The sequence below is a fragment of the Lycium barbarum genome, chromosome 4 (genome assembly GCF_019175385.1).
Source record: "Lycium barbarum isolate Lr01 chromosome 4, ASM1917538v2, whole genome shotgun sequence".
NCBI lineage: Eukaryota > Viridiplantae > Streptophyta > Magnoliopsida > Solanales > Solanaceae > Lycium > Lycium barbarum.
In genome coordinates, this window is record NC_083340.1 from 97,113,861 (window position 1) to 97,185,949 (window position 72,089).

The 72,089-nt window shown below is 40.6% G+C and overlaps 1 long non-coding RNA gene across 1 annotated transcript; it reads right to left on the reverse strand.

Moving 5' to 3' along the window:
- Positions 1 to 16,023: 16,023 nt before the first annotated feature.
- LOC132636152 (uncharacterized) lies at positions 16,024 to 37,392 on the reverse strand. The gene is made up of 3 exons (XR_009581059.1): positions 36,839 to 37,392; positions 25,042 to 35,345; positions 16,024 to 16,292 (listed from the first exon to the last, which is right to left on the reverse strand). It is a non-coding gene; the product is annotated as an uncharacterized LOC132636152 (long non-coding RNA).
- Positions 37,393 to 72,089: the final 34,697 nt, after the last annotated feature.

Genomic DNA, 72,089 nt, shown 5'->3' on the forward strand with positions numbered 1-72,089 from the left:
CCTATAGATTGAGGGATGTTGCGGTTCATTGGTACACAGTTTGGATGGCTTCACGGGGATCCAATGTACCACCCGGTATGGCAGGAATTTGTAGATGCCTTCCTCTGACATTACTTGCCTCCAAAAGTTCGGCGGGCTAGAACCGATAAGTTCTTGAACCTCAGAAGAGGAAGTATGAACGCTTTAGAGTATAGTCTCCGCTTCAATTCTTTGGCTAGGTATGCTTCAGCCATGGTAGCGGATATGGGTGACCGAGTGCACCGCTTTGTGAGAGGCCTAGTGCCACATTTGATAGATAGGTGCTTGACTGCGTCCCTTCAGGACAACATGGATATTTCATGCATTCAAGTCCATGCCCAAAATTTAGAGGAAAGCTAATAACAACAAAGAAGTGAGCGTGAGCATGATAGAGGGTATGACAAGAGGGCTAGATCTTCAGGCCCGATGAGTGAGTTTAGAGGCGGGCACATACAATAGTTTTCTAGGAATTCAGGCCATTCTATGACTAGTGCACCTCCGCGGTTTACAGGCCAGAGATTTGATAGATCTACTCATTTCGGGCCGAGTCAGAGTTTCGGGGCTTCAGGTTCCCAGTTCAGGGGTGATTGGGGTCAGGCGAGGCCACCCGTACCACGATATTCCCAGTGTGGGAAGTTACATTGGGGCCAGTGCCGATTAGGTTCAGAGGTTTGCTGTGCATGAGGTCGGCCAGACCATATTATGCGTGATTGCCCCTCGGTTGGTGGTAGAGGTAGGACCCAGCCTTCAGGGTCGGTAGCCGGATCTTCATCATATATACGCCCTATGGGCCAGGTTCACATGTGCCAGTCGGCCATGGTAGAGGCAGAGGGAGAGTCCCCAGTTCTAGCGGTCCTTAGCACCGTAGTTATGCTTTGGCTGGACGCCAAGATCTTGAGTTTTCTCCCGATGTTGTCACAGGTGTATTATCAGTATTTTCTCATGATGTATATACTTTGATATATCCAGGCTCCACATTGTCATATGTTACTCCATATATTGCGGGTCGTTTTGGAGTCAAACCGGAGTCAATCAAACCTTTTGAGGTTTCTTCACCCGTCGGTGAACCGGTAATAGCTAGTCGAGTATATAGAAATTGGATAGTTGTGATTTGTGACCATCGTACTATGGTTGACTTGCATGAGTTAAAAATGATGGACTTTGATGTTATCATGGGTATGGATTGGTTGGCTCTTTGCTATGCCAATGTTGATTGTAGAATGAAAATGGTTCGCTTCTAATTTCCGGGAGAACCAGTTTTAGAATGGAAGGGAAATACTGCGTCACCAAAAGTAGGTTTATTTTCTATCTAAAGGCAAGGAAAATGATAAAAAAGGGTTGTATTTACCATCTAGTTCGGGTTCACGATGTAGAAGCTCAACCGCCAACTCTTCAGTCTGTTTCCGTGGTGAATGAATTCCCGGATGTGTTTTCGGAAGAGCTTCTAGGCCTCCCTCCAGAATGGGAGATTGATTTTGCTATAGATGTGCTACCGGATACAAAACCTATATCTATCCCTCCTTACAAAATGGCTCCCGCAGATTTGAAAGAATTGAAGGAGCAGTTGAAGGACTTGCTTGAGAAAGGCTTTATTAGCCTAGTTCTTCCCCGTGGGGAGCACCCGTGTTGTTTTTCTGAAATAAAGATGGCTCCTTGCAAATGTGCATTGACTATCGGCAACTGAATAAGGTGATGATTAAGAATAAATATCCTCTTCCAAGGATTGATGACTTATTTTACCAATTACAATGCGCCAAATGGTTTTCAAAGATAGATTTGAGATTCGGGTATCATCAAGTGAGAGTTAGGGAGAAAGATATCCCTAAGACAGCCTTCAGAACAAGATATGGCCATTTTGAGTTAATGTCATTCGGGCTAACTAATGCACCGGCAGTATTTACGGATTTGATGAACAATGTGTTCAGGCCCTTCCTAGATTTATTTGTGATTGTATTCATCGACGATATCTTGGTGTATTCTAGGTCCGAGGCAGAACATGCGGATCATTTGCGTACTGTCATAGAGTCCTTCAAACTCGAAAGTTATTTGCCAAATTTTCTAAGTGTGAGTTTTGGTTGAACTCAGTGACATTTTTGGGGCACATTGTTTCAGCCGATGGTATTCGGGTAGATAGCCAAAAAATTGAGGACGTGAAGACTTGGCCAAGGCCCACGACTCCTACGGAGCTTCGTAGTTTTCTGGGCTTAGCAAGTTATTACAGGAGATTTGTAGAAGGCTTTTCTTCTATCTCTGCACCACTCACAAAGCTGACCCAGAAATTAGCAAAGTTTCAATGGACAGATGCTTGTGAACGTAGTTTCTAAGAGCTAAAGGATTAATTAACTTCTGTCCCAGTCCTGACACATCCAGAGGGATTGGAAGGTTATGTTGTTTATTGCGACGCTTCAGGCATTGGGCTAGGCGGTGTGTTGATGCAACATGGTAAGGTGATTGCGTATGCTTCAAGGCAATTAAGGAAACATGAGAAAAATTATCCAACCCATGACCTTGAATTGGCTGCATTGATTAATGCATTGAAGATGTGGAGACATTATTTATATGGTGTCCACGTTGATATTTATACCGATCATAAGAGCCTTCAGTATATCTTCAAGCAGAAAGAGTTGAATTTACGGCAACGACGAAGGTTGGAATTGCTGAAAGACTATGCTGTTGATATCCTGTATCACCCCGGAAAGGCGAATGTTGTGGCTGATGCTCTTAGTCGTAGATCTATGGGAAGTTTGTGTGATGTTCAACAAGAGAATAGAGAAATGGCTCGTGAGCTCCAGCAGTTAGCTAGCCTAGGAGTTCGAGTAGTGGACTCATGTAGCGTGGGAACTACCACTCAGAATTCAGCAGTCTCGTCGCTAGTAGTGGAACTGAAGAAGTGACAATACGAAGATCCCATTCTAATTTATTACAGAGATACACTCTCTCAGAAGGAGAAGTCATCATTTGAGATCTCAGGAGATGGAGTTCTCCGATGCCGAGGCAGATTATGTGTTCCTGATGTGGCAGGATTACGCCACCAAATATTGAGAGAAACCCATTGCTCCCGTTATTCTATCCACCCCGGAGCAACGAAAATGTATCATGATCTTAAATCTATTTATTGGTGGAAAGGGATGAAGAAGGATATAGTGAAATTTCATGTCCCAACTGTCAACAAGTGAAAATCGAGCATCAAAAGCCGGCGGATTGTTGCAAGCTATAGAAATTCCAACTTGGAAGTGGGAAGTAATTAACATGGACTTCATTACAGGCTTATCCCGTTCTCGACGTAAGTATGATTCTATATGGGTGATTGTGGATAGACTTACGAAGTCAGCTCATCTCTTACCAGTCAGAACTACATATGTGGCAGAAGATTATGTAAAGCTTTATGTTAAATAGATAGTGCGACTTAATCGTGTTCCAGTATCTATTATCTCTGATAGAGGAACTCAGTTTACAGCCAATTTTTTTAAATCTTTCCAAGAAGGTTTGGGGTCTCAGGTGAGTCTTAGCACAGCTTTTCACCCACATACTGATGGACAAGCTGAGCGTACTATTCAGACCCTTGAGGATATGCTACGGGCATGTATACTGGATTTTTGAGGTAGTTGGGATGATCATTTATCGCTCATTGAATTTGCTTACCACAATAGTTATCATTCTAACATCCAAATGGCACCGTATGAGGCTTTATATGGGCGAAAGTGCAGATCCCATATTGGGTGGTTCAAAGTAAGGGAGACCAAATTAATATGGCCGAACTTGATCTAACAATCTATATAGAAAGTCAAGCTTATACAGGATCGATTGTTTACAGCTCAGAGTCGTTAAAAATCCTATACAGATAATCGTTAAAGGGAGTTAGAGTTCCAAGTGAAAGATTGAGTATTCTTAAAGGTGTCACCAATGAAGGGCGTTATGAGTTTTGGCAAAAAGGGGAAGCTTAGTCCCCGGTACATTGCGCCTTATGAGATTATACGCAAGGTAGGCGAAGTGGCCTAAAAATTAGATCTACCTCCTGATTTGGAGTCAGTCCATCCAGTTTTTCATGTCTCAATGCTCCGTAAGTGTGTCGAAGATCCTACTAGGATCGTGTCAGTAGATGATGTTCAAGTGACAGAAAAGTTGACTTATGAAGAAGTACCCATTGCAATATTAGATATGCAAGTACGGAGGCTTAGAAACAAAGAAGTGGAATCAGTTAAGGTTTCGTGGAGAAACATGAACCGAGAAGAAATGACTTGGGAAGTGGAAGAAAATATGAAGTCCAAGTACCCGCACTTATTTCAACCCCCGAAAGAGATCCAAGATGAGACATCAGGATCATGAGGTATGTATGTTTTCCTTTTTATGCATTTGGGTCGTGTGTGGCCAAACTTTATTTCTATGATGTTGTGGCCCTGTGAGGCATTGTTATTATGGGTTGTTGTGACAGGATAGTAGTGCCATATTACAGGGGAAACCCTGGCGAAATTTTCATAGAATTCTCAAGCACATAACATTCGAGGACGAATGTTCTAAAAGGGGGAAAGAATGTTACACCTCGAAAATTTTTCTGTTAATGCACAGTGAATAGACTAACGAAGGGCAAGAAGTATACGATGTTTCAATAAGTAAGAAATAGCATTTGATGATCCTAATCGAGATTTCAAAGACATTTGAGGTAAGAGAAGAAAGTTTGCCAAGAAAGGCAAGGTATACGTTATGTATCGGAAAGGATTTACGAGTAACAAGTTAATGATGACTAAATGATGTCTTGGTGAAGAGTTATAACGTCCCTTAGATTGTTAATGAGGTGCTAAACAAGTGTTAAGAAGGTTCCATAAGGATTGGAGATCGATCGAGTCGACGTGATCGAGTTTCGGAAAAGCTGGGCATTATACGGTCCAACATACTGGCCATATAAAATACACTGGCCGCATATCAGGCTGTATATTCTGCCCAGAATGGCAGCCTTCACTGGACCAAAGGTACGGCCATACATACGGTCCATATAAATTATACGGACCGTATGTTGGTCCGTAGAACTGAGTCGGGACAAATTCTAAATTAATATAAGGGACCCAAGTTCATTTCATTTTCACTCTCTAGGATATTTCTCCACACCTTTTCCACAAGAACTCAAGAGAAATTGATGATCAACTTCATCAAACCAAGAGAATCAAGTGCAAGAAACTCATTAAGGTTCATCCAAGACAAGAAATCCAAGTGGAAGTGGAACTAGGGTTTTGCTCAAGTGAAGTGTTTCCACCTAAAGTCCATTCCTACACAATCTAATGTAAGTTTTATGGTCATTCCATGTTGTTTAAAGTATTGAGAAGTCAAAAGACTTGGATTGTAGAAGGAGATAGAAAATGGGTCAAGAATGTGAGAATAGTATCAGTTTTTAGTAGTAGCTTGGAATGAGTCATGATTCTTGATATGTTGTGATTATAATTATGTTATAAATTACATTAAGAACATGGGATAGACATTGTAAATGAGTGAATGTAATAGTGTGCTATGACCATGGATATGGATGAATTTAAGTGAAATATGGGAAATGTGGATAATATAGGTGTGTCAAAATTGTTACTTATGATGTTGTGAATGTTATTATAAACGTTTGGGAGTTGATATATGATATGGATAAATTTGTATAAACAAAGGAGATGCTGCCCAATTTTCTCTAGCTTTAGTCAAGTATGCTAAGCTATAGATTATCTAATGTTAGTATAAACTCTAATGAAGGTAGAAACGCGAGCATTGAAGGAGAACGTTCAAGTGATATAATAGATAAATGAAAGGGTATGTGAGGCTAACCCTTCTTTCAATAAGGAATGGTTCCTTGGCTATATGTCTATCCTTTCATGAGTCTATAATGTCCTCCAAATGATTCTACCTTTAAAGCTACTAAAGCTCATGATTCTCGTTATGTTTACGATTCTACTAAATTCCTTATATGATGGGTGATCCTCTAAGGATAGATGTAATGAAACGATGGTAGTAATGATGTCGAAGATGCTTATGAGCTCTTATGTATATGTGTCTATGCATGACTATTATGTAACACCGATCTTATATGGCCGGGTATGATATGTATTGCGCGCACACCACTGCAATTAGGTACGGATAACCCTGAGCCTTGGTAGGGCCAGGTATGTATAATCACCGAGCCTTGCCATGCCGGGTATGTGAAACACCGAACCCTCATGGTCGGGTATGCTATGAATAATAATATGGATACAAATACGAATACGGATATGGATATGGATGTATGTATATGCACATGTGTATGTACACAAACACGCATTAGAAATGGAAGGTCCCTATGAAAGGCAAGTAAGAGTTTGTGACGATAGTTCTACTACCTTCCATCTTATGCTATTTTCTTATGTTGTCTCTTATGCTTCTATAATGATGTTGATTATGCTTTACATACTCATTATATTATTCGTACTTACGTCCTTTTGTTTTTGGACGCTGCGTCATGCCCGCAGGTGGCCAGGGAGACAGGCTTGATCCATAGTTTTATTGCTCAGGGACTACATAGAGGAGCTCCATTTCATTCGGAGCTAGAGCTTTTGGTATCAATTCTTTTGTGTACATACTTATGGGCATGGCAGGGTCCTGTCTCGCCTATATGATGTGACATACTCTTCTTAGAGGCTCGTAGTCATGTGTATATGGTTAGATGTCTTTAGCCTTGTCGGCTTATATTTTGTATACCATTTTGATAGCCTCGTCGGCTTATGTACATTGATATGGGCATAGTTGTTGATGGTGATAAAAATGTATTGTTGCCCAATGAGATTAGCATGAATGATGGATAGAAAGTAATATTAAGCTATGTGGCTCACCTAGATGTAAATGTGAATATCCGATAAGAGGTGCCCGGGTGGGTCAGCACCGAATACCCGTCATGGCCCTCCGGTTGGGTCATGACACTCTATCACTATTGGGTCCATCCCCTTATTTTGAGAAAGAAAACACCTCCCTTAATTTAGGGAAGAAAACACTTCCCTTGTTTTGAGGAAGAAAACATCTTCCTTGTCTTTGGAAAATTGTCAAGTGCTTGCTTGAGTCACTAATGACATCAATAGGTTCATTTCATACCTATAAATAGGGAAGCTTTCTCATTTGCTTGACACACCAAAAAATTGAAGAAGACAACACATCTCATAGAGAGAAAAATCTAAGAGAAATACTCTTAGTGAAAGGCTTAAGTAAGAGAAGTCTTTGAGAGAATTTTTAGTAAAAATTCTTGAGTGAAATTGGGATTGGGGTTGTGAGGTTAAGTGTTGTAAACACTTGTAATATTTCTTCTTTAATAAGATCTGCAGCAGCAACGTGGACGTAGCTCTCACATTGAGGGTGAACCACTATAAATCTGTGTGTGCTATTTATTCTTCGCTTACATCACGGCGTAAGTAGGTTTTGTCTAAGGAGGTTGGTATTTAAGCGGTCCAGCTGTGACTCTCCAATCTTTCCTGGGAACCTGCTTACAAAGGTCGGATTTGGGATTCAAAATCCTAACAACTGGTATCAGAGCAACAGGTTGTGTTGTGATTTAGAAACTATGGGAGGCGAAGATGGTACGACGCACGGCATCGGTTAATTCGATGGTACAGATTTTGCGTTCTGGAGAATGCAAATTGAAGATTATTTATATGGCAGAAAGCTTCATGAACCTCTGAGTCCGAAAACAGAGGAGATCAAGCAAGCAGATTGGGATCTCCTCGACAGACAAGTTCTAGGAGTCATTCGGCTAACGTTGTCGAAGAACGTTGCTCACAACGTAGCAAAGGAGAAGACCACCGCAGATATGATGAAGGTATTGTCTGATATGTATGAGAAACCTTCGGCAAATAATAAGGTATTTCTCATGAAGAAACTATTTCATCTAAAGATGATAGAAAATGGTCATGTTGCTGCACACATAAATGAATTCAATACCATTGTAAATCAATTGTCATCGGTAAAAATTGATTTCGATGATGAAGTACAAGCTCTAATTTTGTTGGCATCCCTACCAAATAACTGGGAGCCAATGAGAGCAGCGGTTAGTAATTCTGTCGGTAGTGACAAACTAAAGTTCAACGATGTTAGGGATCGTATCCTTGCTGAGGAGGTGCGCAGGACAGATTCTGGAGGGGCATCGACGAGTTCTGCTTTTAATGTTGAAAACAGAAGCAGAAATTATGACAAAAACTACAACCGAAATAGGGGCAGATCGAAGTCAAGGAATGACAGGGGTCAATCCAGACCAGGACGAACACTTGAGTGTTGGAACTGTGGAAAACCAGGTCACTTCAAGAAGAACTGCAGGGCGCCAAAGAAGGAGGACAACAAGGGGGCTGGCATCAACGCTGCTACGGAAGACATTGGCGATGCGTTGTTGCTATCGGTTGACAGCCCGATAGACTCTTGGGTGCTTGACTCAAGAGCGTCCTTTCATACCACCCCACATCATGATATAATGACAAACTACGTGGCTGGGAATCTCGGCAAAGTTTATTTAGCCAATGGAGAGCCGCTAGACGATGTTGGCACGGGAGACATTAATTTGAAGATGTCAAATGGATCCTCGTGGAAGATTACAAAAGTTAGACATGTTCCAAAGCTGATGCAAAACCTGATCTCAGTAGATCAGCTTGATGATGAGGGATATGATCTCAACTTTGGTAATGGGTCTTGGAAGGTGGCGAAAGGTGCTATAGTAGTTGGCCGAGGAAAGAAGATTGGCACTCTCTACATGACGACTAGCTGTCGTGATACTGTTGCTGTGGTTGACAACACAAAGAAGACAGATTTGTGGCATTGTCGGCTGGGACATATCAGCCAGAAGGGGATGAAGCTGTTGGTGACAAATGGCTTAATTCCGGAGCTGAAGACGGTGGACCTTCATACGTGTGAGAGCTGCATTCTCGGAAAACAAAAACGAGTAAGCTTCTCAAATGCAGGCAGGGAGTTGAAGGTCGAGAAGCTGGAATTGGTGCACACAGACGTGTGGGGACCTACCACTGTCCCCTCTCTTGGAGGATCACACTACTACGTGACCTTCGTTGATGATTCAACCAGGAAGGTGTGGGTTTACTTTATGAAAACTAAATCCGATATGTTTAGTGTACTCAAAAGATGGAAAGCCATGGTTGAGAATGAAACAAACCTCAAGTTGAAGTGTTTGAGGTCCGACAACGGCGGAGAATACACTGATGGTGATTTGGTACTGTGCCGATAATGGGATCAAGATGATGAAGACTATTCCTGGAACGCCGCAACAAAATGGAATAGCCGAAAGAATGAATCGAACGTTGAACGAGTGTGCTCGGAGTATGAGAATACACTCTGGACTTCCCAAGACATTCAGGGAAGATGCAGTCAATACCGCGGCCTTCTTAATTAACCGAGGACCGTCAGTTCCCTTGGATTTCAAAATTCCAGAAGAAGTCTGGAGTGGCAAGAAGGTAAATCTTTCATTTCTGAAAGTGTTCGGCTGCTTATCATATGTTCATAATGATGATACGGCTAGAAGCAAGCTTGATCCAAAATCAAAGAAGTGTTACTTTATTGGCTATGGTGACACCGAGCTTGGTTACCGATTTTGGGATGAAAAAAATCGGAAGATCATCCGAAGCAGGAATGTTGTCTTCAACGAAGAGGTACTGTACAAAGACAAGTTGCAAAAAAATTCAGAATGTCAGGACAAGGAATCGGAAATAGTCGATTTGAGGGACTTCCCGACACCTGAGCCGCAACCAGGTACAGCCGAGGCAGAGGAACAAACAATCCGAGAAGGTGCTGATGAAAGTGCTGATTCTGAAACAAATAAGCAGACGCCAATCACAGAACTACGTAGATCATCCAGGATCAGGAAGCCGATTCACAGGTACTCTCCATCCCTCAACTACATTCTACTCACTGATAGAGGGGAGCCGGAATGTTATGAAGAAGCAATGCAAGTCGATGAATCGACCAAGTGGGAGCTGGCAATGAAAGATGAGATGGATTCACTATCGGCAAATCATACATGGGAATTAGCCGAGTTGCCAAAGGATAAGAGGGCATTGCAAAACAAATGGGTTTATCGGATAAAGGAAGAACCCAATGGAAGCAAGCGTTATAAAGCAAGGCTGGTTGCAAAGGGATTTCAACAGAAAGAATGCATCGACTATACGGAGATCTTCTCTCCCGTAGTCAAGATGGTGACTATCAGAACTGTTCTTGGACTGGTAGCAAAGGAAAATTTACATCTGCAACAGATGGACGTGAAAACTGCATTTCTTCACGGTGATCTAGACGAGGAAATCTACATGCAACAGCCGGAGGGATTCAAAGTCAAAGGAAAGGAGAATCTGGTGTGCAAACTTCAAAAGTCTGTACGGACTAAAACAGGCTCCAAGACAGTGGTATTTAAAGTTTGACAGCTTTATGAAGAAAGCTGATTTTTCAAGGTGCGAGGCAGATCACTGTTGTTACTTCAAGAAATTTGAAGACTCGTACATGATACTGCTACTCTATGTCGACGACATGCTAATCGTAGGAGCAAACCTATAGGAGATTGATCGGTTGAAAAAAGGGTTATCGGAAGAGTTTGCAATGAAGGATTTTGGAGCTGCAAAGCAAATCCTTGGGATGAGAATCGATCGAAGCAAGGAGGGCATCAAACTCTCACAAGAAGAATATGTGAGGAAAGTTATCAAAAGGTTCAACATGCATGATGCCAAGCCAGTCAGCACTCCATTGGCTGGACACATTCGGTTGTCAAAGGATCAATCGCCGACAACCGAGGATGAGAAGAAGCAGATGGACAAGATACCTTATGCATCTGCAATCGGTAGTCTTATGTATGCAATGATATGTACAAGGCCAGACATTGCACATGCAGTGAGAGTTGTCAGCCGATTTATGAGCAATCCGGGAAAGCAACACTGGGAGGCTGTGAAGTGGATATTCATATATCTGAAAGGCAGCTCGAGTTCAGCTCTGTATTTCCAAAAATCAAAAACAGGATTGCAAGGGTATGTTGATGCTGACAACGGTGGTGATGTTGATAGCAGAAAGAGCACATCCGGGTATGTTTACACCTTCGGAAGTACTGCAATCTCTTGGGTTTCCAAGTTGCAAAAGATAGTAGCTCTCTCTAGTTGTGAGGCTGAGTACGTTGCTGTGACGGAGGTCACAAAGGAAATGATGTGGCTACAATCTTTTCTGCGGGAATTGGATCAGGACCACGAGGGAAGTGTGATATATTGTGATAGCCAAAGTGCCATTCATTTGGCAAAGAACCCGGTCTACCATGCTCGAACAAAGCACATACAACTCCGGTACCATTTCATTAGATCAGCTTTGGAAGATGGAGCGCTAGTCCTTGAGAAGATCGCAGGGAGTCAGAATCCAGCAGACATGCTGACAAAGGCAGTGACGATAGACAAACTGAAGCTATACTCAGCTTCAGTTGGCCTGCACGAAGTATGAAAGTAGGAAAGAGCTACTGCATCGATCAAAGTGTGAAGAAAAATTAAAATTAATCTTCAAGTGGGAGATTTATTGGGTCCATCCCCTTATTTTGAGGAAGAAAACACCTCCCTTATTTTAGGGAAGAAAACACTTCCCTTGTTTTGACGAAGAAAACACTTCCCTTGTTTTGAAGAAGAAAACATCTTCCTTGTCTTTGGAAAATTGTCAAGTGCTTGCTTGAGTCACTAATGACATCAATAGGTTCATCTCATACCTATAAATAGGGAAGCTTTCTCATTTGCTAGACACACCAAAAAATTGAAGAAGACAACACATCCCATAGAGAGAAAAATCTAAGAGAAATACTCTTAGTGAAAGGCTTAAGTAAGAGAAGTTTTTGAGAGAATTTTTAGTAAAAATTCTTGAGTGAAATTGGGATTGGGGTTGTGAGGTTGAGTGTTGTAAACACTTGTAATATTTCTTCTTTAATAAGATCTGCAGCAGCAACGTGGACGTAGCTCTCACATTGAGGGTGAACCACTATAAATCTGTGTGTGCTATTTATTCTTCGCTTACATCACGGCGTAAGTAGGTTCTGTCTAAGGAGGTTGGCATTTAAGCGGTCCAGCTGTGACTCTCCAATCTTTCCTGGGAACCTGCTTACAAAGGTCGGATTTGGGATTCAAAATCCTAACAATCACCGCTATGGCGGCCCATGTTCCGCTATAGCAATACAACCATAGAGGCACATGGCCCACCACAGTGGACACAAGGACAATGGCTGACCGCTGGTGGCGAGGGGCTCACTGCTATAGCGGTGCCGCCATAGCGGTACAAGCTCTGCCACAGCGGTCCTGTTTAGGCAATGAGCTCGATTTTTGCCCAGTTTTTCCCTCTATCACCCAACATTTCATCTGAGGCCTCACACACACAAACCAAAAATGCACATATACATAAAAACATCGTACGAACCCACCCGTGGCATTAAAATCCCTAACGGATTTCTAATTTTCCACATCACCCACTAATGGGCTCAATACAATAAAATAATAACCACAAACAAATCAAGTTTTCAGTTCTTAGACTTATAAAATTGAGTTTCTAGTAGCTCGTACTACCCTTGGGAAGGTTCTATTTGGTGGGGTGATCCTACATTTTCCATAACGACTGGGAGGGTCATTACACCAGATACTAATTAAAACACCGTTCGTCCCCGAACGGACAATGATGAGGAATCTAGGAGGAGTTACCTGACTCGGCGGAAAGCCGAGGATACTTGCTACTCATATCAGACTCTGTTTCCCAAGTAGCTTTCTCCACTGGACTGTTCTTCCATTGAACTTTCTGTCACGACCCAACTGAAGGGCCACGATGGGCACCTGACGGTACTAGTCAAGTACCATCTGACAAACATCTGTGACAACAACATAAACATAGGTGGGCCGATAGGGCCGTCATATGACTCTCGATAAACTCATAAGAAACATGCATGTATCAACTGTTCTGAAAGATTCATCTGTGTGAAAATACTGAACATACTATATGAGCCGGTAAGGCTATCATGACCAACTGCAATGAGCTATGAAATCTCAAGTCTAGACATCATCTGACTATTCATAACTATCTAGAAGCCTCTACTGGAAAAAAAAAACATAACACAACGTGGTCGGGACAGGGCCTCGCCATACCCATCTATATGTGCATATATATAAGACCATACTGACTCCTGGCATCTCCGGAACAAACAGAGTGCATCAACTCCATCAGCTGAGCTGACATCCTAATAGACGGATCACCAACCTGCATCTGCAGACCTGCGGGCATAAAATGCAACCCCCCCAAACAATAGGGGAGTCAGTACAAATAATGAACCGAGTATGTAAATCATGAAAATAGTATATACACAAGAGTCATGAAAGGAATCTGTGACATGATAGTCAATCTGTAAATCTGAGTGTGTCTGTATGATTGAATATCTAAAAGTGTCTATACAGAGTATGTGTCTGTATGACTGAACATCTGAAAGTGTCTGTACAACTCTGTATAACTGAAAGTGCATCTGAGGGCCTATGATATGCATGCTTTCTTTCAAAAATCAAATACATATATCATAACTGTCAGTGCTGAGGAACATACAGCTCGATCCATAAGTATCACTGTTGTGGAACGTACAACCCGATCCATATCTCAAATCATCCCGCGTCTGGGGTATCTTCATAATCTGCCCACTGCAGTGATGTGCACATCTACGTGCCTGCCCGGCCGACTATAGCGCAGCGTGGTGTGAGAAAATAGCTATATATATATATATATATATATATATATATATATATATATATATATATATATATATATATATATATATATATATAAATGCATGAAAGACTCATAAAGATTACATCTGAACTTTTCGGAGTGACGTAGAGTCGGTAACCTCCGAATATCACTATGGATTTAACATCATCAACATCTCTTACCTCTATTGGATCATTGATCATAAGAGTCATAAGCGTGGAGCAATGACATTATCAAGAGTTCAAAGAAACATAAGCTTTCTAACATTCTAAGAGTGGAATCATTATGGATAACGCTCGTTCGTTCGTTTCGTTCTTTCTCATACGATTCATGCCAAAAGAATAAAAGGGATAGCCTTAGCATACCTTACGTCGTCCAAGAAACTCAACTTAATCGCAAACTTTCTGCTATTAGTATGCCAAACCAATAACCATAGGAATGCGTACATGACTTTAGAGGGCTTTCGTAGATCGCATATATCAATTGATAACTATGACTCAAAAACGAAATAGGCAGCATCTCCCTTATATCACTAGTACGTCCCAGTTCTACATATCATCACAACAACCCAACAACAAGTTAAATCTCAACAACACAATAAACATTATTCATGCCAACTTCATAATACTTTATAACGAGCGACGAGCTCAAATACGATTATCAAACACACTTCTCCAATTTTTTCTTTCCTTCAAAATTCATATCAATGACAACAACAACAATATACTCAAGTTACTCCAACAATATCCAGCCACGACACAACTTAGAATATTACCAAACAGTCGATACAAGAACAACAACAACATCAAAATATGATTTCCCGCTATTAACTCCATATTTCTCGTCCCACAATTTAGTTATGACCCGGACGAACTTAAATATACCAAGAAATAGGAGAATTCTTACCTTATATATATCCATAACTACTCTTCCTCCACCTTATTTAACTTTAAAGAAAGTTCGCGTGACAAAAGCGGAACAACAAAATCGAAGTTGAGAGCAACACCTGCTATGTTTTTTCATATTTTCCTTCCGCGTATGAATTTTCCTCTGGAAGATTGTATATATATGTTTATACATATGTACGCATTTCTGGTCTCCTCTTTTTGACGTTATTCTCAAAAAAAATAGTAGCAAAAGAGTTAATTAGGAGATAACTAATGAAATCCCTTTTCTTATTCCTTTACTTCCAACTTGACACCTTAGTTGCCATGTGTCACCACTAGATGTTCCTAAAATAATTGTCACCAGATTGTTTATTTCCATAGACCATGCGTCCTTTTAATACATATACCACATAATCACTAATTATCTCCATGTCTTCCATTAATTCAATATTTATCCAATTATACACATAATTAATTTCTAGATCTCAACTCACCTAAATGATAGTTATTTTTGACACACTTTATATACTCATTATCATGTGATATGGAACTAGTCCATTGCCCTATTTGGTACGCACAAAATATTATTTCCAATCACCGTCGTCACACTTGTGAAGTCCTAAATTATATTGGGATCTCATCCTTTTATACACCAGTCTCTTTATTTGTATACTTGAACATGACCAACATTCTCTAGGGCTCGGGTCTACTTACGTATGTCGAACGGCTCAAACCATCGCTTGAAAGCCCAGGGTATTATACTGACAAAATTTATACGCTTTGATTCGTTTAACCTCTAACCTTCAAAAAGAAAGACACTTACTTGTCGCTTGTTAAACATAGCATAGATACTTGTAACCTCAAAAATAATCTTGTCCTTGAACTTATGTCGATTAACTTACGACAAATTCAATGTACAGAAGTACGGGATGTAACATCCTTCCCCTCTTTAGAAACATTCGTCCTCGAATGTTAACTCTTAGAGATTTGCGATTTATTTATTTTTTGCCAATGTCTCCTCTGGTTTTCTTGCTTGTTGATCGCTTATAGCTTTACGAGTGGTTGTGTCGTTATGAAATTAGCTCTGTCTCCCTCACCTCTGATTTTAGACCGTCCGTATTATGTGAAATAAATATTTTTTTTCTTGCTATCGTCTATAGCCAACGATTATTTATTCAGACTCGCCTTCACATATTTTATTTGTCGCGCAACTCTGGTCCCTTTAACTCCCAATTTCTCATACATGAACTCCTGGACATTACCCTTAGACTTCAGTCTTCATGTTGCATGTCACGACCCATTTCGGAGTCGCGCGGGCACCTACCTTTCCCACCTCGTTAGGCGAACCCTCTCATTGATTAAACATCAATTAAGTAAAGGCGATTCATTTAAATCAATACATACTTATAAATTCAGCGAAAACTTCATAAAATATTCAATAAACTCAAGAATCAATAAAATTACAATGATGTAACAAATACAGACTCAATCCAACTTCCCATGACCTAGTCTAGACTAATACAAAAGCGTCTAATGATTTCAGAATTACCACTACATTCTAAGACTCAACCTCCATCCCGAAATGAAATGGGAGGAGGCCTTCCAGATAGGCACCGCGTATTTCCACATATGCTTCGATCAATTACCTGAAACAATCTACACCCCAAAAAGGGTGTAGCAAGTGCAACATCAGTACAACCACACGTACTGAGTAAGTATTATAGGCCGACAATGGTTAGTAACAAATATCAGTAAAAGAATTCACAGATAAACATGATAACAACTCAATCAAGTCATATGGCTATCTACCACACACTGTATATCAATACCCTTAAGCATTAATTTCACTCTAATAATTCACCAGTCAAACTCACAACGATATCAGAACTCACATATCATTAAATCGATCGTCTCAGTCTAGTAGTCAATTCATCATTAAGACACCCGTTATCCTACAACACATAGAGACCAAACATATAACTAATCTTACGGACGGTCTATAGGATACCTCAACAAGTTCAATCAATAAATTCAAATCCAGGTACACGTCATTGCCTAAGTAAAGCATTTAATCCCAAATGTGTCAAGTCTGAATAAATCAATCTTTATCCAATCATCACGAGTAAACACCAAATCATCTCAAACAAGACATAATGCAATGCAATAAAAGATGTATCAATGCAATGCAATATGTATGGATGCAATGCCATGCTATGCAAATGAGGTGTACACATGTACTCCGGACGAAAATATCGACATCTCGGTAGCACAACCCAGTGTAACTCACGAAGTCTTAGTGCCACCCGTCCCGGATCTTTGCCAAACAGACAGACCGGACCCTGGCTAATTGCTCACAGGGGGAGTCTCACCGGCACCACTCTGGGGGACCCGCGGAGTCCATGAACTAACGAACGATTTCGGGATAACATCAGAATCGGCCATGCAATAACGATGCCTGAATATAACCATCGGACATCGGCCTCCTCACAATCACTCAAAAGAGTATCAAAATATCAGTTTCACTCAACCAACGATACCGGATCATCACCGGATATCGATCATGCATCATGAATATGAAGAAATGTATGCAATGCACATATCAACGATTCCGAAATTGAACCTCGGACATCAGCCTCCTCATAATCACTCAAGTAAAATAGTTTATCAAGTATCAATTTCATATAAATAACGATTCCGGAATGGATTTTCGAACATCGACCTTTTCACAATCACTCAAGTAAAACAGTTTATCAAATATCAGTTTCGCTCAATCAACGATACCAGATCATCACAGGGTATTGGCCATGCATGATGAATATGAGAGAATGCATGCAATGCATATATCAATCACCAACAGTCGAGTTTCAATATCACAAATACCACAACGGGTATGCCAATAACGTATCACATCACAACACCAACAGTGGAGTTCAATATCACAAATACCACAACGGGTATGCCAACAACGTATCACATCACAATACCAACAGTGGGTATGCCAACATATATCCAAGTACAAATACCAACAACGGGTATGTCAATCCTATCCTAATCAAGACAACAAGTAGAATTTGATATCTACCAACTACACATGACACCAAACCAACACAATTGAACAATTCTCACCCTACACTTGAAATCCCTCATCACAACACATTTTGGACTCAATCACAATCATTGGTACATTTTATCCTCCCATTCATCCACTAGATTCACTATTAATAGCATAACACAATAATTATATATAACGGGAATTTCTCATCATTAGACATACAATAGGTTTCACCCGCTACTTCCAAGTCACATATATCCTCCGATATTAACAAAAACCACATCAGACAACCTAAGGAATCTACAAACCACATGCCCGAACACACAAATCACACAACAATACCATCCTAAGATTCCATCCCAAATATCCAATTCATATACACGCATTCTGTGTTCCTTCTAATACACGAATATATGAAACTAACCGGAATCTACTGAAAGGGAAGCCATAACCTACCTGGTAGCCGAACAGGTGCTATGAACCCACGCGTTACCTTGTCTTTCGAAGCATCTCCAAATAACCAAACTCTATCACATGTGAATTCTATGTAACAAACCATGACTAATGATACCCATATTGGCTACTTTCTATTCGGGTCAAATTCCAACCCTTAATTTAGGAAAAACAGGTCTCAAGGGCAAAACAGAAATTTTATGACCAAAATACCAAATTCAATACCAAAAGGGAAAAACCCATTACTTAAATCATAGGAATACTTAATTAATTCTTGAAATCATCATTGTTAAGAAAACCCCCAAATTTAGGTCTAAGAGCCCTACCTTAGATTCAAGAATTTCAACTCTAGAATGGAAGATTATTGGTTAACCAGCCTAGATATATCATTGTCTAGCCTAAATAGCAATATTAAAATCATTTATTCAAAATCTAGGAAGCCAATACGTTTTTAGAACTCTTTCATGAAAATCCCCAACTTTGGGTTGAAGAACCCTAGGTTTTGCATAGAGATTTTGGGAAGAGGAAGGGTTTTACAAAGCCAAAATGATGGATCAATTAATGGAAACTATTAAGCATAAGATTTATACCTTACCCATAGGAACAATCTTGAGAAATAACCAAGAATCCATTCATCCCCAAGCTTCCAAGAGAGAAGGTATCCTAAATGAGGTCCAAATCCGACATAGTAATTGTTTTTCCTCGATTGTCATGCTAAGATGACCTCGAAATGCTTATTGTATGGCACCATTGGATTCCTCATGAAATTTCCTTGAATTTTGGCTTTTGAATCGCCTCATTTGGACTTAAATGAGGGAGATATGAGGGTTTTTATATTGGACCCGTCATCAGATTTTAGCGGAACCGCCGCAAAGGAAACCACTACCGCTACAGCAGTCCCAAGGATGACCCAGTGGTAAATGGCCCGCTGAAGCGGTCACCAGACACCAGATGCCCCGGTTTTTCAATTTTTCGCCTCGAAACTCTGAAAGCTCATCCGGAACCCGATTTTGACAAACCAAATATGTAGATATATAGGTAAAAATGCGCTACGAACTCATTCGCGCACTCGAAATTCCCAACGGAGATAACATTGAGTAATTCAACTCCCGAGCACCCAAAAACCAACTTTCTAACCCGATTTTTGATAATCATCCGAGGTCCGATTTCAACAAACGAAATAATGCATCCACATGTAAAAACACGCTACGAACGCATCCGTGACCTCGGATTTCCTAACAGAGATACCATTGACTAAGTCAACTCCCAAACCTCAATAACCATTCCCAAACCAAGTCCCAAAATGCACCTGAGTGTATTGGGAGCCGAACTAGTCCCACCAATGCGTCATAAATAAGTCTATGAATCTCTCGAAATCGATAGATCTCCGAATGAAATTCGTTCACCCAAAAGTCAACTCCTGGTCAAACTGTTTTCTTTTAAAGCCAAATTTTTCTAGAAAACATTCCAAAGCCCAAAACGATGCTTAGGAAGTCATGTCAACTATCTTCTTGGGTCAAAATAGTTCTGACGAGACTTAGGAACTGGTCAACGAGGGAAAAACCGGAAGAATCACGGTAACGACAAAACTGGTCGTTACATTGCAATACCTGTCTATCATATTCCGTTGCAAATTACTCTAGGGTGTAGAAGTATTGTCATCTTTCTACTCTCATCCTTTTCTTATAGTCGATTTGAAGCTTATCCTTGGTTGCGACTTTATTGTTTCCAACTTGATAATTCCTCTATGTTAGACTTTTCTTGCACTTCTGTTATAAATCATTTTTCATGATTGTCACCTTGATTAACCCTTGCGGTAGTAATTTCATAGTGGCATAACAAATTCAACACGAATACACCATGGTCCATTTCTAACTTCAAGTGTCATCGTACTCGGGTTCCTTTTCATCTTCTTATGGTTGTTCCAATATCCCCCTTTTAACCTTCATGGTTTTCCTTAGATTATATCTTCCGTCTCTATCTTTATTAATTAATTCATGTTCTCGTTATGGTGTCTGACCATACCCGTTATCTACTCACCTTCGCTACTCATCAATGGTGCTAGTACATTTTTGTGATCTTCCCTTTTTGTTTGTTTATAAATTCCTCCTTATCCCAATCCTCCCATCTTTTCCTCATTAATGAGGCGCGTTGTTAACCTAATACCTTAAGGAGTACAGAAATTCGGTTATAAAGGACATAGGATGAATATACGAGGGATATGTATAAATATAAACAATTTATGGAGTCGAAAGGGAAGATAAGAAAAGGATGAAGGGAGGAAGAAAAAGAGATATTTTATAAGTATTTGTGACCAAGACAAGGATTGACAAGATATTGAAATAATTATGACGCCTAACTATGGTATAACCACCTAGTAAAGAAAGACTACAGAACAATATGAGTTGGGCAAATGAAAGAGCACGTCGTGGAAAATAAATGCGATAGTACATTGACTTATGATGGTATTAAAAGAAGAAACCAGATTGGTTGGCTAAAAGATAAGGTTAGTATAGGAGAGGGAACAGACAAAAATCTGCAACCGTAAAAAGGTAAATGGAGGAAATGAGCATTTAAGGACTTTGAATATCTGTGCAGCTGATAAACTTAAACAACAAAGAGGGGATACCAGACTATAGGGAAGATTTATCAGGTAAGAATCAAGTGAAGGCCAAGAGTCCAAGAAGAATTTCAAAGGAAGTAGTGAAGGGATGATGCGCCTGATTGGAACAAAGTTAGCGGCAGTAAAACGGCGTAGGACAAGCAAAATAATAGTTCTACTAGATATCTATGATTGAAAAACTGCATATAGAGAAAAGAGTGAAACGATTTAAGTTCACCGTATAGTAAAGAACCTAGTTCACATTTCGGCAAATTTCCAAACTTATCCCTAATTTATCAGTCGGGCTAAGGATTAGCAACTTCATGGATAAATTGAGAGGAGAGGATCACTGAAGATGAGATTCGAGATATTCCTGATGTAAGCACAAGAATGACTGGTAGCCCAGACCGAGCATAAGAAGCCTTATTAAAAGAGAGAGAAACAAGTAAAGTGTATGGGTGAAAGGAAATTTCGGTGTTATATTAGCTGGAAGATAAAATACAGCAAGAATCGATTCGGTTACTACAGGAAAGCACGGGATACTATATTACAAGTTTTTCTGAGGTCATTCCTAAGAGGGAAAGAATAAGTTAAACTCCAAGAAGATGAAGGCACGGAATATCACCGAAGCGTAAGAAGGATACAAAAACGTCAAAGGGGTAAGAATTTCTGACATACTAAAAGGGGATAAAAAGGAAGATGGGATCAAAAGTGGATTAGGGTATATAGTAACTGGGTAAGCGAGCATATAAGGGTGTAAATGACAAAGGTCAAAGAGACAATGAGGATGGTAAAGTATGAAGAACTAGAAGACATACAGATGATAAGGAAAAGGGATGACCATGAGTACGAGCATAAATTTTAGCCACAATAGAAAGAGAATAGTATCCAAGAATCAATTGGGCAAGAGATTCAGCAAATTCGAGAGTACACCCATTGGTAGTAAAATAATAGTAATCGAGCAATACTAAAGGAATTGTGAAACCATGAATATAGAGTCTACATGTACGTAAGAACGATGAGCTAGTAATTGCGCGAGGAAAAACTATATATGTTAAGAAGAAGTCATGTTATTGCTCAAATAAAGAAACCAAGGAATCCTAGAAAGATTAATCGTCAGAAATTGAGGCGCACGCCGGTGTAAAAAATTATCGAATACTACTATAGTAGACTGGGAATGCTAAAGATTCAGTGTAAGGAAAACCCAAAAAGGTTAAGGAAAATATTAACTAGTTGAGCAGAATCAATCAGTGCCGGCACAACTGAACGGTATACAAACAAGAGATATGGTAACATTTCAGCAGAAGAGCTCCAAATACAATTGTCAATCAACTAGGAAACAGAAAGTAAAGCTCAGAGGGGTGAGACAGAATTGTCTGGCCGACGGGTCAGTGAGACATTTTATTTAGCCTTGCCACTTGGTCAGTGAGACATATGATATCATTGTATTGCAATCATTTGAGACAGATCTGAGGGATATTTTGAGAATTCTTTGGCCTCCAGATTGTATTGTTTTTAGTTCAGTTTTAGTTAGTATTTGCCTTACATACTCGGTACATTGTTCCGTACTGACGTCCCTTTTGCCGGGGGCACTGCGTTTATGCCCGCAGGTTCAAGTAGTCAGATAGGCGATCCAGCTCAGTAGGTCTTCAACTCAGCTGCAGACAGTGCACTCCACTTGACTCGGAGCTGCAGTCCCTTTTTGGTATGCTATTTTGACATGTATATATAGGTATGACGAGGTCTTTTCCTATCCTTTCTACAGCTCGTGTTCCATAGAGGTCAGTAGACAGTTGTATGTAGTTGGGATGTTATGTAGCCTTGTCGGCTCTTATTTGTGTTGTATAGCGTATGTAGCAGCCTAGTCGGCTTGCACTGTTATCCTCAACACACATGTATATATATGCGGGTTGTGAGTTCTTGATACAGATTCTATTGTGTTAATCTTACAGAAGTTACTATAGTGCAGTTATAAGCTATGTATGGGCCACTCTATTGCTCAATGAGATTCAGGTACGAGCTTAGGAGTGGTTGGTCAATAGAGGTCGGGCACTCGTCACGACTCATCGGTTTGGGTCGTGACAAAAAGTCTAACTCAAGTAGACCGTAACCTACCTCAAACGTAGAGCAAGAACAACGCAAGTCACTCCGCTACAGCTTTTCCCTTCCTTAAAGCCTCAGAACGCTCAAAGTCTAGAAATAGAAGGCTCAATGAGTCACAAATACTCTAATCACAAATACCAATTCAAGAATACCCTTCCCTTTACCCCATTCCAATGGGTGAATGATTTCTAGGTGTAAGACAACCTAACAATGGCCTTAGTAACCACTAACCATTAAATTATAACAATTTTACATCAGCATTCCAACTACAAGCAGTTTCCATGGTCAAAATACCATTTTTATAAAACTCTAGGTCTCAATTTACTTAGTTTATGGCTCTAAGGGTGCAATTCATGATTAAGACGAGTTAACCCAAGCCATTAGATGATACACAAGTGATAATAATCATAACCCATCAAGTTTAGAGGGTTAATTAATTTCTAGGTTTTCTATTACAATTTCACCATTGAAGACCCATAAAAGTGATGATAATCATGAAGATGATACAGAATGATTGAAAGGACAGATGAGACTTACCTCTCAAGAGTTTTCTTCCCCTGGCTTGGAATTTTACCCTAGGTGCTTGAGGGAAACTGTGTTGGAGTTTTTCGAATAAAAATGTGAGACTAAGTCTTTAAAACACGACATTTTGCCATCCGTCGACCGCTGCGGCGGTCAAACCACCGCTGCAGCGGTCTCGCTATAGCGGACCAACGAAAACTCTATCACCGCTATGGCAGCCAATGTTCCGCAATAGCGATACCGCCATAGCGGCACATGGCCCGCCACAGCGGACACAAGGATCATGGCTGACCGCTGGCGGCGAGGGGCTCACCGCTATAGCGATGCCGCCGTAGCGGTACAAGTCCCGCCGCAGCTGTCCTTTTTGGGCAGTGAGCTTGATTTTTGCCCAGTTTTTTCCTCTATCACCCAACATTTAATCCGAGGCCTCACACACACAAACCAAAAATGCACATATCCATTAAAATATCGTACGAACCCACCCATGGCCTCGGAATCCCCAACGGAGTTCTAATTTTCCACGTCAGCCCCCGACAGACTCAATGCAATAAAACAACAACCACAAAAAAGTCAAGTTTTTAGTTCTTAGACTTATAAAATCGAGTTTCTATTAGCTCGTACTACCCTTGGGAAGGTTCTATTTGGTGGGGTGATCCTACATTTTCCATAACGACCGGGAGGATCGTTACAGTAATGTTCCCTTTTTAAGAAAAAAAAAAGTATGTTCTAATACATACAAGTTTGTCAATTCCACATATAAGGTATAAATGATGATCTAACCAGAGACTATGCATCTATATCAATTATTTCAGTTCTTTCTTGCAAAGGAGGAGGACATATTCATTATATGTCAAAAGTCAGCCTAATTGTTAAAGATGATTTTCCCCTTAAAATCGCTTAGCTTGCACAGGGAATATGGAAAGAGAAAACAGCTCAGGGATTCATAATCAAATATATTCTTAATTCCAAAAGCAAATCATTTCTTCCTTTAAGATTAGCAATTCTTTTTTAACCAGTTAGCTCATTCAATGGATAAATTTGATAACCATACGCTGACAAGCTATGAAAGCACAGAATTCCAGATTTGGCTTTACACATTCTCCCCTAATGAGTAAAAATAAATCATAGCAAACAAACATCATTAAAAAAAAATCCAGGTGAACTAAACATTGGATATTCAATCATACTAACTCTCTCCAGAACTAGAGATGAAAGAAACAACAAGAAGAAATGCAGAGATCTGAATTCATTGGCTTATTTCAAACAAAATGTCAACCACACCAGAACGGTATCTAAAGCAGCAACTTTCCACGACAAATGAACGAGAAATAGAGCCTTTTTAAATATGCTATCACAATAGATGGGGCTTCACATGTCATACAGATAATTAATGAACCATGAAGAACAATTAAAAAGTATGAGGACTAATCTTTTACTTAAACTCCAAGCACGTTCAATCATGCCTAACTCATATAGATATTTCAAAAATGAAATCCAATCACCCAACTCAAATAAAATTTAAACTAATAGTAGTCTACAGAAAATTGGGCATAATAAGGAATAAAACTAATGAGCTCAAGCATACTTCATACTAGGAGAACTAAAAACCAAACTAATATAAAGCTGGAACAAGCAAAAAAAAATAGTAGAACGCTGAAAAATATGAAGATTACCTTTTTTCAGCGGCAGAAAAGAGGACGACGAAAGTTGAGTCGATCACCTTTCACCAATGACGACGAATTGACTCAAACTCGAAAACTCTTTAACTTGTTCCGATACATCGAGAACTCGGCTTAGATGAGGTAAAACTCTTGTTTTAAGCAGTAATCAAAGTTTTAGAACTTTCGGGTGTTTAAAAAAAAACTCTTCCTATGAAGTGAGAAAAAAAAAACTCTTCCTGTGAAGTGAGAAATGAGTCCTATTTATAGAGGGCCAATTCTAGGGTTTTTAGCAATTTCTAGCGATCTGGGACTGCCGGGCATTTGAAAATTTTGAAATTCAAATTTGTAGAGTGAAATGAAAATCCTATTGAATCCCCCCAATCTCCCGAAAGTTGTACTAAAGCAATGAAAAAGGAAGAGAGAGGATATTGTTATCGTTTCCTTGTGAAGAAGGAGACAAATGTGCATTAAATGTTTACCCGAAAAGGAGAGGCAGAGCTTCTGCCATGGAAGAGCTCCTTTGGAAGCCTTACTCGAAGACGAAAGGCAACAATTGGTTTTTGGGTGTGAAGAACGTTAGGTCTCTTGTTGGCACATTTTTGTGTAATTCCAATGAAGTGAAAGAGGGATATTTTTGAGATAAAAATGGCTCGCGGGTCGAGTCGCCTGGTTATTGGACTAGGCCGAAGATTTCTGGGCTTAAAAAAGAGAGAAAAATATTGGGTTTAATTCATAACCTTTTGTTTCAATTGTAGCCAAAACTTTAGCGAAATAGCCAAATTAAACTCATGCCTTTCCAGTTAAAACCATTCCGTAAAACCAGTTTGAAATAAAATTGAGATGAAATTATTATCCAATTAATAAATTAAACTTCTTGACTTCAACAAAGTAAAAATACTTGTTTTTCTAATAATGGACAAATTATAGTAATTACTTTTGATAAAAAACAACGTACTTGATTAAAATACTTATTTTTTTATGCAACTTCATATTCAAATCGATAAAATTGACATAACTTATACTTAAACTTATACGTAATATCACCAAAATTACGTCGCCAATGAAATGGCAAAATATCACCAAAAGCTATTTTAGAAAGTATTTTTAATTTTCTGACCAATTCTTTTACTCTATTTGGAATTCAAGAAGCTTGGCTAGTTAATTTGAATTTTTGGTGGGCAAAAATTGGATGTCAACAGCTGGCCCTTCGTTGTACAGCGATGGCGAAGCCATCCTTGGGCAACGAAATTTGACAAAATCCGATTTTTGACCCACCAACTCTTCTCATTTCTTAAGTGAAAAAGCTCATGTGATTTTTTGAAAATTATGGCCAGACCCTGGCGTTGGGTTTCCTAAACATCTCAGGATATATGAGAATTCAGGCCACTTGTAGTTCGACTTGATTTTTTTGAAAACTTTCAAAATTTGCCCCTGTGTGCTGAATTTATAAGACTTGGATTTTGGGACATGATTGGGGGGAGTTTGGATTACGACCGAGCTCTGACAGTGAGTTCTCCTACATACCCCTACCCTCGGGGATCAGGCCATATGTAGTTCGACTCGATCGGTAGAAAAGGGCGTTCCTTATGCGGAAGTAGCCTTTGGTTTGAGATAGATGACTTCAGACCTTTTGATTACGATAAAGAGGCTTGCAATTTCTAAGCTATGAATGTGGCATGCTTCACACTCGTAATTAAGTCCTTGCACGGACATAATTTTGTATACCTTAAGTATGTCGTCACCTAGATTTGAAAGAAAATCAGTAGTGCCTCAGTGTAGGTTCAGAGATTACACTGAATGCGAAACTCAAAGATAGCGACCTTTGCCTTTTTGGGGATTGGTTTTGACACGAAAGAAACACCTACATCCCTTCAAAAGGGGTGTAGTTTGATGGTAGGAAAGGTGATCCTTAACTCTCGCCCGAAGAGTCTGCTCCTCTCTTCTGCAATGTGCCCCGGTTCGCTGCTAAGAAAAAGTTCCACGTTTGCTCCGCATGCATCTGGTTCTGCTCTGGCCAGCCTGCTCTTCTCCTTGGCAGCTGCTAACTTGTTTCCATTTGCGGGGTAACACTGTGATTGACTTTGAAAACGAATATTGCGGCCACCTGATCGGATGTACATCGTTCTGACATTTAAAGCGAATACTGCAGTCTCATGATAGATTTTACATCGCTTTGTCTTTTTTTGGGCGAATATTGCGGTCTCATGACCGGTTTTACATCGCTTTATCTTTTTTGGGCGACTACTGCGGTCTCATGACCGATTTTACATCGCTTTGACTTTTTGAGCGAATATTGCGGTCTCTTGACCGATTTTACATCGCTTTGTCATCTTGCTATATCCGGTAGTTTGTATGCATGGCCCTCCTGGCATGTTTGTATGAATGGCCCTCTTGGCCTGTTTGTATGAATGACCCTCTTGACATGTTTGTATGAATGGCCCTCTTGGCAGTTTGTATGAATGGCTCTCTTGGCAGCAGGAAAGTAAACGTGCCATGGCCCTCTTGGTAGTAGGAAAGTAAATGTGCAATGGCCCTCTTGACCGTTTGTATGAATGGCCCTCTTGGCAGCAGAAAAGTAAACGTGCAATGGCCCTATTGGCAGCAGGAAAGTAAACGTGCAATGGCCATTTCAGCAGCAGGAAAATAAACGTGCAATAGCCTTCTTGGCAGTTTGTATGAATGACCCTCTTAGCAGTAGGAAAGTAAACGTGCAATGGCCCTTTTAGCAATAGGAAACATGGTAGAGATAACAGATATGACTCTTGTGGCCGGATGATCTTTCTTTCGTCATTTATGTTGGTTGTGACCCTCTTGGTCAGGTATGCCGCGTTGTTTTACTATGACCCCATTGGCCGATGATTTTGCCATTATGGCCTTTTGTTCTTTGTGGGCCCTTATGGCCAGGTGTTTGCCCTCATGGCGTTTCGATCCTTTGATAGCCCTTGTGGCTAGATATTTGCCCTTATGGCATTGTCGCACATTTTTTAACCCTCGTGGCTAGATATTCGCCCTAATGGCGTTTTAATCTTTCAAAGCCCTCGTGGCTAGATATTTTCCCTTATGGCGTTTCGATCCTTTTATACCCCTTTTGGCTGGATATTCGCCCTTATGGCGTTGTCGCACATTTTGTAGCCCTCGTGGCTAGATATTCGCCCTAATGGCGTTTTAATCTTTCAAAGCCCTCGTGGCTAGATATTTGCCCTTACAGCGTTTCGATCCTTTTATAGCCCTTTTGGCTGGATATTCGCCCTTATGGTGTTTTCGCTCATTTTGTAGCCCTCGTGGCTAGATATTTGCCCTTATGGCGTTTTAATCTTTCGTAGCCCTAATGGCTAGATATTTGCCCTTACAGCGTTTCGATTCCTTTATAGCCCTTTTGGCTGGACATTCGCCCTTATGGCGTTTTCGCTCATTTTGTAGCCCTCGTGGCTAGATATTTGCCCTTATGGTGTTTTAATCTTTCGTAGCCCTAATGGCAAGATATTTGCCCTTACAGCGTTTCGATTCCTTTATAGCCCTTTTGGCTGGACATTCGCCCTTATGGTGTTTTCGCTCATTTTGTATCCCTTGTGGATAGATATTCTCCCTTATGGCGTTTTGATCATTTTATAGCCCTCGTGGCTAGATATTTGCCCTTGCGGCATTTTGATCTTTTTGTAGCCCTCGTGGCTAGATATTATCACCCTTACGACATTTTGAAACTACTGCAAAAATCTAAAATAAACTTATCAGTAGAGAAATGCAACGTAGTAGTTGCGAAGTCTTAAAGGTGGATAAGCCAATTTAAAAAATCAACAAAACAGTTTAAATGATTGTTCCATTTTCATTTGGGTAGCATCTCACTTTGATGACTAGCGTCCCATTTTTTCGTTAGGGTTTCACCTTGGTGATTAGAATTCTATTTCATCGATTAGCGTCTCACCTTAGTGGCTAGCATACCGTTTTGCCGGGTAGCATTTCACGTTGGTGATTAGTGTCCCGTAAGAATCCCACTTGCAGGGAAACAAGGAATAAAGTCCCATTTTTGGGTAAAACATAAATTGAGATACCCAAAACTTTGTGTTCGACATGGTTTGTGATTCCTCAGCGCCTCATGATAATTACCTTGATGCCTCTTTGTATTTTGAATCGTATCAAAGTTCATTCTGATATTCGTACGACTTGTACTAACAGAAAATTTTAGTAGATACGTTGTCGCTTTGCCAGCGACCGTAGTAAAAACAAACTTAAGAAAGACCTTATAGAAAGGTTAATGGCATATGCAAAACCGTCGAGCATCCTTTACTCGTTGTAGATGTAGGCCATGCTTTCCGTTGTTTTGGCGACCTTTGACCATACTCTGTAGATCTTTGCTTTTAGTGGAGAGTTTGGTATTCCTCTTCAACAAATTTCTCCCATTTAAGGTCAAAGAAAGGTCGTCGATGACTTGATGTTCACTTCTTTTGTCTTGATAATCTCGATGTACAATTCGGCATATCAAGCATCCCTTCAGCTTGATCGATAGCCTTGATGCTTGTCGATGTTACCTGCAAATATTCTTGTGTAGAAGTTAGTAAGGAATGAAATCTAAAGTTGGGTATAAAGTCGTTCGATGCGACAATCTCCGTCTTTGGTCAGTGCTTTTGTTAACTTCGTGTTTTGAGAAGTGGATTTGACATTGGAGGCTAAAATGGCCGATTTCGGGACATCACATAAGGTGTGTCCCTACTCTATTTGGAGATCTCTAAAGGGAGGATATATTTCCCGGTAAAGGTTGTTTGGAACTTAGACATTGATGTTTGATTGGGTATCTTGAAGTTTGAGTAGAGATCGCCTGAACTGCTTTAACAAGTTGCCCTATTTTTGAGTTGTATCGACGACGTCCTGTGTCGAACCTTAAATTGGATTTCTTGAGACCCTCTCAAAAATTCCGCCTCTGTTAAGACTGTGTAGGCGACCTCTCGTGTCGAGTCTTGTGAAGGAATTTTTGAGATCCTTCTCAAAAATTCTGCCCCAGTTGAGGGTTTTGAATCGGCTGAATCTTGCGTTGAATTTCTGTAAGAAATTTTGAGACCCTCTCAAAAATTCTGCCCCAGTTTGGGGTCTTAAATCGGCTGACTCTTGGGCCGGACTTGTGACGGATTTTTTGAGATCTTCTCAAAAATTCTTCCCCTATTGGGCATGTGTGGCAATAATCTCTTTGTGCCAATTCTGAATTTTCCTTGAAGTCTTATCTCGGACGCTTCATAGGGGTTTCTTAGGTTTTTTATTGGTATGACCGAGCTCAAAGAGCGCCTACATATCCCGTAATGATGGGAATCGGTCGAACGTAGTTCGAGGTATAGGGTAATGGTGTACTACAGATAAGTGATGTCCGTCCTTCGAGCATAGGAAAAAGAGGCTTACAACCTCTTAATTATAAATGTGGCTGGTGACACATCCATAAGTAAGACTTTACATGGACATAGTTTCCTCATTGCTTTGAGAACGCTGTCATTTTGATCTCTGAAAAAAGGGGACTTGTTGGGGAGTTCGGTATTCCTCTTTAGCATACTGTCTCAGTTTGTTGGTGAAGAAAAAGTCGTTGAAGACTTGACGTTGATTTCTGAAAAATTCATAATATAAATCGTTGAAGCATTCAAAGGCAGTGACAAAGTATTTCTTAGAATTGAGAGTAGAGTTAAATATGTCGTCGTTAGGCTTGTGCCGTCGAATAGGCTTTCTTTTGATATTTTGCTCGTCGTTGGAGGCTTGAAGTCCACTCCGACCACTTTGTGATGATCATGATTGGCCAGCGATGCCGTTGATCTTTGACACTTAGTCTTGTTGTGCTATTCTTTAGCACGTTTGAGCGGTATCTTCGTGCTTGATTGATATATCAAGCGCTTGCTTGTTGACGTGCGACTCCTTATAGTCTTGATTCCTGATATCAACTTATACATCACCTGTAATATTCCAAGAACAAGTGTCAGTAGACAGAATGAAGTGAGAGGAATAAAATTGAATATGGAGTTAGAGATAAAGCCAATTGGCTTATCAAAATGAGGCTGTGGTGGGCCTGAATAGCGCCTTTGATCAAGATCTGTGATCTTGACGCCGGTTTGGGGCTCGTTGCCTTGTATCCTTTTTGTTCCTGTGCTCACAGAAAGATTTCTTTAGTAGAAAAATGATTGACTCGTGTTGATCCCACTAAATGTGTCATGACAGACGGGTGGTAACTGGAATATAAACCCTGGGACAAGTGTTGTGTGAGTCGAGGGCTGAATGGCCAATTTAGGGACGTCACTTAAAGTGCGTTCCTTTTTTCTTGGATTTTCGTAAAAGCAAGGAGCTGTTTGCTTGATTGGGTCATTTTGATGTTTGAACACGGATAGAAAACTCTTTTTTTAAGCGTAGCGCCTAGGTGGGCTAAAAAAGACTGTGACTTGAGTTTCGTAAAAGAAACCTTTGGTGGTCCCCACGAGTCAATCATAAAGAAAGAAAAATCAAAAAGTAACAGCATTAGTCCACTGGTCATAATAAAGCAAGTAACATTTGTTTTGCCTGAAACATAATAGTCCAGAATTCGGCCAAAACGGAAGACTTTAAAAGACGACCTAAGTAGCTAACTGAATGGACAGGATTTTGGTCATTGACTGACTTTAACAAAATGGACACGTTAAGGTTCGAGCATTTGTACTCGAGCATGGATCTGTTTTTGGAAATCTTTTTTGGAGTAACAAAATTACGGGCTGTGATTCACTCTAAGTTGATTGAGTTCACTAACATAAATTTATGACGGGCGCAACTTTCGCAATTTATCGGATGGAAAAAATGAATTTTAGGAATGACTTGGTTAATGATAATTGGCGATGACCGGGTGGTTTTTTCTAGAAAACATGACATGTAGAACTTTCAAAGCGTAAGGGTGTAACTTTGACGACCATTGGACACAATAAAGTGATTTATAAGTATGACCTGGTCAACGATAATTGGGCGATGACCGAACGGTTTTTTCTGGAGAGCTTGGAATATTTGGATTTTTACACAAAGTTTCAGGGACTTGGGGTGCGACTCTGGCAACCATTGGGATGTAGTAAGGTGATTTTTTGGGAACGACATGGTCAACGATAATTGGCGATGACTGGGTGGTATTTTCTTGGAATATTTGGTACATTTAGAGTTTTATGTAAGGTTTCGGGAGTTTGGGTGATTTTAGGTGGACTTTGAAATAGTTTGACTTTGAGGTTTTGTGTGCTTAATGACATTCTAAGACTTGGAACTGAATAATGGACTGTTCATGTCCAAGGAAAAATAGATGTATTTAAGCACATGAATCAAATAGGCATAAAATGCACATTGCATAGCACATAGCAGATAAACAATATATATCGCGCCCTAATCATGCGTGTGACCTTTTTAAGCCAAAGTTAAGCCTATTCGGTGTAGATGTCGTTAAGACGTCCCGTTTGTCCCCGAAAACAACGTTCGACTTGCATGTGGGACAGGTGTACAAAATTTCAGTCTCATGCAGGGGCACAAATCCTAAACTAAGCTACCACGGGGTCCTCCATCGTCTTTCGAACTTTCCAAGCTCCTCTTGGATGAAGTCTAAAAAGTAAAGGAAAAATTCCCGACCCCAAGAACAAATGGTTCTTATAACAGCATGTACATCCTTCAATTTTTTCACATAGTTGGATGCGGTGTCTTTGGGTCATAGACCGTACTTGACATAGGGTAGTCTTTCTCTCGGGTTTGGATACGTCTAAAATATTCAAACCACCCGGTCTACTTCATATTTGGATTTGTTTTAGCTCTACCCTAGGCTTATGCAAGAGTGGGTGTTTTGAACTGACCTTGGACCCGAGCGGACTACTCGGGGTGAACCGTTGTCGGCCGTTAGGTGACCGTATACCAACTTAACGTTCAATGTGTTCCAAAGAAGGGGTGTTCGGGTTTTTTAGTGAAGGCTAGACCGCGAGCCCGCGTGTCCCCTTTGAAACCATGCTTTTTGCCAGGAGTGGCGGAATTTATGATATGAATGCATGACAGTTTATATTTTGCAAGAAAGTAAACAAATAAGCAAATAATCACAATTATATTACATTATATTGAAACCCTTACGGTTAAAACCTAGAAAAATCCCCAGCAGAGTCGCCATCTGTTACGGTTCACTTTTACGGGGGTTAAGGCATAAAAGCTACTACGAGGTTGTTGGAGCTCTAATTGGATTTTATATATTTTTTAGAGTCGCCACCTAATTTATTGGTAAACTAGGAAAACCGAGTTTAAAAGGTTTTATCAAATAAAGAAAAATCCTTTTTAAACCAGAGTTCGAGGTAAGGGTTCTGGTGATCCCCTGGGGAAGGTTTTAAGCACCCTAGTATTAAGGATCCGTAGAATACGGTTGACCTTTGAGCTTCAATGTGTGATTAATGTGATTATTTGCTAAAATGTTTCTTTTCTACAAAAACTTGTCATGCTAATCATAAATTCCGACTTTTGGGGCAAAAACATCCTTTAAAGGGGAAAGTTAGTTTTCTTTTTGAAAAATGTTATAAGAGGTTCAACTCATTTCATTCCCGGACCAAAACACACTTAAGATTTCTCTCAAGTAGAGTTTCTACTCATTTGGTCCCAATGTCATGATTTATTCCTTATAAGTTTATTTATTATATATAAGAAAATAAATGGAGTATATCTCCTCTATAGGAATACTACAGATTTTGACACGTATAAGTTAAGAAAAGAGTTTGCTTGTTACTTATTGATCCATTGAAGCTCATTATTCAACCATATACTACTCCAAAGCCATCTTAATCCTCAAAAACTATAGTTCAAGTATATTTCTCTGTTTTATTTACCTTAAGGTTTGGGTTTCGAGCCCCAAAGGTTTGAATATTACCTTAAGTCCAATAAGTTCCAAAAAAAAAAAGTCCTTTTTCATACTCTTCGAATCATGCAATATACTTTAAAGATAATAAATTTTTGTATAAGAAAACACTTTTTAATTTATTTACTTTTAATAAATAAATGCAATTCAACTAGCTTTCGGGTCAAAATCGAAACATTGTTTATGTAAATCCTAGGTTCTAACTTATAAGGGTTTCAATATCTACACAAATGTATTTTTACATGTTCATACAAAAACCAAAGTAAACATATAATAAAAGGAAGGGAAAGAAAGCTTAGCTTTTCGGCCTTGGGCCCAAATCCTTTAGCAAGCCTATGCTCTTCTAGTTTTTTCGTCTGAAGCTCTAACATCCAATTCTTCACTTCGTCTTAAAGCTTCGCTAAACATGGTTCGCTTTATTTATACCTCGCACAAATAGAAAGAAAAGTAGTTAGTCAAAATGATACGCCACCCCGTAGGGTGACGTTTATGAAAACAAATAATATCCCTCGGACTCGTATCACACTTTGAGGGCTTTGATTACGAAGGCTCAGACTCATGTTTCCGAATCTGGCAAAGGAATCTGAAACATGTCTTGGCTGCAGACTACTGACCATTCTAGTTGCCTCGCCAAACGCATGTTCGTTCCTACCTCGTGATACTACTATGAGGTCATCAATGCCTAAACCGAGAGATAACCTTTCCGGACAAAGTATGGCCTCAAAAGTAATTTTTTCATTGGCCCAATGTAGTAGCATGTTCAATCAGTAAAATGTCCAATTAGACAGTAGTTATTCTCTACACTTCGCCGTAAATCCAACAGCAATTTAGCTTAAAAAATGCAGCAGCAATTGTTCCAAGAAAACACAGCAGCAAGTGGCCCCAAACGCAGTGTTTGTTTGCCCAAAAATGCAGCAGCGATTGGCTCAAAATACACCAGCAATTCAGCTTAAAATATAGCAGCAATTTAACTCAAACTACAGAAATATTTCAGCTTTTTAAATACTCCCGAAACAGCAACTGTTTTACCCCAGGAAGGGGCACCAAAGGCAGCATCAATCTCACTAGAAAACATCATCAAAGCATATCTAAACATGCAGTAAACTGCCTAAAAATGTAGCAACATTTTAAGCCATTTCTCATGGCAACAGCGAGGTTAGAAATAAACAACTCAAACAAATCAACCTACTCAAAAGTAGTAGTGATTTAACCATATGCAACCACGGACAAAGCAGCCAAGTAGCTTAAAGAACATCATCTCGGACGAAGTGGCAATTGTCCAGTAAAATGTTCTCATCAAATAAAATAGCAGCTCAAGGGTAGTTTCTCAGGACATAGCATCTGTTGATGCCTTAGCACAACAAAATAATTCTCTAAGGATGCAGCAAGCTTAAGCCTCAAGTGCAGCAGGAAATCATCTCGAGTTTCAGCAACATCTCGAGGGCCTTTGGGATTTGAAAATTCCCTAAGTCATGCAAAGAAACAGAGGGGTGAAGAATGAATATCCCGAAACAAAAGGAATTTAACAAGATAAATTAAGTGAGATACCTCAACTATCATATTTAGTCAAGTCTTGAAAATGGTTTAAGATAATAACAAATTCAAGTTTGGTAGTCATTCCGCAACAGTTTCTAACAAAGCAGTGGCAAATGAAATAGAGTTCTTTGGAAATCTACTTAGTTTTAATGCAGTCTTCGACAAAGAACAAGGACAACAAACACTCAAAATAGCTTAATGGGAAGGAGGCTAAGGCAATCCCACAATATGCCTTGTCTTTCAGCCGGCAAAGCAATAGGAAATAAATCTCAAGAGAAATTGCACAAGGGATGGCCTTCAATCATGCTAAATTCACATAGCATTTGGAAGGTTGTCCCTACCATGAACCTAACAGTTAACTTAAGCGACACAATGCTTAACTGGTCATGAATTTGTAACCAAACATTTAAAAGATTTGCTAATGACTCAAGCTAACAGTAATGTTCCCTTTTTAAGAAGAAAAAAAAAAGTATGTTCTAATACATACAAGTTTGTCAATTCCACATATAAGGTATAAATGATGATCTAACCAGAGACTATGCATCTATTTCAATTATTTCAGTTCTTTCTTGCAAAGGAGGAGGACATGTTCATTATATGTCAATAGTCAGCCTAATTATTAAAGATAATTTCCCCCATGAAATCTCTTACCTTGCACAGGGAATATTGAAAGAGAAAACAGCTCAGGGATTCATACTTAAACAGATTCCTGATTCCAAAAGCAAACCATTTCTTCCTTTAAGATTATCAATTATTTTTTAATCAGTTAGATCATTCAATGGATAAATTTGATAACCATATGTTGACAAGCTATGGAAGCATAGAATTCCAGATTTGGCTTTACACATTCTCCCCTAATGAGTAAAAAGAAATCATAGCAAACAAACATCATAAAAAAAAAAAAACCAGGTGAACTAAACATTGGATATTCATTCATACTAACTCTCTCCATAACTAGAGATGAAAGAAACAACAAGAAGAAACACAAATACCTAAATTCATTAGCTTATTTCAACCAGAATGTCAACCACACCAGAACGGTATCTAAAGTAGCAACTTTCCACGACAAATGAATGAGAAATAGCCTTTTTAAACATGCTATCACAACAGATGGGGCATCACATGTCATACAGATAAATAATGAACCATGAAGAACAATTAAAAAGTATGAGGACTGATCTTTTACTTAAACTCCAAGCACGTTCAATCATGCAACTCATACAGATATTTAGAAAATGAAATCCAATCACCTAACTCAAATAAAATTTAAACTAATACTAGTCTATAGAAAATTGGGCATAATAAGGAATAAAACTAATGATCTCAAGCATAATTCATACCAGGAGAACTAAAAACCAAACTAATATAAAGCTGGAACAAGCAAAAAAAAAATAGTAGAACGCTGAAAAATATGAAGATTACATTTTTCAGTGGCAGCGACGAGGATGACGAAAGTTGAGTCGATCACCTTTCACCAATGATGATGAATTGACTCGAACTCGAAAACTTTTTAACTTGTTCCGATACTTCGAGAACTCGGCTTAGATGAGGAAAACTCTTGTTTTAAGCAGTAACCAAAGTTTCAGAACTTTGGGTTGTTAAAAAAAACTCTCCCTGTGAAGTGAGAAATGAGTCCTATTTATAAAGGGCCAATTCTAGGGTTTTTAGCAATTTCCAGCGATATGGGACTGCCTGGCATTTGAAAATTTTGAAATTCAAATTGGTAGAGTGAAATGAAAATCCTATTGAATCCCCCCAATCTACCGAAAGTTGTACTAAAGCAATGAAAAAGGAAGAGAGAGGAGATTGTTACCATTTCCTTGTGAAGAAGGAGACAAATGTGCATTAAATGTTTACCCGAAAAGGAGAGGCAGAGCTTCTGCCATGGAAGAGCTCCTTTGGAAGCCTTACTCGAAGAGGAAAGGCAACAGTAGGTTTTTGGGAGTGAAGAACATTAGGGCTCTTGTTGGTACATTTTTGTGTAATTCCAATGAAGTGAAAGAGGGATATTTTTGGGATAAAAATGGCTCGCGAGTCGGGTCGCCCGGTTATTGGACTGGGCCGAAGATTTTTGGGCTTAAAAAAGAGTGAACAATATTGTGTTTAATTCATAACCTTTGTTTCAATTGTAGCCAAAACCTTAGCAAATAGCCAAATTAAACCCATGCCTTTTCAGTTAAAACCATTCTGTAAAACCAGTTTGAAATAAAATTGAGATGAAATTATTATCTAATTAATAAATTAAACATCTTCACTTCAACAAAGTAAAAATACTTATTTTTCTAATAATGAACAAGTTAATTACTTTTGATAAAAAATACGTACTTGATTAAAATACTTGTTTTTTTTATGCAACTTTATTTTCAAATCGGTAAAATTGACATAACTTATACATAATATATATATATATATATATATATATATATATATATATATTAGGTTATGTCGCCAATGAAATGGTAAAATATCACCAAAAGCCGTTTTAGAAAGTATTTTTAATTTTTTGACCAATTCTTTTACTTTGTTTGGAATTCAAGAAGCTTGACTAGTTAATTTGACTTTTTGGAGGGCAAAAATTGGATGTCAACAATACTTTGTCCAGCGCCACGCGTAGTAGAAGAAGATGCGCGTTTCTTAGCCATCTGCGAAATAAATATTACAAGGTTAGACTTGATTCAACTCACACACGAACAAGGAATAAAAGAAGGGAAAACTTTCTAGATGTTCAGTAGCCTCAAGATCATAAGTATGGGCACCTACATCCCCATGAACAAGACTCTACTAAACACTGCTCCATGACCCAGGACTTAAAGCCTAAGCTTTGATACCAACTTTTTCAAGTCCCATAATACCCGCTAGAAGTGATTGGCACCCAGCACACACCACCCGCCAGGCGAACCACATAGCATACCCTTAATCATTTACGAAAGCACTAAAAGAAAATAAGTGCAGGCCCAACGACATCATTAATAATAAAATACAAATTAGTCATCAACCAAACCCATAATCGATTAATAGAAGCCAGCCAATGCTAAGATAAAAGAATCTCTAGCCTAAATTCCACACTAACACCATAGAGCATCTAACAGAGTTACATGAGTTTGAATATTGGGCATGTAAACCCAAAATAAAGGAAGTAACTAGAAATAAAATAGATAAAGCTGAAATGACTGCCTCTACGAACAATGTGGTGGCTCATCTCAGCAACAGAATCCACTTACGAAATATTTAGCCACAAGCCTCGTTCTAAGCAACGGTATCTGCATGGACATGCAGGTAAGGAGTGAGTTATACATAAATATAACCTAGTAAGATCCTCGACCCGCCACTTTAAATACCCCTGGAACAATTGTTAGAAAATACAACCATGCAACAAGCACAAAAATAATATGTACACGAATTATATCATAATATATTACCCAACAAGGTCCAAACAATCATTTATCAAGAATAATATTGTAACGGCCCTCCTAGTCGTAATGAAAAATATAGGATCACCCTACCAAATAGAACCTTCCCAAGGGTAGAACGAGCTAAAAGAAACTCGAATGTATAAGTCTAAAAACTGAAAACTTGACTTGTGTGTGATTATTGTTTTTTTTTGTGTTTAGTCCATTGTGGGGTGACTTAGGAAAGTAGAACTCCGTTGGGAATTCTGAGGCCACGGGTGAGTCCGTATGGTGTTTTTGTCACGACCCAGTTAGGGGCCGCGACGGGTACCCGGAGCTAGTTACCGAGCACCGCTCACTCTACTACTTATCTTGCTCATTTAATACTCTTTTATCAATTTACATACCAGTTGTAGGAAAATCATAATTAAGCAAACATAAATACTTTATATACAATTGCCTTTCGGCCATCAAAATAATATACATGCATATGAAAACGTTTTGTGAGACCATCTAACCCACACTGCGTATCTACGAGCCTCTACTAACATATTGTATATACATGGACGGAACAAGACTTCGTCGTGCCCAAAATATACATATATATATATATACCAAAAGGATAATCCTAAGCACCTCCGGACAATGGAGTGCTTTCAACCAGCTGACTGCTACTGAGGATCTGGGCCAAGCTCTCCTCTCTGTCTACCTGTGGGCATGAACACAGCGTCCGAAGAAAGGACGTCAGTACGAATGTTGTACTGAGTATGAGAAGCATAAACAATGAAAGAAAACATCAACAATATAGTGATCACATCAACATGAAATATCTGGATCTGTCTGATAATCATAAAGGAAATCATGCGTGCCATCTTACTCATACTCATCCTCATAACATATATGCATCATATGCAAACTGCCCGTCCATGTCGGAACGGTGTGATAATCAATAATATTAGCCCGCGTCTAGGCCTCCCGCGTCCGGGGTACCATCTCATGCCGCCCACTAGTGGTGTCTGCCCATGCCCAGAGGTCATGGTGTATCCGTATAGCTGTCCGCCTTGGCGGTGACTGCCCGGCCAACTAGGCACGGTGTGAAATGCTCATGTCATGCTTATCATAAAATGCTCATAATAATAATATACTCATCATAAAATACTTATCTCATTGTAATACATGCATAAGGCTCAAGATCAACTTTATTCTATCGGGGTGACGTAAGGTCGTGATCCCCCGATTCCATTATGGAACAACTATTGATACTCTGCCTCACCTTGAAGGAACTAGTACATAAGGTGAGTGTAAGCGATAATTAACATCGTCATTATACTAGCATCATCATATCGTATTCCTCATCTTATATAGACATTAAGGAGTTAGACTCTTAGCCTTTCGGACTATAAGAACTCATGAAGAGAATAGGAATTTCATGCTACAAGATTCATGCCATCAGGAAGAAGGGACTAGCCTCGCATACCTTGGTCGTTTAGCTAAGATATCGCTCACTCGTTCTCCTTCAATATCGCGTCGTTACCTTCATAAAGAATTCATATCAACATTAGCATACTAACTACAAGAACGCGTCGCTAATTCTAAGAGAAGTCGGACAGTGCTTCTCTTGTTTATACTATTTTTCCCATGTTTTATATTAACTCCCAACATTCATAGCATTACTCATAATATCGAAATCAACAATCGTCGTTTACGTACATTTAGCAAAATCCACCATTTTCTTCCAATTTCCCTCATAATTAGCCTTATGACTCGTCCTTGCATTTTCATGCGTTTAACGCTTGTTTCATGATATAAACATCATTTATAACGTATTTGTATTCACAACACTTCAACATTCATAATTCAATCCCACTATCATTCATTTATGGCACTATTCACTCAATAATGGTCTATTTCTATGTTCTTCTACATTTCAAGTGTCTAAGCTTTTCAATACTTCAAACAACATAGAATGATCATGAAACTTACCTTGGATAGCGGTTGAACAACCCTTGAGTTGAAATTCTTCACTTAAACAAAACCCTAGTTTCACCTTCTTGGGAATTACTTGACTTAGATGATCCCTTGATGTGTTCTTGCACTTGATTTCATAGGTTTTGTGTTGTTGATCTTTAGCTTTTTCCTTGATTCTCTTGGATTCTTATGGAGGAAGTATTTGGAGAGTTCTAGAGTGTTCTTGGGTTGTATGAATGAAGAATGAAATAAAATGAGGCCTAAGTTCCTTTTAATTGCTCAAAAGCTGATGTTTAATGATTTCTCGTCGGGTGAACAGTGGTCGTAAATTGCAGTTTACGGACCGTATTGTGGTTACGGTCCGTCTTCCATGATCGTGTTTAAGAAATTCAAGAACAGAAGGTTTGGCTGAGTGTCATGGCACTTTACGACTGAGGTTTACGGTCCGTAAACTAGTTTACGGGCCGTCCTCCAAGTCGTTTTTAATCATTTTCACCATTTACAGGAAGTCTTGGCTGAGGGACATGGCAGTTTACGACCTGGTTTACGGTCCGTAAACCAGTTTACGGGCCGTAAACTGGGTCGTCTTTAACCATTTCAACACTTAACAAAATCTTGAGATTTTTGACGTAATGAAAGACGATTGCACTATACGGTCCGTAAATCACTTTACGGGCCGTATAGTGCCATATACGACCACTGGGTGAAAAAACATTCTGCAACTTTATTATTTCCAAAAATGCAAAATTAGCCATTCTCGACTTAGTAAAACACCATACACTCAAGTCCTTCATTGTTCTACTCATCACACAAGTACGGAAAAATTTCCGAGGTGTAACATTCTTCCCCCCTTTTGGAACATTCGTCCTCGAATGTTCGACACTCGGGGATTCTAGAAAAATTTTGCCCGAGTTCCCTTTGTACTTTGGCACTACCAATTTACCACATCGACCCATAATATCATCGCCTCACAGGGCTATATCAAAATATCAACACATTTATGGCCACACACGACCAAAAACATAAAATTAAAACATTCATACCTCATATCGTCGACGTCTCATCTTGAATCTCTTCTGGGGATTGGAACAAATGGGGGTACATAGATTTCATCTTTTCCTCCGCTTCCCAAGTCATTTCTTCCCGATTATTGTTCCGCCATAGCACTTTGACTGAAGTAACCTTTTTATTCCGAAGCCTTCGCACTTGTCTATCCAAAATAGCAATGGGCACTTCTTCGTATATCAACTTCTCTGTCACTTGTACATCATCAATCGGAACAATCCTCGTGGGGTCTCCAATACACTTGCGGAGCATCGAAACATGGAATACTGGGTGTACAGATTCGAGCTCTGAAGGCAAGTCCAACTCATAGGCTACTCTTCCCACCTTGCGGATGATTCGGTAAGGTCCAATGTATCTTGGACTCAATTTCCCCTTTTTGCCGAACCTCATTACTCCCTTCATTGGTGAAACTTTCAGGAATACCCAATCATTAGCTTGAAATTCTAAATCCCGTCGGCGGTTGTCCGCATAAGACTTTTGGCGACTTTGAGCTGTTAACAGTCGGTCTCGAATCACTTTAACCTTTTCAACTGCTTGTTGGACCAAGTTGGGGCCTATCAATTGTACTTCTCCGGTTTCAAACCATCCAATTGGAGATCTGTATTTTCTTCCATATAAGGATTCATACGGGGCCATTTGGATACTGGAATGATAGCTGTTATTATAGGCAAATTCAATAAGAGGCAAATTGTTATATCCCGTGTTTTCGCACATCTTGAAAATTGGAAATAATTGTGACTTGTAAGAAATAAAGTTATAATTGGTTACATTTAGCATAGGATTTGTTCATGAAAGAGTATGGTTGTGAAAGTGTGGGATAAGGCTAAGGGAAAAATTGGAATTTTGGAAATTAGTTTCGGGAATTACAAAACGTGGACTATAACTCATTGGGCTAAAAAAAATGAATGAATTGAGGCCCAAACTATAGGCCATGGCCGGCCACCATGGCCTTGGCCCAAGCCCATTTACATGGTCATGTGCTTGACCATGTGACCAATAATTATAAGAAGACCAAGTCATATTATATTCATTAGAGAGCTCAAGAAATTAGAAGGCAAGAAACAAAGCAAAATAAGAGAAAAAAAGAAGAGGGTTTCGGCTTGCCCATAGAAAATTTACCACCAAAAATCTTGCTCCAAAATTTTTTCTCTTGTTGAATTCCTACTAATTCAAGGCCCCTTCTCAACTTGGTGTAGTTGTTTTGGAAGAAAGAGGCCTTGGTTCATCAATTTGATCTCTTATTCAAGTAAAGAAGACTATAGAAAAAGGTAGGAATTTATCCCTTATTATTGTGTTATGAAGTCATGTTTGTGTTGTAGTATGTAGAAATGAATTGATTGTATGGAAATATGGAAGTTTGCAAAGTTGGAAGGAGATATAGTATATGGCCGTGTGTGTATATATGTTGTATAATTATGGTGAGCTGAAATTATGTTATACTCTAGTTGTGATTGTGGTAAAATGCATATTGGAAATGAAAGTAGAATGAATTTGATAGAAGTTGGTAGTGGGGTGTTTGGCCGTGTGGTATGGAGTGTGTGGGATGGAAATGGATTAAGTTTGTTTAGTGTGTTAGTTGTGTTATTGTGATTCTCGCAATGTAAATGAAAGTAAAATGATATGAGTTTGCTTTGAAATGGAATGTAGAAACTTATGTCGCTTAGGTATGATTTTACGACATTATGAAAATGAAGTTATTAGGTTGCAAATTATGATGGGTATTGATGAATTTGGAAGATAGAATCATGTTATGAATATGTAAGTCAAAGATTAGAAGTTTCGAATGCGTTATGACTTTGGCGGAAAGTTTGTATATTATGTATATCGTGTGTATAATTTAAGGAAACGATATGAAATGCTTCTAAACTATGTTATGATGGTCTAGATTGATAATGAATGTGAAACCCTTGAGATTGGTTTGGAAATTGAAGTTGAAATGAAGGTTATGGCATTATGTCGGCAAGTAGAACTAGTTGTGTCATATTGTGTTTCTAATGGTTGTTGTTGATGTTGATGTTGTTGTTTGGGTTGTTGTTGATGATTTTAAGCCGAGTTGAATTCTCGGGGGTGCTATATGTATAGGGGAAGTGCTGCCGAAATTTCGGTAGACAAATATGAGTCGAATTGAATTCGTAGCATCTATAACTTACAATTGGTAAATGTGACCATTTGCAGATTTTCGACGAAACGGGGAGTGAGCTTGGATAGGCTTAAAAAGCTCAAAAGGTATGTAAAGCTACCCCGATCCTTCTTTTGGCATGCCTAAGTGTATTAGAATCGGATTCGGGCCTCGAAAGACTTTCTGCCCATCGGAATCCGCAATTGAAAATCTCGCCTTTTCCTTCAGTAAGATTGAGCCCTTTTGGTTTGTATTCTTGAAAATCATGCAAACTTTCCCTAAACTACTTGGAAAGCCATAGAACGTCCGTAGAACCTTTGTAGGTGACCCCATATGTTTAAAATATGTAATTTGAGCCCACCGCCTTGCTTGTCCCGAGGTGGGCCCACTATTCCCGGTTTTGCCCGTATTGTACTTAAGTCCTATTTTCGAACGGTTTTTGAACGAAATTGTTTTGACACTCGAAACTCTTTTACTATGATCCCTTCCGACTTCATTGGATCGGTTTGTCTTTGATATGCCTCATCGAGTCTATGGAAACATTTATGATATTTTAATTGCATTAGTCTCTCACTACTCCATTCGTGGATGCCCCAATGTTTCCCACACTGAGCCCGGGCCAGGATATGTTGTCAAGCGTGATCCTTTGCATTGTTCGTCGTGCCTCGATGTGAGGGGCTAGGTATACGCGTACATGGGTTTGTGGAGTATGATGTGCCATGTACGCTTGTTCTGATATGATTTACTATGGCCATCTGATATGACATATTATGATACGGGGTTATGCCCCTTTTCTGATTCTTCTGTGCTGTGGCACCAGCGTCGGGAGGGTGGCCACGTTCTGTCTGCCGAGTCCCTTGGTAGGGGCCAGATTTGATATGACATATGTTTCTGTACACACTCTGCATGTTTTGAAAATATGTGTTTGATACTTTGGATTTTCTGCTCACTTTCTGTACGTTCTGTACCAGTTATGATCTTGTTTCTGTAATTCAGGCTTTACATATTCAGTACATATTTCGTACTGACCCCCTTTCTTCGGGGGCTGCGTTTTCATGCCGCGCAGGTACCGACGACAGGTTTGCTGATCCGTCCGCTTAGGATCTTATTCTGCTATTTTGGAGCGCTCTTTTATTCAGAGCCATCTTTTGGTATAGTCTGTCACTTCTATATATGTATATTCTCGTTCATGGGTACGGCGGGGCCCTGTCCCGTCATATGACTCTGTCGGTCTGTTTAGAGGTCTGTGGACATGTTTGTGGGTTGGGATCTTTCTGTACAGATGTATGTATATGTCGTGTTTGGGCGATTCCATTCGCCGCGGCGGCCGGTCCGCATATGTTAAATGTTGCTTTGTTGGCCCTGTGTGGCCTTTGTTGGTATTTTCTGCGTGCAGGGTATATTGGATAGTCCGTAAAACAAAGGAAACTCTGCCGAAATTTTTCTGGAAATTAACTAAATTTGAAATAAAGCCTTGTCGGCCGCCTACGGGGTTGGGTCGTGACAAAAGTGGTATCAGAGCGGTTCGTCCTCGGAATGTCTACAGACCGTGTCTAGTAGAGTCTTGTTTATCGGTGTGTTGTGCACCACACCTATAAACAGGAGGCTACAGGGCATTTAGGATGCTACCCTTCTTTCTGTCTTAGATCGTGCGATAGTGCTGTGTTATCAGGATGACTCCTCCCTAACGAATTGTTACATTTGCAGTTATGCCTCGAAAAAAGGCGACAGCGGCCCAAAAGGCCAAGGCAGCGGCCGCGGGAGAGACTAGTTGGGCCCAGAGGGTTACCAGGGCCCATGCACATATTGCTCCTGATATTTTGCCCCCGGCAGAGGGCTCTTCCACACCGCCACACGTAGAGGAGATTGGAGCAGCAGCAGCTGCAGGTCGAGGGGCGGCTCCACCGCCAGCTCCCGAGATTCCAGTACCTGAGCCTCCAACTCCACGGCCAGGGACTGAGGATCAGACTATGAGAGAGGCAGTCCAGCTATTGACCAGACTTGTGGCGGGACAAGTTCAAGGGCACGGATTGGGAGGTGACCGAGCATATAGGCGTGACAGTTCGAGAGCTCGTGAGTTCTTGACTTGTGGCCCTCCAGAGTTCTTCGGGACAAAGCCCGAGGAGGATCCTGAGGAGTTTATCAGGAAGATGCGGCGCACCTTACAGTTGATTAATGCTTCCGCGACAGAGTCATTCACATTGGCTTCGTACCGGTTGTATGATGTAGCGGCTAATTGGTACGAGTCATGGGAGTTATCTAGAGGCGACGACGCTCCCCCAGCAGTTTGGGATGATTTTTCTCAGGCTTTTCTTAGCCATTTTCTGCCTCCGGATTTACGGCGGGCCAAGGCTGACAGATTCTTATTGCTGAGACAGAGGGGTCGCAGTGTTCGAGAGTACAGTATGGAATTCGACTCATTGGCCCGATACGCACTTGCTGTGGTAGCTACTATGGTTGACAGGATGCACAGGTACATTATGGGGCTGGACCGTTATTTTGTCGACAGCTGCTTGGTATTGGCTGCTCAGCCCGGCATGGATATTGCCCGGATTCAGGCGCACGCCCAGGGCATGGAGGACCGGCATAGGGAGCGTCAGCCTGATAGGATTCAGGATCGGAGACAGCCCAAGAGGGCCAGATCATCTGGGTATTCTGGAGATTTTCGGGGCAGACAGCCGCAGCAGCCGCAGCAGCCTAGCAGACATCTATCCCAGTCGGCACAGAGCGCACCTCCACAGCCTACAGGTCGCAGATTTGATGGCCCAGGGTATTCAGGAGCAGGTCAGAGCTCCAGGGCTTCAGGTTCGCGGACAGATAGGGGTTCTGGTCAAACGAGGCCACCTAGGCCTTAGTGTTCTTATTGTGGAAGATACCATCCTGGGGAGTGCTACAGAGCCACCGGTGCATGTTTTTCTTGTGGCCGTCAGGGCCATTCTGTGAGGGATTTCCCGTATAAGGGTAGTTCGGGTGGTGCAGCGCAGCCTACCGGATCAGCCGCCGGGTCTTCATCTTCATCAGTGGCTATGCGCCCTACGGGGCCAGGTACTTCAGCACCAGCGGGTCGCGGCAGAGGCCGTGGTGGAGCTTCTGGTACTAGTGGTCCTTCGAATCGCCTCTACAGACATACAGAATCATATGGCGGGACAGGGCCCCGCCGTACCCAGAATTTCCATACATACAGGATATGCGGAAAACAGAAGATATATACCAAAAGTGTACGCTCCGGATCAAAGGAGCTCTTCAAACAGCAGAGTCAGAAACCTACGCTGGCGGCGTATCACCTGGTGCGTCTGTACCTGCGGGCATGTAGCGCAGCCCCCGAAGAACGGGGGTCAGTACGAAAAATGTACCGAGTATGTAAAGCAGAAACATAACAGATACAATCATAGTCCGAACCGGAGTCACAGAAATATAACGGACAGAACCATACATCAGACAGACGGGCAGAGTCATGATCCAGACAGACATACAGAATCGTGGTCCATACAGATAAACAGAATCATGGTTCGGACAGACCGACGGAATCATAATCCGGACAGACGAGCAGAATCAGCATCCATACGGACATACAGAATCAGAATCCATACGGACATACAGAATCAGAATCCATACGGACATATAGAATCAGAAGCCATACGGACATACAGACATAGTCGTAATTCAGACGGACAGACAGAATTATGCATGCAGAGTAGTGCAGAGTCATACTGAACCATACAGAATCATACAGAATCATACAGAGGCATGTGCTTATATGGATACTGATGGCACATGCATACAAACATACAGATTCCGGCCCTGTCTGGGGGCGCGGTAACAGAACCCGACCCTCTTAGTACGGGACGCGGTGGACAGACAGAATCAGATCTGATCAGATCATATCAGATGCCATCCTGGCCGCCATCCCCATACACAGATCAATATATCATAATCATACAGATATAACAGATCCCGGCCCGCACACCGAGGGATGCGGTGAACAATGCAGAGGAATATGCACGATAACAGAGCCTGGCCCGGGACGCAGTGAAGGAATGCATTGAGACAGCCACGAACAGATCCATGAGAAACCACATACATACAGACTCACATACCGACTCAATCAGACTGAAGGGTGCCAAATGGCGAGCCAAAATCAGAGTATCCAGATAGTATGCATAGTACGCGCCTACATTCTACTTGGGAAGGCACGACAAATCGTTATCAGAATCGAATTCTCAGATGTTCAGAAGTCATTTTGTAAGAATTTCATAAAAATAGTTGTATCATAATCAAAATAATGGTTCAATTGTAATCTGAGAAAATCGGACAAAATGGAAGTATTTAAAGTATTACAGAAGATATCGGGCCTTGTGGGCCCGCCTCGGACCAACTCGAGGCAACATATGTAATTTACCGACAATAAACCTTATGAGGTCATCCGTAATCGTTTGGAAGTGTTCCGACTCCGTTTAGGGAAGTTTCATACAAAAATTCATTTTAAAGGCAATTGTAAGAAAATAGCTTCAATTGGATTGAAGGAATTGGAGCGGTTTTCCGTCTCGAATTCCGGGGAACGGAGTCGTACTTAAGGCTCGCGGCCGAGCCTATCACATCCAGAACATGCCTAGGAACAAAGGGAAATGCTTCACATACCTCGATAGCGCCTTACGCTCGCTTGGCTTCCACTCCAATTTCGTCAAAAATCTAGAAATAGTCAAGTTTACCAATTGTTAATTTCAAACTTTTCAATAATCCAAACTTGTTACATACTTGCCTACCGAAATTTCGGCAGCATTTCCCCTATGTATATATCATCCCCGAGACTTAGCTCGGCTTAACATATCAACACAGCAACCCAGAACAACATCAATAATAACAACAACAAGCATTAAAACACACAATATGGCATCACTAGCCATCTTTCCGGCATAGCATAACATCTTCCATTCCGACCTTACATTTTCAAACTAATCTTACCATTTTCATATTCATCACTTATTAAGATCATTACAACACGATTCGGAGGCATATCATATCGTTTTCACCAAATATACATACGATATACGCAATATACAAGTTTCCTACTAAGGGCAGATTTCGCCCACAACTTCCAATCTTTAACCTAAACATCCATAGCATATCCTTATCTTCCAATTCCATTTACAACCATAACAAATTGCATTCTTACAATTTCATTCTCATAATCACATAAACTATACTAACATCACCTATTTTCCGACAACCAATTAACAACACTTTTTCTCATTTTCATCACAAGATTACCACACAATTAACATACTAATTATAACAAATCCATGTTCCCTCCAACATATAGCACCACACGGCCACACACATAATTTTCCAACTTCCACTAAATTCTTTCAACTTTCAATTCCAATACAAATTCCACCATAACCACAACTAGATTACAACATAAAAATTCAACTCATTATATCCATACATTAGCATACATACACGGCCACTTTCATACAAACACACCCACTTTGCAAACTTCCATATTTTTACAAGTTCTTCTCATTTCTACATATTACAACATAAATCAAACTTCATAACATAAGAAAATGGATTGATTCTTACCTTTTCTTCAAGCTCTTCACTTGCTACAAAAGTTGTCCTCTTGGCAAGATAATTATACCAAGTTGTAGAGAATCTTGCACTTGGTAAGATTACAACAAAATTACAATTCTTGAATCAAGATTGAAGCTCCAAGAATTTTTTTTCTTTTTTCTTTCTTTCTTTCTCTCTAGGGCCGAATTGCTCTTCTTTTTTTTTTCTTGATTTTTCCTTTGTTTTCTTGAAGCTTCTAAGGATTAAGCCTTACTCCCTTATATAATTAATCATGTGATTAATTATCATGGGTTTGGGCCAAGGCCACCACCCCTCAATTTGGGCCTAAATTTTTCATTTTATCTTTTGAGCCCAATTGATCCAAATTCTTATTTCAAAATTCCCGAAACAAATTTTCGAAATTCCAATTTTTGCCCTTGGCCTTCTCCAACACTTCCACACCAACGTACTCATAACCTACACATTCATACCAAGCAAGGTCCAAATATGGCCTTATTCATTACAAGTCAAGTTATCTCAAATTTTTTGAATATGCCGAAAATGCCGGATGTAACACCTTTGTTGGTATTTTCTGCGTGCAGGGTATATTGGATAGTCCGTAAAACAAAGGAAACTCTGCCGAAATTTTTCTGGAAATTAACTAAATTTGAAATAAAGCCTTGTCGGCTTCTGCTATATACTAGAATGTGTTTGATACAATTTGAGATAGCATTTGATAGATGCGTTCGGGTGCCCAGATCGGGCACTAGTCACGGCCTACGGGGTTGGGTCGTGACACAAATGCTCATCCCAACTACCACCGAAGTCCAGCACCCATGCTCGTAGCATATCTTCTAAGGTCTGAATAGTGCGCTCGGCTTACCCGTCGGTCTGTGGGTGGAACGCCGTGCTGAGCTTAACTCGAGTACCTAGACCTTCTTGAAAGGACTTCCAGAACTTGGCTGTGAACTGCGCCCCTCTATCCGTGATAATGGCCAAAGGAATACCATGAAGTCGTACAATCTCCTTGAGATACAATTTAGCATAGTCTTCCGCTGAATACGTAGTCCTGACGGGGAGAAAATGAGCTGCTTTTGTGAGCCTGTCCACGATCGCCCATATAGAATCATACTTCCCTCGCGTACGGGGTAATCCTACCACAAAATCCATATTAATTTCTTCCCATTTCTTCCCATTTCCACGTTGGAATGTAATTTGCCACACTGGCTACACCGCGGTACTGGAGGTCTCCTCTGACTAAAATCTCCCTGATACTGAGAACTTGGGGCCCTCGAACTCTGACCCTGCCCGGACTGGAAAGAGCGATCGAACCTTCCGTCTGAGAATCTGGGAGGCGCACTAGTCGCGGACTGACCTGAGTGCCTGAGATGTGTCTGTCTCGATCCCTCTCTATACTCACTGTTCTCTCCCATAGATCTAGCCCTCTTACCTTGTCTTCTGTCACCATCACGATCACTTCTTTGCTGTCGTTGTCGTTCCTCGAGATTCTGAGCATGGGCCTGTATCCAAGAAATATCCATCCCGTCTTGCAAGGAGGCCGTCAAACAATCTCTGTACAAATGTGGCCCCAGACCACTCACAAATCTATAGATCCTGTCTCCCATGTCGGCCACCATAGTCGGAGAATATCGAGCCAATGAGTTGAATTGCATGCTATACTCCCGGGCACTCATACCCCTTTGCTTTAAATTCAGGAACTTGTCCGCTCTAGCTCGGCGGACTTCGGGTGGCAAGTAGTGACGCATAAAGGCATCTACAAACTCTTGCCACACGGGAGGTGGAACTTGCTCCTCTTGTTATCACCCAATTCTTATACCATAACACCGCCACATCGCGGAGTCTATAAGAAGCCAACTCCACGGATTCGGTCTCGGAAGCATGGATAATCTCTAAAGTCCTCAACATCTCATCGATAAAATTTTGCGGATCTTCATCTAGCTTTGACCCAAAGAATTCTGGAGGATTTAAGGCCATAAAGTCACGGGCTCTCATGCTAGCTGAACGATCCCTTGGACCCGCATCCTGTCGTTGTGCCTGAGCGGCAACCAATTGTGTCAATAAATGGATGGCCTCGGACACTTGTTGACCCGAAACACCCGGTGGAGGAATCGGAGCTGAGGCTCCTCCCTGCTCTCCTACATTGGGCGCGACCTCAATTTGCGATTCGCTTTCCTCTACATTTGCCGGAGGCTCTCTTTCCGCCTGCCTTTTTTTCGTAGCTTTGCCCTTCTGGGCAGCTGTAGCTTTTCCCTTTGGCGGCATTTTCTGAAACCATAACACACTTTTAGGAACAACATAATCCTAAGCATGGCTCTATCGCACGATTTCATGAGAAGAAGGATGGTCATTTTCCTAAATGCCCTGTAGCCTCTTGTTTATTAGCGTGGCGCGCAACACACCATAAACAAGATTCTACTAGACACGGCTCGTAGATACTTCCTAGAACGAACTGCTCTGATACCACTTCTGTCACGACCCAGTTAGGGGCCGGGACGGGTACCCGGAGCTAGTTACCGAGCACCGCTCACTCTACTACTTATCTTGCTCATTTAATACTCTTTTATCAATTTACATACCAGTTGTAGGAAAATCATAATTAAGCAAACATAAATACTTTATATACAATTGCCTTTCGGCCATCAAAATAATATACATGCATATGAAAACGTCTTGTGAGACCATCTAACCCACACTGTGTATCTACGAGCCTCTACTAACATACTGTATATACATGGACGGAACAAGACTCCGTCGTGCCCAAAATATACATATATATATACCAAAAGGATAATCCTAAGCACCTCCGGACAATGGAGTGCTTTCAACCAGCTGACTGCTACTGAGGATCTGGGCCAAGCTCTCCTCTCTATCTACCTGTGGGCATGAACACAGCGTCCGAAGAAAGGACGTCAGTACGAATGTTGTACTGAGTATGAGAAGTATAAACAATGGAAGAAAACATCAACAATATAGTGATCACATCAACATGAAATATCTGGATCTGTCTGATAATCATAAAGGAAATCATGCGTGCCATCTTACTCATACTCATCCTCATAACATATATGCATCATATGCAAGCTGCCCGCCATGTCGGAACGGTGTGATAATCAATAATATTAGCCCGCGTCCAGGCCTCCCGCGTCCGGGGTACCATCTCATGCCGCCCACTAGTGGTGTCTGCCCATGCCCGGAGGTCATGGTGTATCCGTATAGCTGCCCGGCTTGGCGGTGACTGCCCGGCCAACTAGGCACGGTGTGAAATGCTCATGTCATGCTTATCATAAAATGCTCATAATAATAATATACTCATCATAAAATACTTATCTCATTGTAATACATGCATAAGGCTCAAGATCAACTTTATTCTATCGGGGTGACGTAAGGTCGTGATCCCCCGATTCCATTATGGAACAACTATTGATACTCTGCCTCACCTTGAAGGAACTAGTACATAAGGTGAGCGTAAGCGATAATTAACATCGTCATTATACTAGCATCATCATATCGTATTCCTCATCTTATATAGACATTAAGGAGTTAGACTCTTAGCCTTTCGGACTATAAGAACTCATGTAGAGAATAGGAATTTCGTGCTACAAGATTCATGCCATCAGGAAGAAGGGACTAGCCTCACATACCTTGGTCGTTTAGCTAAGACATCGCTCACTCGTTCTCCTTCAATATCGCGTCGTTACCTTCATAAAGAATTCATATCAACATTAGCATACTAACTACAAGAACGCGTCGCTAATTCTAAGAGAAGTCGGACAGCGCTTCTCTTGTTTATACTATTTTTCCCATGTTTTATATTAACTCCCAACATTCATAGCATTACTCATAATATCGAAATCAACAATCGTCGTTTACGTACATTTAGCAAAATCCACCATTTTCCTCCAATTTCCCTCATAATTAGCCTTATGACTCGTCCTTGCATTTTCATGCGTTTAACGCTTGTTTCATGATATAAACATCATTTATAACGTATTTGTATTCACAACACTTCAACATTCATAATTCAATCCCACTATCATTCATTTATGGCACTATTCACTCAATAATGGTCCATTTCTATGTTCTTCTACATTTCAAGTGTCTAAGCTTTTCAATACTTCAAACAACATAGAATGATCATGAAACGTACCTTGGATAGCGATTGAACAACCCTTGAGTTGAAATTCTTCACTTAAACAAAACCCTAGTTTCACCTTCTTGGGAATTACTTGACTTAGGTGATCCCTTGATGTGTTCTTGCACTTGATTTCATAGGTTTTGTGTTGTTGATCTTTAGCTTTTTCCTTGATTCTCTTTGATTCTTATGGAGGAAGTATTTGGAGAGTTCTAGAGTGTTCTTGAGTTGTATGAATGAAGAATGAAATAAAATGAGGCCTAAGTTTCCTTTAATAGCTCAAAAGCTGATGTTTAATGATTTCTCGTCGGGTGAACAGTGGTCGTAAATTGCAGTTTACGGACCGTATTGTGGTTTACGGTCCGTCTTCCATGATCGTGTTTAAGCAATTCAAGAACAGAAGGTTTGGCTGAGTGTCATGGCACTTTACGACTGAGGTTTACGGTCCGTAAACCAGTTTACGGGCCGTCCTCCAAGTCGTTTTTAATCATTTTCACCATTTACAGGAAGTCTTGGCTGAGGGACATGGCAGTTTACGACCTCGTTTACGGTCCGTAAACCAGTTTACGGGCCGTAAACTGGGTCGTCTTTAACCATTTCAACACTTAACAGAATCTTGAGATTTTTTACGTAATGAAAGACGATTGCACTATACGGTCCGTAAATCACTTTACGGGCCGTATAGTGCCATATACGACCACTGGGTGAAAAATATTTCTGCAACTTTATTATTTCCAAAAATGCAAAATTAGCCATTCTCGACTTAGTAAAACACCATACACTCAAGTCCTTCATTGTTCTACTCATCACACAAGTACGGAAAAATTTCCGAGGTGTAACAGTTTTTATATCAACGTGCATGTTTTGTTTTTGTTTGTGAGCCCTCAGATGAAGTGTTGGGTGGTAGAGTTAAAAAAACTGTGAATTTAGCGATCTTACTAGCTCAGTGGCACCGCTGCGGCGGGAAATGGGGTGTCGGCTATGGCGGGCACTGGAAAGCAGTAGCGGGACCAGGCTCGCCACAACAGAGGGAAAGTTTTGGTGTGGTCTGCTACAGCGGGCACTCGCCCGCTTTAGCGGGACCACTACGGCGGTCGGAGATGGTTGGACCGCCGCAGCTATCGACGAGGATAGAATCTCAGTTTTTAACACTTAGTTCTGAATTCTTTATTCACAAAACTCGAAAACAGTTCCCAACAAGCACCTAGGGCGAAATTCTAAGGTTGGGCAAGAACATCCTTGAGAGGTAAGTCTCAACCATTCTTCCATTATTACGTTTTCATCTCTATGATTATCATCCCTTTTATGAGTTTACAATAGTGAATTGGGAATAGTAACACTAGAAGTTAATAGATTTTCAATAGCTGGTGGGTTATGAATATTATTGTGTGTTATTCATCTAATAGTGTGGGTTATCAATTTCTAGTCAAGAATTGAACCATGAGAGACATGAACTAAGTGAATTGAGACTTAGGGTTTCATAAAAATGGTAGCTTGACCATGGGAACTGCTTGTAATAGATGGTTTGATTAAATAGCCTTGTAAATTGATAGTTCGTGGTTGTTAAAGCCAGTGATAGATTGATTTCCACCTAGAAATCATCCACCCATTAGAACGGGGTAAAAAGGAAAGGTGTTCTTTGATTGATTTTGTGATTAGAGTGATTATGACTTATTTAGCATCTTAATTGCTAGACTTTGAGCGTTCTGAGGCATTGCGGAAGGAAAAGGCTATAGCAGAGTAATTCACATTGTTCCAGCTCTGCAGTTAAGGTAGGTTACTGTCTACTTGAGTTAGACTTTGATTAGTTGATTGTATGTGTTGTGAAATTGATAGGAGAAAGCATGTCTAGCCTTCATGCATAATGTGTGTGGTTGAAATTCCTATACGCTATTGATTGAGTGATTATGTGGGCTTAGAGCCACTATTCGATATGTTGGCACTTACAGGTTGATGGCGTTGTGGTGAGAAGTCAATATGATCTTCTTGGTGAAATTGAGGTACAAAATGATAAATCTACTATTCAAAGCGATGTGACAATATATATATATATATATATATATATATATATATATATATATATATATATATATATATATAAGAGGCTCATTTGACTGGGGATGAGGATGAGACCTAGTTGTGAACAAGCACATTTGATCGAAGGCGAAGATGTGACCTAGTTGTAAGCTCGGTTCCGAGGAGTGAATCCGGAACGAGTGGTACATGGACACCATGGGTCCCCTGCAGGTCCTGACTATTAGGCAATGACACCAATTTGCATGTGTGCACACAAGTGGTCAGTGACTAAGTATCGAGAACGTTGTTGGTAGACTTATTTCCATTGACTTGATTTTTATATCGTTGGGTGACTCAATATCAGAGCTCGGCTGTAATCCAAACTCCCCCCAATCATGTCCCAAGCTTCCGTTCTTATCAATTCGACACTAGGTAATTTTTAAAGTTTTCAACAAAATTGAGTCGAACTACGAGTGGTTCATAAAGCCTGAGACATGTAGGAAACTCAATGTCAGGGTCCGACCATAATTTTCAAAATTGCATGCACTTTTCGCTTTAACAGATGAGTTGATTTGGTCGGACAAAAATCGGGTTTATCAAATTTCTTTGCCCAGGGACGGCTCCGCCATGCCCCGGGACGCTTATTGAATCGCAAATAGAGTAAAAGAATTATTCAGAAAATAAAAAATACTTCCTAAAACAGCTTTGGGTGATATATTTGTCATTACACTTGCGAAAATATCCTAATATATATTATGTATATTTACATATAATTTCAAGTATTAATGTGTCTATTTTATCAATTTGAAAATCAATTTGCACGAAAACGAGTGTTTTAATAAATTACGTTGTCAAATTTAAGTCATAGTTCACTCTGGTGAAGTCAAGACGCTTAATTAATTAACGGAAAAGGGCCTAAAATACCCTCAAACTATTAGAATTGGTACAAAAATACCCTCCATCTACCTTTGAGCCCCCAAATACCCCTACAGTCCACCTATGGGGTCTAATATACCCCTGCCCTCCACCTACGGGGTCTAATATACCCTTATTTCTAACAACCCATTTCATATATGACGTGGCAGCATTTAATTGGTTACCCCATATAATTAACTAATCTAATTAATTTTAAACTCTGTTGACTGGATCCCAACCCGCCTACTTGACAACCCCCCCCCCCCCCACCCCCTCCCCAAGTATACCATAAGTATTTCCTGCTAAGTGCAAAAGGAAATGGTTACCCATCACTTATTGCATACTGGTTTTATTTATTTATTTTGCTAATTTTAACTATTTTTTCCTTTTCTTTTGGTTTTGCTAAATTACTCTTCCTTTTAGAAGGTTATATGAGGGTTATTAGCTGGATGAGAATAACTGAGTGAACAGTGGATAAATTATTATGCCGCCTGGTGTTAGTGCTTGAATTGAGCATTAGCGTATCACAATTTTTGTTGTTTCCAGCAGAAATAAGTGAAAATTTGATAAAATTGCTTCGTTTTTAGCCTTATTTAATTTGGGGCAGGTCGGGTTTGTCGGGTAGGTGGGTTGGGATCCGGTCCACATAATTTATAACAAATTAGATTAGTTAATAATACGGGGTAACTAATTAAAAGCTACCACATCATAAATGAAATAGGGTTGTTAGAAATAAGGGTATATTAGACCCCGTAGGTGGAGGGCAGGGGTATATTAGACCCCATAGATAGACGGTAGAGGTATTTAGGGGCTCAAAGGTGGATAGAGGGTATTTTTGTACCAATTCTAATAGCTCGAGGGTATTTTAGGCCCTTTTCCGATTAATTAATGGATAGAGTGATTCATCTCAATTTTACTTTAATTTGGCTAACTATTAAATTGGTTCTACTCTGAAAGGATTTTAATTATTTGCAATGTGGCTATTTACGAAAATATTTTGTCTACAATTGAAATACCATAGGCTATCTTTTAAATCCTAATGTAACCTCTTTGAATCCCAAATTTCAGACCATGGAGCCCAAACCAACAACCCAGCCTAATTCCTCATTTAATTCCCAAGAATCTCTTTGTTCTTCATTTTCCCAATGCACAAGAGTATAGCGAACCAAACGAACCCCAAGGCTTTTCAATCACGCTCCAACCAAATCCAGTTGTCTCCGACAAAATTTGGAAAAGTTTCAATGCACAACTTTCTCACCCTCAGAACTCGTTTCACCATTTTGTTTACCCCGAATTAGGATAATCAATTAAATTTGTAAGTGGGTATAAGATATGTGGTTAAGTCTCAATCTACTTGGTGAAAGGAAGGTATAAATATAATACGATATGAAGAGAGAAATGATAATCGGCGACTTGCTATATACTTATATATTTACTAATGTAGGAATGCTACTTGATTGAAGAAGTGCAAGAAATAAACACAACAGATATGACCAAAATCTGGTATTTGAGAGAGAGATTTTGTATATAAATTGCTATTACAAAATGTTCTTGATATGAGGAAGCCAACCCCCTAAAAGGAGGCCAATGCCCCTTATTTATAATGCTGCCCCATGGGCTTCATACAATATAAGAAATAATAAAATAAAGAAAAAGTTCTGAGTTGGATTAGGTAGACCGTACGGTCTGACACCCGTACGATTGGCAGTTGAACACAGCAGGACGCCATCGACGCGTGACAACAGTGCAACGGATCTCCCGTACTACCGGCCACGATCAATCGGACACACAACCTCGAACAACCGGCCATGGAAGAACCGGACCAAATGACGCCCTTCCGTTGCTCCGGTCCAAATGCTTCCCCGGCTCAGAATGGGGACCTTCATGCGCGTTCTTGTCCCTTTCTTCCCTCGGCCTTTGATATCTCCGGTTTAGCGTATATCCGGTTTTTACCGTATACAGATAGTCCCCACACTTCCCGGATCGTAGATTTTGTCGGAGTGACGGGGAGTGGATGAATCACTAAGCCGGTGACTCCTCTTTGCCCGTTTTTTTCTTTTCGTTTTTGACGGGAACAGTTGCCCCACGTTCTTCTGCCATCGGCCACGTGTCTCATCCCGGATGGTCTGCTCTGATAAACCGCCGTATGCACGTCGTTTCAAGTCATTCCTCATTAATTATGGGGGCACGTGGCGCTCCCTGATTGGCCGGGGGATTGTAACCGTCACAGTCCCATGCCTATATAAGGCTCTTCCATTTCTTCATTTGAACATTTAGCTCTTCGATTAATCCTTTCTACTTCAAACATCCTGCCTCTTACACATTCAATATCTCTATTCATAATCATCTGAAAAACTCGGTTCTTGTTGATCTGCTGCTTGCACTACTTGAAAAGGATCGATACCGCTACCCTCTCCACTAGTTATTCTCGCCTGTTGCTGCTTTCTCCTGTTGTTTCTGCCATTTTTTGAACCTTTTGACTGTTCCCTTTGCTCTTTTGCCTTCCTTTTCGAACCCATACAGCCTCTTATTTTCTTATTTCCAAATGTCTGAAAATAACTTCTCATGATATTCCCTCGGTTTCATCTCAGGGAACCGAGGCTGCCTCCCCTTCTAAGGCAAAGGCCTCCTTCGAGCCCACGGCCTCGGATATCATTTCGGCCACGGATATCATACCGGCCAAAACCAATTTCAACAAGGACTTAGAGGTCGAAAAACCTTCCTCCGTATCCGACACAGGGTATGACGTGAGATGATACCCCTCCTCTATTACCGAGGATAGACTCGACCTTGTCCGATCTAACTGTGGATGGGACAATCGCCCGATCTGAGTTTTTGCTCCTGGGCCCGATGAGTCTGTCACCGACCACCAGGAGGGTTTTTTGTATGTCTACACTTATCCCTTCACTCTCAAGCTCGATCCTCCGGTAGATCCGGTCATTTTGGATATGTGCCGGACCTACGACGTGACCTTGACACAAATTGGTCTGATCGTTTGGAGGGTCGTAGCATGCCTCCGATTGTTGGCCAACAATGCCGGTAAGGAGCTCAAGCTAGCCCACCTGTTACGCCTATACTCCTCGAGGCTGTTCCGGGGTGGCGTAATAAAACTCGCCAAGCGTAGCCGGAATCCATTTTTCTCCAAAATAGATGAAGACAGAGACAGGGGCTGGCTGGAGCGATATGTCCGGGTGAGGACCGAGGACATCATTCCGACCGACCACATGCCTTTCCCTTAAGTGATTGGTTTTGTACGTTTCATTAAATTTTGATCCCACTTTCTCACCGTTTTTCTTGTTCATATCAGCCAATGGGTACATTCCTCCGGTCGTCCGGGACCTGAGCGAATGGGTCACTGCACTTCTCAGCCAACATTTTCACGATAACCGGACGTGGGGCCACCTGTAACGTGGCCGATGGATCGCCCAGAACCATGGTAGTACTTTGCTTCTTCCTGTGCTCACCGCACCTTCTGCTATTCGTATTCACTGCGTCTTTTGACTTTCAGGTTTACCCAAAGGCTCGGTGGATCCCAGGCCAGAGTCGGCTGTCGAACCCACAACATCGGCACCCGAGTTTGACTCAGCGGGTGCGTCCCGTGCCCTTGCTGTTGCTACTGCCGCCGCCAAAAGAAAAAGGCTATCGGATAAAGGGCAACAATCGAAGAAGAGGGCGAGGAGCGTCACTCGGACCTCACGGGATGAAACAGAGGTCGACATTATTGTTCGGAGAGTCGCTGCCGATGCTCCCGTGGCTCCTATCCCGGAGGAGGCTGTCGTCGTTCCACCCCTTTCTTCTGTTGGTAAAGGACTTTTTGTTCCGGTTTCTCACACAGGTGCGGAAGAAATTATTTCCCCAGTTCCTCTAAGGTCGATTGACTTCGTCGACATTTCAGGTGAAACTTCTTCCGAGGAAGCTCCCCTGCAAAGGACAAGAAGGCCCGGGGAGGCGGCTGCTGTTGAAGTCGGTCAAAGGACTGAGGCGGTCCAGGAGATCGAAGTCCCCATTGACGTTGATCTGACGCCCGAGCATGAGCCTGCTGCAACTACGGAGCCCCCGAGCTTTGCCGAAGATATTGAGGCTGCTCCAAGTTTCTGTACTCCTGCTCCGAGGCCTAATGAGTTTCAATGATATGTTCTCGGGCACCCCTCCCGCTATTATCGAAGCCACGGGATTCGGGCATCTCCCTATCCCTCGGGCCACGAGGTCGGCCAGCCAGTCCTCCGAATCTTGGTGCGTATTTTTTCGGCCCCAAGCGTGGAGCCAAGGAGAACAAAATCGGTCGTGGTCACCGTCCCCGAGGACTGCAGCTTCCTTTCTCGCCCGGTGGGCCTAGCGAGCTACCTGAGGCCTCTTGTCTCAGATTCGGACAAGTGGAAGATGACCGGGGTCTCCTGGCAATGCCTCATCAACGAGGGTATGCATGCGGGCAACCGGGTAAGATTTTTAGCCGTCTCTGCACACCTTTACTGAGAATTTTAACCTTGTCTCGTTCAAGATTTTAACTTACTTTCTGTTGGAGAGTGGTGCTCGTCACGAGGCCTTCGTCCGCACCCTGCAAGAGATGGACGATCTTAAGGGCCAATTGGATGCCCAGGTCCGGGAAACGGAGAAGTATCTGCACCTTCTTCAGGAGAAGGAGGAGGAGTTGAACCGAGCAGTCGCTCTTTCCAATCTTCGGCTCGAGCTTGACGCAGCGAAGGCCGAGAATCGTCAGCTGAGGAGTGAACTGGCCGCCATGACCGAATACAACCGGAGCCTCGAAGTTGAGAAAATCGGCCTTAGCCGGGATAACGCCTACATTTCCTCGAGGCTTGGCGAGCTTGAAACCACCTTCTCCCAACTCTGGGAGGAGCTGGACTCGGTGAAGTTGGATGCTGCGAGCTTGGCCGAGAGGAATCGGCTGCTCGAATCTGAGAGTGCCCAATACCAAGAGCGTGCCAGGGTGTTCGAAGAGAAAGCGGAGAGCAGGGGCCGAATATGTGATGATCTGAAGAACGAACTTAGGGAAACGGCCGATGCAAATGACACTCTCCAGGCCGAGCTTCAATCGGCCATCCAAATGCAGAATGTTCTTGGAGAGGCTTGGGATGCTCTAGCGGCGAAGTTAGCTCGGGCCGAGGCTAATTTGGACGAAGCTTGGAAGAGCGTGGAAACCGTCGAGGCTCAGTCTACTATTGTTGCTGAGTACGAGAAATGGAAATCTCGGCGGATCACTCTTGAGCAAGCCGAGCATGGCTTCACTGATATTCCGACCCTTATTGCTGAGGCTAAAAGGATCGAGGGAGAGGCCAAGGATGCTCTCGATTCTGACTCCGATGACTCTGAGTGGACAATGTCCGAACTTTCTGGCTCCAGCCATTCCGGGTAGAGTAGGGCCTGTACTTGGCTTTTATCTTCATTTTATTTTTTTGCCTTTGTAGGACTTTGGTTTTTTGATGTAAAAACACCCGTTGTATAAATGAAAAATGAATCTTTCTTGTTCCTTCGTTTGAATGTTCAATATTTTTTGTCCGTTTTAAGGATAACGAATTGTTGGTCCGTTTTAAGGACAGGTCGACTCGTAGTCATTTAGTTCGCTGTGCCCGTAGGACTTACCTAATGCTTTGAGAACTTAGACGCCTTCGAATCACGATAGGCATTTCCTTAGGGCCGGTATTTTTCGGCAACATTTTAGGGCCGGTGTTCATTCGGGCACCCGAATCTCAGCCTTGGCTGGATTTTGACGTAACATTCCCCGTTTGGGGAGGTTAGAAAATTTCGGCCCGGATCGTTGTGATCTCACTACCTTAGTTTGAATTTTTTAACAATTTTGGCTTGGTTCGTTATGACCTTGCCGCCCTTGTCGAATTTCGACCATAATGCCCGGTATAAGGTGTGTGAATGAAGTAGTGCCGAAATACGGCGGTTATCACCGAGGTAAAGCCTTTTAACGGGAAGATAACCGAGATATTGCTTATCCAAACTTTTCGATAATTTTTCATTGCAAAGTATTTGTGTACATGAGGACTTTGTTTCCTTCTGCTTTTGTCGTAGCAAGTACTAAATGGACACGATTCATTTTGATCGTTTAGTCCTTACACCGTAACCTATAGCAGAAGGTTCGGCCTTGCTTTTGCCGCAACAAACACTCGGTGGACGCGATTCATTTTGATCGTTTGGTCCTTACATTGGAACCTAACATTTTTGGCCTGGTTGGTTTGCTTGGGGCGGCCTCGGGCGTGTTAGTCTCCTATCTCTTAGCCAGGCTTCAAGACCGACAGTCCGGACGTTTGTCCTTTATCTTCATCAAGTAACACGTTGTACTTGTTGCCTCATTAAAAACCTTGTCGGAAAACCCATTTTGGGACAAAACCACACTAAGGAAAAGAGTGCAACACGTGTTTTCAGATTCAGATTCCTTTCTTTGCCTGGTACTCGGTTTCCTGCAAAAAAGAAAGGTCAAAAATAGAGAAACATGGGGTGTCTTTACCTCAGCAGCAGTATCTTTTCAGATGAGCCACATTCCAGTTATTGCGCAGCCGTTGCCCATCTATGGACTCCAGTTGGTATGATCCTTTACCCGTATCTTGTAGGGTCCTTCCCAGTTCGGGCCCAGTTTTCCTTCATTGGGATTCTTGGTGTTCAAGGTAACTTTTCGGAGCACCAAGTCCCCCACTTGGAAATGACAAAAATTGGCTCTCCGATTGTAGTACCTTTTCACCCTTTGTTTCTGGGCGGCAATACAGACCAACGCGTTTTCCCGAAGTTCGTCCGTGAGGTCGAGTCTTACGGCCATGGCCTCCTCGTTTGACTCCTCGGTCGTATATCGGAACCGGAGGGTCGGTTCACCACTTCTACGGGGATAAGAGCTTCAGCCCCGTAGACCAACGAGAAGGGAGTCTCCCCAGTGCTTGATTTCGATGTGGTTCTGTAAGCCCACAATACCTCCGGTAATATTTCTCTCCAATGATGCTTTGATTCTTCAAGACTTTTCCTCAGGTTTTGGATTATTGTCTTATTCGTGGATTCCGCTTGTCCGTTTGCACACGGGTGATACGGAGTTGATACAATTTTCTTGATCTTCAACCCTTCGAGAAATTTGTTGACTTTGCCACCCACGAACTGGGGCCCGTTATCACAAGTTATCTCGGCGGGGATGCCAAAGCAACAGATGATATGATCCCATATGAAGTCGATGACCTCCTTTTCTCTGACTTTTTCAAAGGCCTGCACTTCAACCCATTTGGAGAAATAATCAGTCATAAACAAAATAAAACGGGCTTTACCTGGTGCTCATAGTAATGGACCGACGATGTCCATCCCCCATTTCATGAAAAGCCAGGGTGACACCACCGAATGCAACAACTCCCCGGGCTGATGAATCATCGGAGCATGCCTCTGACACCCGTCGCATTTACGGACAAAATTCTTCGAGTCTTCTTCCATCCGGTTCCAATAATAACCGGCCCTGATAATCTTTCGGACCAAAGCATCAGCACCGGAGTGATTGCCGCAGGTTCCTTCGTGCACCTCTCTCATCACATACTCCATCTCTCCAAGACCCAAACACTTAGCCAGGGGTCCGAAGAAAGACCGCCGATATAACTTGCCGTCCACCAAGCAAAAACGGGCAGCTTTGGTCCTTAGTGACCGTGATTCTTTTGGGTCACTTGGGAGCTTACCATCACGCAAGTAGTCGATGTACTTGTTGCGCCAATCCCAAGTTAAACCCATTGCGTTTACTTCGGCGTGTCCGTTTTCTATGGCCGTGTTTAACAAGTGCACCGTTGCCCCGGGGTTGATTTCCTCCCCTTCGACCGAGGATCCCAAATTCGCTAATGCATCGACCTCGCTGTTCTGCTTCCTCGGTATGTGCTGTATGGTCCATTCTTTAAACCGATGTAGACTGATGTGTGTTTCCCAAATTAAGTTTGGTCTAACAACTAAGGATATGATGTTTTTTGATACTCACCATGCCTACATAAATAATTATCAGTCTCTCTCTTTATTTTAGTTTGTAGATCGGATCTTTATGTGCCATTGGCTTACATTCATTCAAAGTATGTTGTTCTGGCCTCTTGATTTAGCCGAAATGGTTTAAGTTAAAATATGATTTTTGGAGTATTGAGTCTGTTCTGTAATTAAAAGAGATTATGCGTGAGATTTTAGTTTTAAATGAAGAAACTATAGCTTAGCATGAACACGACCCCACCCTTTAAGAGAAGTTTAAAGAGCAATACATTTTTCTAACCCAGGACGGTCCTACTGTTTAAAATATATCCAGATTTTAGTTAAGTCTTTAGAAACACATATGTATCGCCAAAAAGCAGTCTGCAAGTGGTCAAGTTTAGGGTCTAAAAATCACATTTTTTACTACGCCAAAACCGACTCTAAAGCTCTTTTTTTTTAACAAAACCGAAGCAAGGACGGAAATGACCTTTGAAGCCTATTTTCACCTTGGAAAATATTTGATCTTTTTTTTTTTTTTTTTTTTTTTTTTAACTTGCTAAGCATGGTCTGTTATAGGCGAGGTTTTCAAATCTCGTTTTGACTAGTTTACCTTCAAGAGTTGTTAATACCCATACCCTTGCAATTTGAAATGGAAACCAGTTGGTTGTAGCTATGCCATAAGATCTCTTTTTAGTATAAATCACTTATCTTTTGTTGGATTAGTTCTAGACGAAGAATAAAACCCCATCATGTCTAAAGGTTATTAAATATGCTAAAGTTTTTACCTCTCTGTTAGCTATTTAAAGATGTTTGCTCGATTTTCTCTTGTGTTTAAGGGTACAATAGAACTGCAATTTTAGATGTTAGAGTTTGACTTTAGGAAGTAGCTATGGTCTTATGTTGAAGTAGATTTTCGGATACCATTAGAGGTCATTTACAAAGTATATCTTTTCTTTTCTCTTTCACAGTTTGGTGACTATGTTTTGAGAAGGGTGTCAAATGTTTTCTTTTGGGAGATTTGTTATGCCATAGTAATATGCGCTTGATTAACTGCTTAAATTTCTTTATGTTGAATGAATATGCTTGCCTTCCATGTTTATTTGTTTCTAATTTTCATATGATAGTAAGAATCAGGTTACTGGCTTTACTAATTCCTTTTCCCAAATTTTTATGCATGAAAACAACGAGTCTGTTGGACTCTATCTTCTACATTCTATGTTGGGCTAGGGCCTAACATAATATTCTGTCGAGTCAGCCCCATCCCATTTCTAGCCGCGTCCTCACATAGAAGGCCCAATCATGGGTGCAAATTGTTCTGTATACGGTAAAAACCAGATATAAGCAAGACCGGTGAGACCGGGGACCGGAGATAAGAAGAGACAGGCATGATCACCAAGTCTTCCCGTAGAACTGGTGATATTGCACCGGCTGCGGTAGACCTGAGAAAAGTGAAGCGAATCTGTTTGGTCCGGTATCACCGGACCAAACTCCACATCACAGCCAGTCCGGTTTCAGCATGACCGAGTTGATCGTGGCTGTTGGTCTGGTTTCAGCATGACCGAGTTGATCGTGGCCGTTGGTCCGGTTTCAGCATGACCGAGTTGATCGTGACCGTTAGTCCGGTCAATCAGTTATAAAATCACCACGCGTCAATATCGTTCTGTCACATTGTATCGACGACCGTACGGGTGCCAGACCGTACGGCCCAACCTTATCCTTTTAGGGTTTACTTTAGTAAAATTTTCACAAACAGCTACCTTTTAACTCCTTCTAACAACCTATAACTACATATTCTAGATTTACAATTCGTAACTAGATGACCCTATATTTATCTAGTAGTCGGGTATACAAAAATATAGCATAAATATAGCGGAAATACAGACGCGAGTCTAACTGACAGTGCTATATTTATGGAAACAAAATCTGTTCCAATTTAAATTAGAATCGGTTCTATTGTTCCCTGATTCACGCAAATATCCTCCCATTCCATATCTGATTCCATATCTCATTCAAACAGCTAACAAATTAAAAAAAAATTGAATTCAAACATTACAATCATATTTTTAACCAAAAATAAAAAGGTTCAAAAACCTTTGAAAAATAACAATATCAAACCAGTGAACAGAACTTGATTATCACGACGAATATATATTTGATTTCATCAAGTTGAGTTCATAATTGAGGTAACGATTTTTTCAGTGCAAACTTTTTTTTTTGTTCGTCTTTTCTGAAATTGTTTCAGCTAAATTGAATATAACACATTGCTGTATTCGAAAACAACAGGATAATGACAAGTGTAACTGCGTTGATCCGTCATTCTGGTTTTTGGAACGATCAGAACTGTTTTGTGAATTACAAAATTGATGCTGTTGTATTCATTGATAATTGCAATTACGATGAGTTAGTTTGTACGATTACAAATAAATTAGGCGTGGATACTGTTAGGAAAACTATTTCAATAAAATATACTGTTGAAGGCGATTTTCAACCAATTGAAATACACAACGATATGGGAGTTTGTGTGTACGTTGAGCTTAAAAGAGAAAACAGAGTTTTGGGGATGTATCCAATGTGCGTTAGTATTCATGATTTGGATGTTGAGGATGGTGCAACTGGTAATCGTATTATTGGAGATGATGTGCTGCAAATTGGATATAGCGAGAATCGGGATGGTATGAAAGTTTGTGATTCTACAGTAAACGCTGTTGTTTTGTTTGGGAATGATAAAAATTTGGTAATTTCGAAACCGGAAGCGAAAGGAGTTTTTGTCGATCAAATTTACCAGGATAAGGAAACTTTGAAAATTGCGATGACGAAATACGCAATTCGTGAAAGATTCAATTTCAAAACAGAGAGATCGAATGCTATAAGGTATGATTTTCTAAATGTATTCTGGTAACAGAAAGTGCAGATGTATTTTTGTTATATTTGTACTGTATTAAGATGATTTGTTAACTTATTTAGCACACTGTTAATTTTAAAAATGTTTGATGCAATATATTCTGATATATGTTTTGTATATTTCTACTGTATTTAATTGATTCAATATGTACTATTTGCATTGTATTATGTAGCTACACTCTGGCATTTTGGTCGTCGGAATGTAAATGGAAATTCAGAGCGTCGAGAATTGGGGATTCTGAAATGTTCAGGGTTAGAGCTTTCGATGACGAACATACATGTCCGTTGAAGGACAAGGTGTATTCACAAAGGCAAGCAACAAGTTGGTTTATTGGAGAAGCGGTTGTGAAGGAGAAAATAACTAACCATAAAAGGAAGGTCACACCTGGGGATATAATAGATGATAATAAGAATGAATTCGGCGTAGATGTTTCTTATATGATGGCATGGAGAGCTAGAGAGAAGGCTATAAAAGATTTCAGAGGTGATCCAGCTGATTCATACAAGAAGTTGCCGGCATATATATACATACTTGATAAAACGTATCTTGGATCGCTCGTTAAAATGCATAAATCACCAGAAAATGAGTTTATGTATTTGTTTGTAGCACTCAAAGCATTCATAAAGGGATTCGAGTGTTGTAGACCAATAGTTGTAGTGGATGGTGCACACCTTAAATCAACGTATAATGGTACATTTGTGTCGGCAAGTACTTTGGATGGAGCAGGTATGTTGTATCCCGTATTTTTAAACGTCAGATTATTTGCTGAGATGGGACCCACACATCGAGATTTTTTTGGGACATCTGAAAACTCATATGAATCACATATGCGAAGTTAAACACAACTCAAGACGGACCCTTGGGCCAAATCAAAGTGGAAGTCCTCCAAACGAATATTTTAAGAAAACGTTTTCGGGTGATCTGACTTCAAGGGGCACAAACGGTATTATAAGTTTGGAATTTGGAAAAGTACCAAGAACTAGAAGTTGTAGATAATTGAATTAGCTTTCCAACCATAGGTCGTGGGTGCCCAGGTGACGTCAGTACAAGGAGATATGAACGTTTTAAGGTCGAAAGGTCAGTGGGCTAGGCCCAAGTCGGGACCAAACCGAGTTGGCCCAAAAAAAAAAATAATAATAATAAGGCCCAAATTTGTGAGGCCCAACCGGCCATGGTTATGGCCCAAGCCCATATTAAATAAAATTTGGTCAATAAATAAGATGACTAAGTCATCTTATTCCACATAATGTTCTAGAAATTTCAAGAAAAGCAAGAACAAGAGAGAGAGGAGAAAAACTTAAGGCCATTTCGGCCAAGAGCAATTTTCACAAGAAATATTTGCAAACATTCTCCAAAAATCATTTTCTACCAAGTAAAGGGTGATTAACAAGGTGGAGTTGTTGTTGGAGCAAGAAAAATTCAAAATCATACAAGTTGTCAAGTTGTAGTCAAGTGAGAAGTTGAAGAAGAAAGGTGAGTTTCGATCTTGTTTTATGTGTTATATATGGTTTACATGTGTTGTAGTATGCTAAAATGGATGAAATTCATGAAGGAGAGAAATATAGTATATGGCCGTGTATATATATATGTGTGTGGGAGTCATGCTTCAATTATTTTAATTAGTGTTTAGTTGTTATTGTTGTGAATGATATGTGGAAAATGGAAGTTGAATGAGTTTGGAGAGATTGTAGTGGTGTATACATGTTGGAGCCGTGTGAGTGTGCATGGTATATGTGGCCGTGTATACTTGATGTATAGTCGTGTATATTGGTGAGTTGTGAAAGAATAATGAGCGAGTTGTAATTAATATCTTAATCGTTGTGTTGTAGATGTTATATCGCAAATAAAGACTTGACAAGTTTGGTGAAGTACTGGCAATTGGAAGTTTGTGTAAATTGAAAATAATGTTTTTGTATGGAAGACATGTAATGGTATTACTATGATGTTGTTGGAATATATGTATTATAAGGTTATTGTTGTTTCATTGGAATTGGAGAATATTGAAGGAGGTAGAATGTTAATTGAAGTGTTGGAATGCACCTTGAATGGAATATGTGAATTTTTAGTGTGATTGTTGAATTATGTTAATAGTTTGGCCGGGTTTGAATTCCCGGATTGTGATTGATGAGAATTTGGCTATGTTGAATGTTGAGGATGGTATATTTACAGAGGAAGTGCTGCCGAAATTTCGGTAGCCAAGTGGTTCCTTAAGATTCTAACTCTAAGTACCCTAATGAAAGTTTGGGTAAATGTGACCAATTTGCAGATTTTGACGAGATTGCAACGTGAATTCGGAATAGCAAAAGAAGCAGAAAGAGGTATGTAAGGCTTCACCCTTCTTTCTATGGCATGTCTTAGTTGAAATAAGTTGGGTACGAGCCTCGGGGACAACTCGGTTCCCCGGAATCCGCACCTAAAGTTTTCCACTTTTAGTTCAATAGAATTGAACTAGAAAGTGTGCCAATTGTTGGAAAAACCTCCTACACCCTTAGAACTTGTATAAATGGGACCCGATTACCCTAAGACCCTCAGAAGTAACGCTATGACACGTAACATACGTAAATCGTATACGCTACCTCATCCGGCCCGAGGTGGGCCCGCTACTCTCGGATTTTTCCTTACAGTCTTGCTTGACTTACTTGAAGTGAATCCAAAGGGAACCTTTGATCCCGATTTCAATACCAAATGATAAATACTATGACTCCTCTAACGAGGGCACTTCCATGACGATAATGATAACAATGATGTTAGATAAGAGAATATGCCTATGATACGTACTACCGGAACGACTCTATGACTAAGATGACTAAGCTAAGTATCTTATGTAAACATGAAAATGATAAACTAATTTTTGAATCTTATTTATATTTCCTAGCTATGACTTTATTTTCTAAAAGATTTCAAAGTCTATGAACCGTCATCTATGATGCCCCGATTTCATTCTACGTTTACTTTAATATTATTCCCCGTTGGTAGTCTCACCTTAAAATACTCGTTCCTTCAAGGTGAGACAAAGCGATCACGAGTATTCTATAATATAATTGGAGGTCACCGACCTTACGTCACTCCGATGAATACATGATTTTTCTTTGGGCTTTCCTGCGTGCCTATGAGATATATGTATATAGGATACGTAAATGCATATAAGACATGTAAATGTATGTAAGATATGTGTATATATTTTTTTTAAAACATGCACATGACGAAAGAGCTAGAGCGCTATAGACGCTGATGTACCTACACGACACACGTATATGTATATGATAAAAGAGCTAGAGCGCTATAGACGCTGATATATGTACATGATATATGCATGTGTATACGGGGAAAATGGAGGTAAGGGCAGAGCGTTATGAACGCATATCCACCTGATCAGTTGGCATTACATGATATGATATCGTCCCGGACGCGGGATGCCCGGACGCGGGATGTGTATATTTATGGTTAAATGGATCGGCTGCCGACGCCTCGGCAATATGAGATGTCCTATTTTATATGTATATGTATATGAACAAGGAAAGATTCTTAAAGGAAAGCTAAGTACGCATAGCACCTGCCAAGGGTATATATATATACAAGTTATGTTTCTATCCCAGGACATGTGTTGTAACTCTCTTATGTCATTATACATGATTCATATTTTCTGTATATTACTATTCATGCCTTAGATACTCGGTACACTATTCGTACTGACGTCCCTTCTTGTGGACGCTGCGTTTCATGCCGCGCAGGTCAGCAGACAGGCGGATTTAATCCTTAGAAGCTCTACCAGCAGTGTTGGCAGTGCTCCAGTTATTCCGGAGCCTCACTTCCTTGGTACTATTTTGTGTATATATATTCGGGCATGGCAGTACTCAGCCCTTTCTATGTATAAGTGTACTACGTCTAGAGGCTCGTAGACAGATATGTACAGTCAGTCAAGTATAGTTAGGTATATGGTGTTTTGGCATGCTAATGTTGATGTATAAGTGATAACGAAGTTTATTAGTCTATGTTCAGAATGACGCCGCTAATGTTAATGTTAAAAAAAAAAATGGCTCTGTTTACATGGCTTGCTAAGAGGTAAAGGTAAAATGATAGACAAGGGGTGCTCGGTACAAGTATCGGGTACTCGTCACGGCCCCTAGACGGGTCGTGACAAGGTATGTGTAATTCTATTCTATGAATGTTTTTTTTATAAATACAACATTATGCTTATTGATTTGCAAATAAAGCTGCTAAAAACATACTCTGGATGTATTGCTGGTGTTAATTTGTGAATATTATATGCTGAAATACACTGTAAATATGAGGTAAATATATTGTAAATATATACTGTGGTTTTATATATGATGGTGCTAAAAATACAGTGTGAGATCAAATTCAGTTGAAATATGTGTTGAATATATTATCAATATATACTGATTTTTGTAGGTAATATCCTACCACTAGCGTATGGTGTGATAGATTCTGAGAATAATAAGTCATGGACGTGGTTCTTTGAACTGTTCAAGCAAGCTTATGGTGTTAGGCAAAATATGTGTGTCGTGTCCGACAGACATGAAAGCATAATACACGCAGTTTCTAAGGTGTATCCTACTGTTCCTCATTTGGCTTGTATATGGCATTTGTGGAAAAATGTGACAAAGCAATACACAACAAACAGTGAGGTGATGAGTCCT